Below are 72,089 nucleotides of genomic sequence, written 5' to 3' on the forward strand. Positions count from 1 at the left end.
CCAATACAGAGAAGTGCTTAAAGGAGCTGACGGAGCTGAAAACCAAGGCTCGAGAACTACGTGAAGAATGCAGAAGCCTCAGGAGCCGATGCGATCAACTGGAAGAAAGGGTATCAGCGATGGAAGATGAAATGAATGAAATGAAGCGAGAAGGGAAGTTTAGAGAAAAAAGAATAAAAAGAAATGAGCAAAGACTCCAAGAATATGGGACTATGTGAAAAGACCAAATCTACGTCTGATTGGTGTACCTGAAAGTGATGGGGAGAATGGAACCAAGTAGGAAAACACTCTGCAGGATATTATCCAGGAGAACTTCCCCAATATAGCAAGGCAGGCTAACATTCAGGTTCAGGAAATACAGAGAACGCCACAAAGATACTCCTCGAGAAGAGCAACTCCAAGACACATAATTGTCAGATTCACCAAAGTTGAAATGAAGGAAAAAATGTTAAGGGCAGCCAGAGAGAAAGGTCGGGTTACCCTCAAAGGGAAGCCCATCAGACTAACAGCAGATCTCTCAGCAGAAACTCTACAAGCCAAAAGAGAGTGGGGGCCAATATTCAACATTCTTAAAGAAAAGAATTTTCAACCCGGAATTTCATATCCAGCCAAACTAAGCTTCATAAGTGAAGGAGAAATAAAATACTTTACAGACAAGCAAACGCTGAGAGATTTTGTCACCACCAGGCCTGCCCTAAAAGAGCTCCTGAAGGAAGCGCTAAACATGGAAAGGAACAACCGGTACCAGCCACTGCAAAATCATGCCAAAATGTAAAGACCATCGAGACTAGGAAGAAACTGCATCAACTAACAAGCAAAATAACCAGCTAACATCATAATGACAGGATCAAATTCACACATAATAATATTAACTTTAAATGTAAATGGACTAAATGCTCCAATTAAAAGACACAGACTGGCAAATTGGATAAAGAGTCAAGACCCATCAGTGTGCTGTATTCAGGAAACCCATCTCATGGGCAGAGACACACATAGGCTCAAAATAAAAGGATGGAGGAAGAACTACCAAGCAAATGGAAAACTAAAAAAGGCAGGGGTTGCAATCCTAGTCTCTGATAAAACAGACTTTAAACCGACAAAGATCAAAAGAGACAAAGAAGGCCATTACTTAATGGGAAAGGGATCAATTCAACAAGAAGAGCTAACTATCCTAAATATATATGCACCCAATACAGGAGTGCCCAGATGCATAAAGCAAGTCCTGAGTGACCTACAAAGAGACTTAGACTCCCACACATTAATAATGGGAGACTCTGACACCCCACTGTCAACATTAGACAGATCAACGAGAGAGAAAGTCAACAAGAATACCCAGGAATTGAACTCAGCTCTGCACCAAGTGGACCTAATAGACATCTACAGAACTCTCCACCCCAAATCAACAGAATTTACATTTTTTTTCAGCACCACACCACACCTATTCCAAAATTGACCACATACTTGGAAGTAAAGCTGTCCTCAGCAAATGTAAAAGAACAGAAATTATAACAAACTGTCTCTCAGACCACAGTACAAACAAACTAGAACTCAGGATTAAGAATCTCACTCAAAACTGCTCAACTACATGGAAACTGAACAACCTGCTCCTGAATGACTACTGGGTACATAACGAAATGAAGGCAGAAATAAAGATATTCTTTGAAACCAATGAGAAGAAAGACACAACATACCAGAATCTCTGGGACACATTCAAATCAGTGTGTAGAGGGAAATTTATAGCACTAAATGCCCACAAGAGAAAGCAGGAAAGATCCAAAATTGACACCCTAACATCACAATTAAAAGAACTAGAAAAGCAAGAGCAAACACATTCAAAAGCTAGCAGAAGGCAAGAAATAACTAAAATCAGAGCAGAACTGAAGGAAATAGAGACACAAAAACCCTTCAAAAAATTAACGTATCCAGGAGCTAGTTTTTTGAAAGGATCAACAAAATTGATAGACCGCTAGCAAGACTAATAAAGAAAAAAAGAGAGAAGAATCAAATAGACGCAATAAAAAATGATAAAGGGGATATCACCACCGATCCCACAGAAATACAAACTACCATCAGAGATTACTACAAACACCTCTATGCAAATAAACTAGAAAATCTAGAAGAAATGGATAAATTCCTCGACACATACACTCTCCCAAGACTAAAGCAGGAAGAAGTTGAATCTCTGAAGAGACCAATAACAGGAGCTGAAATTGTGGCAATAATCAATAGCTTACCAACGAAAAAGAGTCCAGGATCAGATGGATTCACAGATGAATTCTACCAGAGGTACAAGGAGGAACTGGTACCATTCCTTCTGAAACTATTCCAATCAACAGAAAAAGAGGGAATCCTCCCTAACTCATTTTATGAGGCCACCATCATCCTGATACCAAAGCCAGGCAGAGACACAACCAAAAAAGAGAATTTTAGACCAATATCCTTGATGAACATTGATGCAAAAATCCTCAGTAAAATACTGGCAAACCGAATCCAGCAGCACATCAAAAAGCTTATCCACCATGATCAAGTGGGCTTCATCCCTGGGATGCAAGGCTGGTTCAATATACGCAAATCAATAAATGTAATCCAGCATATAAACAGAACCAAAGACAAAAACCACATGATTATCTCAATAGATGCAGAAAAGGCCTTTGACAAAATTCAACAACGCTTCATGCTAAAAACTCTCAATAAATTAGGTATTGATGGGACATATCTCAAAATAATAAGAGCTATCTATGACAAACCCACAGCCAATATCATACTGAATGGGCAAAAACTGGAAGCATTCCCTTTGAAAACTGGCACAAGACAGGGATGCCCTCTCTCACCACTCCTATTCAACATAGTGTTGGAAGTTCTGGCCAGGGCAATCAGGCAGGAGAAGGAAATAAAGGGTATTCAATTAGGAAAAGAGGAAGTCAAATTGTCCCTGTTTACAGATGACATGATTGTATATCTAGAAAACACCATCGTCTCAGCCCAAAATCTCCTTAACCTGATAAGCAACTTCAGCAAAGTCTCAGGATACAAAATCAATCTGCAAAAATCACAAGCATTCTTATACACCAATAACAGACAAACAGAGAGCCAAATCATGAGTGAACTCCAATTCACAATTGCTTCAAAGAGAATAAAATACCTAGGAATCCAACTTACAAGGGATGTGAAGGACCTCTTAAGGAGATAAAAGAGGATACAAACAAATGGAAGAACATTCCATGCTCATGGGTAGGAAGAATCAATATCGTGAAAATGGCCATGCTGCCCAAGGTAATTTACAGATTCAATGCCATCCCCATCAAGCTACCAATGACTTTCTTCACAGAATTGGAAAAAACTACTTTAAAGTTCATATGGAACCAAAAAAGAGCCTGCATCGCCAAGTCAATCCTGAGCCAAAAGAACAAAGCTGGAGGCATCACACTACCTGACTTCAAACTATACTACAAGGCTACAGTAACCAAAACAGCATGGTACTGGTACCAAAACAGAGATATAGATCAATGGAACAGAACAGAGCCCTCAGAAATAACGCCGCATATCTACAACTATCTGATCTTTGACAAACCTGAGAAAAACAAGCAATGGGGAAAGGATTCCCTATTTAATAAATGGTGCTGGGAAAACTGGCTAGCCATATGTAGAAAGCTGAAACTGGATCCCTTCCTTACACCTTATACAAAAATCAATTCAAGATGGATTAAAGACTTTAACGTTAGACCTAAAACCATAAAAACCCTAGAAGAAAACCTAGGCATTACCATTCAGGACATAGGCATGGGCAAAGACTTCATGTCTAAAACACCAAAAGCAATGGCAACAAAAGACAAAATTGACAAATGGGATCTAATTAAACTAAAGAGCTTCTGCACAGCAAAAGAAACTACCATCAGAGTGAACAGGCAACCTACAAAATGGGAGAAAATTTTTGCAACCTACTTATCTGACAAAGGGCTAATATCCAGAATCTACAATGAACTCCAACAAATTTACAAGAAAAAAACAAACAACCCCATCAAAAAGTGGGCAAAGGACATGAACAGACACTTCTCAAAAGAAGACATGTATGCAGCCAAAAAACACATGAAAAAATGCTGACCATCACTGGCCATCAGAGAAATGCAAATCAAAACCACAATGAGATACCATCTCACACCAGTTAGAATGGCAATCATAAAAAAGTCAGGAAACAACAGGTGCTGGAGAGGATGTGGAGAAATAGGAACACTTTTACACTGTTGGTGGGACTGTAAACTAGTTCAACCATTGTGGAAGTCAGTGTGGCGATTCCTCGGGGATCTAGAACTAGAAATACCATTTGACCCAGCCATCCCATTACTGGGTATGTACCCAAAGGACTATAAATCATGCTGCTATGAAGACACATGCACACGTATGTTTATTGCAGCATTATTCACAATAGCAAAGACTTGGAACCAACCCAAATGTCCAACAACGATAGACTGGATTAAGAAAATGTGGCACATATACACCATGGAATACTATGCAGCCATAAAAAATGATGAGTTCACATCCTTTGTAGGGACATGGATGAAATTGGAAATTATCATTCTCAGTAAACTATCACAAGAACAAAAAACCAAACACCGCATATTCTCACTCATAGGTGGGAACTGAACAATGAGAACACATGGACGCAGGAAGGGGAACATCACACTCTGGGGACTGTTGTGGGGTGGGGAGAAGGGGGAGGGATAGCATTGGGAGATATACATAATGCTAGATGATGAGTTAGTGGGTGCAGCGCACCAGCATGGCACATGTATACATATGTAACTAACCTGCACATTGTGCACATGTACCCTAAAACTTAAAGTATAATAATAATAAATTTAAAAAAAAAGAAAAAAAAAGAGTTCATTCTGAAAACCATGAGATGCAAATAATACATTGTTTTATTCACAGGGAAGCCCTCATATGAACCAGTTTGCCTATAGATCTGAATTTCACGTGAATGATACTATAAAAATGGTGAGTCTAATGAAATCCAAGCTGCATAGTCCCATCAGTTTTCAGCCTTATCTAAATAAATGGTATCATAACATCCATTTCTGATATTGCACAATGAAGTGCATTGGCTGGCCAGAGAAAGTATTGTGTCAGTAATCTATAAACAAAAGGAAGAATTGAAAATTGTTTTATAAATCATTCACACCATGCAGATAGACTAAAGAACAGTTAATGATTTTTCTAAATGGTTTAACTGACAATTTTGAGCATCTGATTGAAATTAATTAAAAATTACCAGAACTGCTTGAAAACATATAAATGTGTTTGACAAAGTTTATGCATTCAGGACAAAAATTTAACTTAGGAAAACTGAGGTTAATATGATTTACCAGTAATATTAATCAAGACTAGCATATCAACTCTAAAAATGACTAGAGACCAATAGAGAAACATATGTGCAGGCTTAGGGAAAATTTCATCATTATTTAGAAATACTCAATATGATCAAGTTTGATTGTATTCTAAATCCATTAATATTATCATTATATTATATTTGTCAATAAAACAAAAGGCAGAGCTTCTGGTTTTAAAGAGTTATCTTACCCTTAAGATACAACTTAAAGAGATCAAATTATCTAAATTCCTGCTAGTGATGAGAGAGAAGTTTCTGCCAGTTGAAGAATAAGAGATATTATTGTGCCATTTGCTATCATGTATGTGTGCAAATAAACTTTATTTCCAGTGCTGACTGTTAAGATCTTGGTTAAGATTTATATGCATTCATTTCAAACATAAAACTTGATATTAAAAAGTAAAGTCTGTGAAAGCAAGCTCAAGTTTATTAACTTTTTCAAATGCAATATATGTAAATATAAATCCCCTCCTGTTTACTCCAGTGAGTCACAGAAATAAAGTATCATCATTTTCCATGTGTGCAGGGATGCAAAAAATGCTGGGAAACAGTGTTTTAATATATCACGTGCACTGTGCATATTCAAAAGGGTACTACAGTATGTAGCTTTTCCCAAACTTGCTCAGTCATAGAACTTTTCTTGCATGTAACAATGGTTAATGTCTTGTGTTGCACTGGTGTTTCATGGAACACAGTTTGGGAAAACTGATGCAATCTCAACTTATAATTACACAGCTGTCCAGACAGGGAAAGTGTATTGCCCAAGGTCATGGGGTAACACATATCTCTGCTTTCAAACCATTGCTGTCTTATACGACTTCCCCAAGGAGTCCATCTAAGTAGGATATGGAGAAACCCATCAACAAGTCCTTATTGTTTTTTTTCTTAATGATGAACTTTCATCATTTTAACTTTAGCTCCATAGCAACTAGAGTTGCATTTATCCTGTGGTTTCCTGCCATTTGTTTTGGAAGCCTGTTCTCCTTTTGTATTATTAAGTTGATTATTAAGTCCCATGGCTGGTTTAGATTGTATACTTCCTTGTTTGTTCAGTCATCTGGCTAATTTGGCTCACCAGAGATAGTATTTTTCAAAGGCTTTCCTCTTCTTAAATTCACCCAGAAATTGGAAATCTGAACAGCCGTTACAGAGTTCCTCAGCCCTAAGATTACACAATCCCTAGGTGTGAGGTGGGGATCAGGCATCAGAATTTTCAGTCTTCAAATCTTCAATCCTGATCTTTAACTCTTTTCTTCTTATGCTTTACATAAGATTTTAAAGAGAAGGACGTATTCCATCCCTTGGCCCTTGTCACATGTGTCTGGGAGATGGAGTGGCAACAGGAAGTCTACTGAGCTGTGCTCCCTAAAGGGAAGGTGAAGACAGCAGGGCTGGGTTGCGGGAGGATCTGGGCTGAGATGGAGATACAACCAAGGCTTCAACATACCCCATAGGGAGCTCCAAAGATGGGACAGCCTTTGTACGGGTCCCCAAGCCTTTGTACCTTTGCATCATCCAGTCACTGAATGCCGGCTGGTCCCAGGAAGGGGCACGAACTTGGGTGAGGCAGCTTTCTTCTGTTGAGGGCATACATAGGTGAGGGCTAGTTTATAGCCCTCACCTATAAACCAGCCACTGCTGGGGGAATCAAGCCTTCATTCTTGCTGGGGGCATGTGGATTTGGCAGTCCCACACAGTATCCACCATCACTGGAGAATTTCTCTTGATCTTAGTGCAACAACCCATCTCCTAATCAAACAATTACTAGCAAATATTTGGACCCCCATGCTACAGCTTGAAAAACCTAAGGCCTACCTTCCTCCCTAAGTGAGGGAAAGTAACACTAGCTGATGATGTTCAGTGTAGTCAAAATTCAGAAGACCTGGAAAACCTGGATGCTTTGCATGGCATAACCCACGTTTAGTTGGCTGGTGCCACTTACTGAGTCAGTTCCCTTGTCCCTTGCAATGTGCCCCCATGTATTTCTAGGAGATACAGGATTATTTCATTTGGACTTAGGAATCTCCTCCAGCCTTTTCCTCTGGGAACAGCTGCATTCACCAGGCACAGCTGTTGCCACCTCCAGAGTACTACAGCCCTCAGGGTATCAAAGCAGCTGGCTATGAGCCCTGGATCCCACTTCACAAAGCATGCTGCATTCTCTCCCTCTTCGGGTTCATCATCTAAGTACTAAAGCTGTGCTGACCTGTGCCTCAGAGTCTATGTGATATTTCATGAAACAATTTTCAGCCTTTACTTCAGCTCTCCCTGCATGCTCCCTACTCTCCCAGCTCCACCACTGGACTCAGATTTCAGTCCTTGGGACTTGGCTGGGAGACAGGTCCAAGTGACAGTTGCTATGCTGTGCTTCAGAGCAATGCAGTCTTTGGGTTTGAAGCCCAGCGCTGCTACTTACTGGGTGTTCTTAGTCAAGTTACTGCAACTCTCTGAGTCTCAGTTTTCTTATCTGTTAAATGGAAACTTGATACTTTCTACCTCAGAGTGTTGGTGGGAGAATTTTTAAGATTAACATACGTAAAGCGCTTAGAACAGTGTGCAGCACAGAGTAAGCACTCAGTAATAGCACTTCTTTTCAGAATTGGCCTCCCCTCCAAGCACCAGGCCACCCTTGTCTAACTGGCTCCCCTGGAGCTCCTGAGTTCCGTCATCAGCTTTCTGACTGGCCAGCCTGACTATCTTGCTGTACTGGCCCCAGAGATGAAAACAGTGCAGTCCCAACAGGGACCCCGCACCTCATGGCACTTGTGAATGGACTTCTTTCAGTCTGTTTAGGCGGTGGGACCCTCCAGAGCTGGGCCTCTGGCCACCCATCCACCCCCACCACACAGGCCTCTGTAGCTTTAATTCTGCCCAGGTTGACCCCTTGGGAGAGCTCAGCAGACCTCAGCAGCACCTCTGACCTTGTGACATGGGAGCTCCACCCCAGCTCTGTGGCCTCCCAGACAAATGAGAAGGCACCCGGAGCCCCAAGTGACTTGCATCTGTTTCTCTCTCCCAAGGCCACAGGACAGCAACACCACATCTCTCTTCTCAATCCCCCTTCCCTTTGCCTCATCATTGCTTGTGCAGTGCAGTGCATGTCTCTGGAGACAGAGCAGAGAGCAGGTTTCCCACTGCCCTGGTACCTTCTCCACTGGAGCCCTTGGTTAGGAGCACCTGCTTTGAGAACCTGCCAGGACCTGCAATCCCCCTCACACACAAAGAGGCCTCTGTGGGCTATTCTCAACTGCCTGTCCTCTGACCAAATTTCAGCCCAGATTCTGTTCCTGGCTGACCTTGGCCAAGTCACTTTACTTCTCTGGACCTGGCTGGGTTACTTATCCCTGAAATATGGGAGGTGAGTAAGATGATCTCATTGGCTCCCTCCAGCTCTAACAGTCATGAATCCGTCACTGGAGGAGAGCAGCGAGTGGAGGTATAGTCATCAGAAACATGAGTTCTAGTCCTGACTTTGCCACTCCCTCTCCATGTGGTTTTTAGCAATCCCTTTAAGCCTTAGTTTCCTCATCTTTGAAAAACAAACGAAGATCCCAGCCTAACAACAATAATGCCAGTCCTTATTGAGACATGTGCTGAGTGCTTTACACACAATATCCAAATCATCCTCCAACAATCCTATGGTACAGGTATTACTATCCCCACTGTACCAATAGGTAGTCCGAGCTGTCAAAGTTAAGCAAATTGTGCAAGGTTGCAGAGTTAGAAAGTGTGTCAAGTCAAAGTGCATCAGGAATCCAATCTAGGACCATCTGCCCGTGCTCTGAATCACTATACACTGTAGCCCCCATGAGGTCTGACAAAGGCATCAACATCAAAGTATTTTGTACACCATAGCTCATTATTTGTCTCTCTTTGCATTCACCCAAAAAGGATCCTGAACTTAAGCAACAATTCTTATTGTTGAGCATAATAGTGTGTGTGTTTATATACACACATACATGCATACACACATATGACTTGCATAGAATGAAGTGTGCAAATTTTAAGGGTACAACTTGGTGAATTTTTATGTATGCCACCTGTGTTACTACCACTCTGACCATAATGCAGAACATTTTTAGCTTCCCAGAAGGCTCCCTCACATCCCTCAGAGTCAATATCCTACAAAAGGTAACTACTACTTTGACCTCTTATTACTATAGGTTATTGCTATCGTTTTGCCTGGTTTTGAACCTCATATAAGTGGAATCATCAGCAAACTTTCACTTAACACTGTTAAGCAGTAAGTTGTTTCTTACCCATTTTATTGTTGATGGACATTCGGATTGTTTCAGGTCTTTGTCTATTATGAATAACATGGTTACGAGCATTCCCATTCATTTAGCTATTATGAATAAAGTAGCTATAAGCATTCTTTTTTTAACTTTCATTTTAGGTTCAGGGGTACGCGTGCGGGTTTGTTATACAGGTAAACTTGTGTCATGGGGGTTTGTTGTACAGATTATTTCATCACCCTGGTATTAACCTTAGTACCCAATTTTCTCTGCTCCTCTCCCTCCTCCCACTCTCCACCCTCAAGTAGTCCTCAGTGTCTGTTGTTCCCTTCTTTGTGTTCATGAATTCTCATCATTTAACTCCCACTTATAGGTGACAACATGTGGTATTTGGATTTCTGCTCCTGCATTAGTTTACTAAGGATAATGGCCTCTACCTCCATCCATGTTCCAGCAAAAGACATGATCTCTTTCTTTTTTATGGCTGCAGAGTAGTCCCTGGCGTATATGGACCACATTTTCTTTATCCAATCTGTCATTGGTGGGCATTTAGGTCGATTCCATGTCTTTGCTATTGTGAATAGTGCTGCAGTGAACATTCACAAGCATGTGTCTTTATAGTAGAATGATTTATATTCCTTTGGGCATATACTCATTAATGGGATTGCTGGGTCGAATGGTATTAGGTTGGTGCAAAAGTAATTGAGGCTTTTGCACCAACCTAACAGTTTTGCTTTTAGCTCTTTGAGGAATTGCCATGCTGCTTTCCACAATGGTTGAACCAATTTACACTCCCACCAACAGTGTATAAGTGTTGCCTTTACTCCACAACCTTACCAGCATCTATTATTTTTTGACCTTTTAGTAATAGCCCTTCTGACTGCTGTGAGATGGTATCTCATTGTGGTTTTGATTTGCATTCTTAATGGACATGAACACTGATTTTTACTGGTTGTACACCTACGAATGAAATTGCTGGATGGTACATTACATCTATGTTTAGTTTTAATGATGACTGTCAATAGTTTTCCAAAGGGGTTCTAATAATTTACATTCTCACATATGAGAGTTCTAGTTGCTCCACATCCTTACTAATCGTTATTTTCAGTCCTCCTAATTTTAGCCTTTCTGGTGGGTGTAGTGGTATCTATTGTGGTGTTAATTTGTCTTTCCATGATGAGTACTTGTGTCGACTCCATTTCCATGTGCTACTGACCATTGGATATCCTGTGTTATGAAGTACCTGTTCAAGTCTTTTGCCTACCCTTTTATGAAGTTAAGTTGAATTATCTACTTTGTATTTTGATTTATAGAGTTTCTTTAACTATTCTGTATGTGAGTTCTTAGTCAGGTATCTATTCAGTGAATACCATCTCCCAGGCTATGACTTGTATTTTCACTCTGCTAATGGTATGTTTTGGAGAATACAAGTTCCTACCATCAATCTTCTATTTGTGGCTGCTGCATTTTTTGTCCTGTTTGTCTACCCCAAGATTATGAAAATATTCTATGTTGTTCTTCTAGAGACTGTATTGTTTTTACCATTTGTATTTATATCTACAATCTGCCTCAAATTACTTTTGGAGGTAATGGGTCAAGGTTCTTTTTCTTTCTTTTTTTTTTTTTTTTTTTTTGGATGTGGATATCTAATTGACCCAGCACTACTTATGTAAAAGACAGCCCTTGCCCCATAGAATTGCAGTGGCACCCTTGACTCAGATCAGGTGACTACATATGTGTAGGCCTATCTCCTAATTCTCTATTCTGTTCCATTGGTCTATTTGGCTATCTTTGCCAATACCACATAAGAAATTTTGGTAGCTACTAGTATAAATATTCCAGCTTTGCTCTTTTTCTCTAAGATTTACCTTAGCTAGTCTAGATCCTTTTAATTTCCATATGACTTCTAGGATCAGTATGTAAATTCCCCCCAAATAAATCTGCTAAGATATTTTTTGCCCTTATTCTTAGGGTATGGTCCTTACTTCTAAGTGTGACCTTTCCAGGGGCTCTATTGAAAGCCCGGGGTATTTACAAAGGCCCTTCACCTTGGCAGAACTCGAACTCCAATCTTTGTGTCCCTAGCACCACCCAAGAGCTGAACACTCTACTTCAGCTTGTTCTCTTCCTGGTGGTTATTTTTGTTGGCATTCCCTGAGCCACTGCATGCAGTTTAGAAGTCAGCAACGACTTGAGGGGATTGGTGTGCAGATCTCAGGGGCTCCCTCCTTGCAGTTTCCTCTTCCCCAGGTTTTTCACTCTCCAATCCCAGCCACTTTGGAAACTCTAACCTCCATCTCCTTAGCTCAGTAAGATATCACTCTCTGCTGGGGCTCTAATCCCATTAGAAAGAGCCAAGGTGGGCCAGGGGTGGTGGCTTATGTCTGTAATTCCAACATTTTGGGAAGCCAAGGTGGGAGGATCACTACAGGCCAGGAGTTTGAGAACAGCCCGTGAAACAAAGCAAGACACCCATCTCTACCAAAAACAACAACAACAAAACAAAACTAACAAAAAAACATTTTTTAAAATTAGGGTGGTGCATGCCTGTAGTCGCAGCTACTCTGGAGGCTGGGACAGGAGGATCACTTGAGCCTAGGAGTTTGAGACTCAATCATACCTCACTGCAAACTCCCAGAAGTTTGAGGCTACAGTGAGCTATGATTGTGCCACTGCACTCCAGCCTAGGTGACAGAGTGAGAACCTGTCTCAAAATGAAAGAAAAGAGAAAAAGAAAAGAAAACAGAAGATAAGAGAAATGAAAGGGAAGAAAACGAAAAGAAAAGAAAAAGACAAGAGCCAGGGAGAATGTGGAGCTTGCCTTCTCTCAAAGATCATGGCAGCTCAAGTCTTGCCTGCCCTGGTTTCTCTCAAATGCCTTTAATCAGTTAGGTATTTTGTCCAGCTTTTACAGTTGTTTGAGCAGGTAGGAGTTAGTCTGATACAAGCTACTCTGTCATGACTAGAACCACAATGGTAGTTTTAGTTGCTGGTTTCAATCAAATGTTTGGCCATCTGGAAGGTGTCTGAGTTGTGACATCATGGTGGAGTTTGGCACTTGAACCTCTAAGCAAATGTTTGCCTCTCAGGCTTTTTCTCAGCTCTCATTCCATCACCAATAATCAAATGCTTACAGGGAAAATGAGAGTGAGCCTTTGTCTTGGTTGATGACCCATACGTGGCCGGGCTGACCAGGACACACCTGTAAAGTGGTCAGATTGCACTTTCTTGTGGAAGCCAGTGCTAACACTCACTGTTCCCCCACAGAACCACTCCTCTCACTTATCAGCGTCCTCTCCATTAGGATCCACTCTGCCTGGTGCACACATTGACTCTTGGTTACCTTTGATTCCTCCCAGTTCCCTCCCATCTCATCAGCTGTCTGGGCCTTAGAGGTTTTCTACCAGTGTTTCCTCTCCCTTGTTTCAGCTTTACCGTGGCTCATCAGTGCAACTGTAATACCGAAGACCCAGCAGACCCCTGCTTCCTCCCTCTCCTGCACATGAAAGCCCCAGATGTCAGCCTCAACACGCATCCCCCATTAAATCCTCCAATCCTTCTCTGTTGCTGCCTGAATAAAGTGCAGGTTCCTTGGCCTGGTGTTCAAGGCCTCCTTCCCAAGGCACCCCAGCTTGCCTTTCTTACCTATTTCCCATGTCCCTCCAACCCAGCCTTACAGTCGATTGCCCCACCTAAAACAAACCATTCCCTGTTTTCTTAGCACGCCTTACACTTTCTCACCCTTTGCCTCTGCCCGTGCTGTGCCCACCTTCTGGAAATCCCTGACCCCGTCTCTTCCCTGTCCTTCAATGTGGCTTTTCCCACAAATCTCTTACTCAGCTCATTTAAATGTGGTGTTGTTATTCACCCATCATTAAGCCACTGTAACACTGAATATCTATCTTTCTAATGCCAGTCTACCTTGCATTAAAATCATTATCATAGGGTGGGAACAATGTCATCCCCCACACCCCATAACCCATGCCAACCCAACACAGGGCCTTATGCATAGCAGCTTCACAATGAACATTAGATGACCTGATTGGTAGAATAGAAACAATGGCTTAAGCGTACCCCTCATCTCTGCAGTCCTGGCAACACGCACACATTTAAGGATGGACCCTAGAGTCCATGGAGGGGTGTATTTTATTGGGAGGGTGTAATAGGTGGGAGACTTGGCAGAATTTAACTTGGGAAACCAGAATTCACATCTTAGCAGATCTAAGTAGAATAGAATGATTCAGGCCCTTGACCCTTCCAACTGGCCACCACCACTACATGGTACAGAATTCCAGATGGTTCCTTAAAGGGTTTTCAGCGGCCCTTGTCCATATTACCCATGTGTCCCTCATGTCTGCCCCTCCTTTGTGGGAAGAGTCCAGGAGGCCCTGGGAGGCAGGTCCAGCTCTACTTACCCACACTTAGTTTCTGGCTCTGCAAAACAGACAGGCACAACCCTTCCCTGTACCCAGTTCCACACGCCCACCTGTTGTCCTGTCGCGTGTTAATAAAACCATGTCTTTTTTTAATACCCCAGCCATCACTTCCAGACTCAGCTCTAATTATTTTAACCACCACAAAACCCTCTTCAACAAAAGAGCAAACCAATTAATTTTCCCTTATCTGAGGTGAGGTCATTATGGATTCCTCCAGGAAAGACAGGCTCTGGGTATTGGGAAAGAAAAGGGATTTTAGGACTCCATTGTCATGTCTAATCCCCCTGCTCAAATGAAGCTTGTTTTCTTGTCCAACAAACAGGTATTTACTTGGAACTTAAAGTCATTTGAGCACAGGGTCCTCCGGCAGAATTACAATGGTGATAATTATTCGACTGCACTTCTGTGTAATTTACTGCTCCATGCAGCGCGTGCATGCAGGCAGGCCCAGAATGCAAATGATATGATTGCTTTCATTAAATCATCTTTTTATGACTGTATAATTTCAGTAATTAAAACCTTTACTAATATATTCTATGAAGCAGGCAGAATGTTACACTAATGTATGGCCCTTATTAATTTTTGAAAAACGGGTGAAATTTGAATAACCTGCTTCCTCACACTTAAGAGCTCTGGAAAGAAAAAAAAATACAATTTTGATTAATGTAAACTAATTAGCATTCATTGTTTTTTATTCCCTCTTTCTTACCTGAAAAGTCACCGCAGAGGGTATTAGCATTGCCTATTGCATATTTCAAATCTTATCTTATTTCTGGCATACCTTTGGGTTTTTTGCCAGAAAAGAACGAGGGAGTTTGTAGGTCTTTAATCACTGCAGTTACAGAGTGAGAAATTGAACATCATCTGTTACTCTCATGGTACAAAGGGCTCGGCAAGTTCTCCAGTGTGGCTCAGCAGACATGACTATAGGCCTCAGAGAGTTCTAGGAGCTCTTGTTTTCCCCCAGCAAAACCTTCCTATCTCCTAAGGAATGTTGGCTGTGCTTGATTTTTTAACATACCTGTGGGCACAGGATCACGTGCATGCCTGTGCACACACAGGCTCAGCCAAACACAGAGCTTCTCCTCGGTTGCTGTTACTGAAAGATTAGTAGGAACTAAAATTTGGAATACAAATAGTTCCAATTAGATCTCAAAGCAAGCTTCATGCCCTGTGTTCATCTTCCCCATAGCCAGGTCAAATGTTCATGCTTTATAGTAGCAGCTTCAAAAAGCACACTGGGATGTACAATGGCTGAATTCAATTTAAGTCTTAGTTTAAGAAATAGCTCCTCTATCTGTAATGCATGTACTAGTGTCCCTTCTGAAAAAGGATAATTTCCAATATGGAACTCAAATTTCATTACAAGAAACTCCAAAGGGGATAGTCTTCTGTTTGCAACAAACATTTAAGTAAGAAAGTAATTAGCTAGTTTGCACATCCAGGTATTAGTCAGAAATAGGTATTTTTGACATCCAGATTTTGTTATACTGGTGTGTGCTGCAATTCAGTACCTATCATCGCTAATATCAGCTTTTTTCAACAATTTTTTTTGAATTTCAAATATGGCCAAACTCCACGCTGAGCTCAGGATTCATAGCCATCCATGGCTCCCCATTGTCTTACAAAATAAAGTCCACTATTCCCTTTTTTTTTTTTTTTTTTTTTGAGACGGAGTCTCGCTCTGTTGCCCAGGCTGGAGTGCAGTGACGTGATCTCGACTCACTGCAAGCTCCGCTTCCTGGGTTCACGCCATTCTCCTGCCTCAGCCTCCCAAGTAGCTGGGACTACAGGCACCCACCACCACGCCCGGCTAATTTTTTTGTATTTTTACTACAGACAGGGTTTCACCATGTTAGCCAGGATGGTCTCAATCTCCTGACGTTGTGATCCGCCTGCCTCGGCCTCCCAAAGTGCTGGGATTACAGGCATGAGCCACCGGGCCCGGCAAAGTCCATTATTCTAAGACTTCTGTGATCTGGCTGCAAACCCACCTGTCTTGGCATTATCTTTGCTGCTCGCCCCCATTTGCTCTTGGGTCTGCTTGCTGCTTCTGATAGACACGTTGTACTTAACCACCTCTGCTGCTCTTGGCGCTCTCTCCTCCTATTAAAAGGCCTTGTTCCCTGGTCTCTGCATGTCTAAATCATCTCCTCCTTAAGGCCCAGCACAAATGTCATCTCCTCTTTGAGGCCTTACCATTGTTATCCATGTATTTATGTCTGTGTCTCACAGGTACTGGGTGCATGGTAAATAAAAGTTGTCTTATTATGCAAATTTTGACTGAGGAACTGACCCCTAATAAAATTAGTCCCACTTGACCCTGGTTAACACCAGCACTCGCCCTACTCAGCCTCTGTTGATCAGTTTTTCCCTGATGGAAGGCTGCCGCAGACAGCTACAGTATAATGCACAATACAATGCAAATTGATTGCATAGTTCAATGATGGATCTTGGGAAAGATAAGGAATTTCATGAAGTCAATAAAAGTGATGTTGATCTCATGCTAAGTCACTGACACATAATAGTTGAAGAAGAGATTATCAAAGAGGATGATAACTGAGTTTTAGAAAACAGTGAATTGAATACCAAACAATTAGGAGAGGCTCTTGAAAAATTAATAAAGCCTTCAAGCATTTTTGGGGAAAAGACAGCCCTTTTGATCAATCTATGAAAGTCAAAAGTGAGGTGAAGAAGGTTGTCTTATGCGAAACTTACACAGTTTTGACTGACAGTTATGAAAAAAAATCTCTAATCAACCCTGGATTCAGTTTTCATTCATTCTAAAAATGGGTGAAAATGTGTAATTATAACTTAATTTGTGTTAAATCAAAAATAGAATAATCTTATTCATAGTTTTTACTTTAATTTATCAAGACAAAGTCCCAATCAAAGTGTTGTCATGCCATTTGCTAGTAAATGCCACCATTTTCATGAGCTTTTCTTATCACCAATTATCCTTGGATAACAAGGACCTCTGATGACATCTCTTCTCTCTCTGAGTAACCTTTCATCTTTATCTGCACCTCTTATCTCTGCACTTATATCAGTGATTTATGAACCAGTATCATCTCCTCACCAGGCTGAGGCAAGACCTGTGCTTTATTAATTGGAAGCTAAGAGGGGCCTTTGGTGTCAGGCTGCCTACAGTGAAGACTCAGCTCCACCTCCTTCAGGCTGTGTGACTTTGGACAAGTTCCTTGCCCTTTCTGTTCCTCATTTATAAAATGGGGACAATAAAAGTATATACCTTATGAGGTTCTTTTAAAGACTAAATTATATAATAGACATAAAAGTGCTTGAAAAATGTCTAGCATATGTTACTTTCTCAATAAATACCAACTATCTTTAATTTTATTATTTCCATCCCCTGAAATGCCTGGAGGGAAACAACTTTTACCAATTCCTAAAGGTTTCTCTCACATGGAAATGTAAGACTCCTATCATTGTCTTCTGCCCTGCAATTTGCTTAACCGTAGGCAGGAAATGTGATTTTATTTGATTAGTGATTTGGGGAAGAACAAACTCTGCATACTTACCTGGGCCCAGCTCCTTCCTTTTTCCTCCTGGGAGTCAGGGGCTCACTGATACATCACTGGCTTTGCTTTTGGGAGGGGGCCTGAGGACACCCAGCACCTTCTGCAACTAGGTATGTTTGATAAGCCCATTTGCTCTTGCTACAAGATACATCTTTCAACCAAGATTTGATCAGTAATAATGGTCATATTTTGGTCTCCATCAGCCTTGCCATTGTTCATCTTATTTTTCAATTAGTTCAGAACTGGAATGCAGAAAAAAATTTTGTTTATGGTGGGGCAGAGTCTCTCTAAGATTCGTGGCTGGTATTTCAGTTACTGTTTGCCAGATAAATGAATAAATATAGGCATACATTCTAGATTCCAGTTTTGCTTCTCAAAACATTATTTTTCTGATAAGAAGGACTGCAAGATAGCAAGCAAAACTCTTATTGTGTTTAGGTCCAATAAGTCCTATTAAAGGATTAGTAGAACATCTATCAAACATGCTTCTGTGTGCAACTGAGGATCGCCCAAAAGGAAAAATAATAATATTGAAAATACAGTAGCTGGTTCCTAAGTCTCTTTTCCAATTGTCATTTCAACTCAAAGACCTAGAGATTCCAGCTCCCCATCTGTTGCCTCAAGGATGCCAGCTCTGAGCATACAATATGCTTCAGATCTGACATTTTCTGGCCAAAAATCTGCTTCATGAATAAAGAGACCAGTGAAACGGTCAGCCCCTGCTTGTGGTTTGATCATTATTGACATTTTATGTTTATAAAACTTCTTTCTCTCATTGGAACTAGCTCTGTTTCTCTCTCAGACACTGCATTCTTCCTTCTACACGATCCTCACCCAGCCTGGTGCTCCTCATTGCCCACTGTCTCCCATACCAGGCTCCTGACACCCTAAAGCCAAGGCCAGAAAGAGCCCCCAGCCTCCACTCCTGGTGCTGCTCTGAGCACCTGCCCTTCTGGTTGTTGGCAGGCTGTGGCGGGGGTGCCACCTCTCCAGGTTGCCTTTCTCAGATTCCTTCTGGTCTGCTGGCCCCTTCCAGGCTGACTTCTGACAGCACCCTTTACAAACCAGCCCAGCCCACATCTGAGCTCTGTGCCTGGCCTGTCTGGCCCACTGCTGACCCTGGTCACCAGACTCTTAATGCCTCAGCCAGTCCTGTCTGTCTTCTCTAGCTATGCATTGCCAGAGATGCCTGGCCCTGGGGCTTATTGTGCTCTTGTCCTGCCTAGTGCCCCTTACTCCCCAGGGACACCCATGCCCACCAATAGCCTCCTATACAGCGAGCTCTCTCCCTAGTGAGATGGTCTTCCGGGTACAGTGGTGCCTCATGGAAGGATCATTTTGTCCCTCTGATCATCCTACCACCAGCCTTCTCCAGCTCATCCTTAGATGTGTAAGAGAATGATCTGTTTCAGCCTCGCTTTGTCCCTGGCCTGTGCTCAGCTGCACTGCCCCCGTCAGGAGCCCACCCTGAGCAGGTCAGGGAGTGTTAACAACCTCATCACCCCCCATGCTCAGTGGGCTCCAGCATCCGTCTTGTTCTCCAGGCTCCAGTTCTGAGCTGCGAGTGCTTCCTGAGTCAGGCCTCCCCCTCCCTACTCCCCGTGTGGGCCTCGTCTAGGGATTACAGGTAAGTGCTCTCTATCTTATGCCAACCCCTATCTGCTGGTAGTGGCTGCCTACACTGTAATGTTCAGACTGTTCCTGGGATGATCAGGAAAGAATGAAATGATCAATTAGTGATGTCTACTGTGGCAGCAGCAGTGGAGAGGGTCTATATGTTGAGTGTTTGTCATCCATTTGACATAGCTTCTACCTCAGTTTCCCTAAGTAGCTCATATCCTCTTCTGATTCTTAAAGTCCAGCCTGATCTCTAGCCCACATCACTGGAGCCCCAGTCCCTTCCATCTCTCCTGGGGAAGTGACCTAAGTGCCTGTCCCTCCCACCCCTGGCTAGGCCCCTGCCCTCAGGGGACTGATCTTGGAACCATGTCGCAGTCACTATGTGCCCACCCTCAAGTATTCTGGCATGTTCCTCCCCCCCACCACCATGTCCCACTGCAAAACTTGACACTGATTCAGAACCGTATCTGGATACCACTTTATACCATTCAGAGGGTGAGAATCAAAAAGTCAGATAATAACCTATGTTGTCGGGGATGTGGAGAAATCAGAACTTTCATGCTCTTCTGGTGAAATATACAAAAGTGCAGCTGCTTTGGGAAAGATTCTGGCAGTTTCTCCAATGACTAAACATGGAGTTGTCATATGACCTGGCCATGCCCCTCCTAGGCATGTACCCAAGAGAAGTGAAAACATATGTCTACACAAAGACTTGTACACAAAGGTTTGTAGCAGCATTGTTGAGAACCAAATGATAGCAACAACCCAAATGCCCATCAATGGACAAATGGATGAAAAAGAATTTGCTATATCCATAAGAATAAAATACAACATACGCTGCAGCTTAGATGAACCTTGAAAACATTATGCTAAGTGACACAAACCAGTCACAAAAGACCACATATTGTATGATTCCATGTATACGAAAGTCCAGAATTTGGAAATCTACAGAGACAGAATGTAGATTAGTAACTGCCCAGGGCTGGAGAAGGAATGAAGGGGCGGGGTGAGGAAGTGTTGTTGATAGCCAAAGAATACCAGATTTCTCTTTCTGGTGATGAAAATGATCTAAAATAGACTGGTGATGACTGCACACATCTGTGAATATACAAAAGCCATTGACTTGTACACTACAAATGGGTGAATTATGTTGTACGTGAATTATATCCCAAGAAAGTTGTTTTAAAAAAGAAATAAACAGGCCCTGGTGCTAACATCTGCATAACCCAAGTCTGGGGTACTGGTGGGCCCCTGTCTGCCCTGGACTGGGTTGCATCTCCTACTTTATGCCTGGGGGACTTTTGCACTCAACACCATCCAACTCTAACCTCAGTTCTCAGGAGTGCAAATACAGACACAATCATAAAACACAGCCACATAGAGCTGAGAATGGATTCCATGACCTTGGGAACAATGAGGACTATCAGAGCTGATGTTCTTCTCCTGTTGGAAATGCTCTTGCAACTGCTTCCAATGAAGGCCTTGGCTAAGTAAGCCCAGTGGCTTCACTCCCTCCCCAACCCCAGTCTCCTTGAGAGGATCCACCCAGAGCCCCTCCCTGGTCCTGCCCATTGGCTCCCACCTTGTTTGTCTAGTGCTGGTCACCCTGAGGGGTCTCTGCTGTCTCAGAGTCCCTCAGCCAAGCTATTCCCAGCAGCCCCTCTTCCTCCCCAGCCCTTCAACATGGCCACCAGCCAAGGATGTCTGTCTCCATTTGAGTAGACTGGAAGTTACAGAGAAAAAGAAGTGGGGAGGGGAAGTCATTCCAAAGATTTAGAGCTGTGTTTCCCATACTTATGTTTCATCATCACTCCCCTAGGAATTATTTCAGACATTTTTATCTGGCTGTCAAGGTCCCAGCCTCCCATAAAGTTTCAATACCACAGATGTACTACTTATCTGTTTAGGGACCATAACCCTTTGGAGGGACACAAAACATTGGCTCTTTTTGACCCCCAAGAACTGATTTTGTCCCCTAAGGAACAATGTCCCCACTGTTAAGAATGTAGGATATTGTAGAGGGGTCTCCTGGGACTCAAGGCCACAGGGGTCGTAGGCCTGAGGAAGAGGCCATAACAAGAAGAAAATGCACTTCTGCTTCTCTCCTCCCACCCTATCTGTTTACCTGCCCAATTCATCTCTCTGTTTCTGCAAAGTCACTTTCTTTGCAATGCAGGCACATGGAGGAAACCTTGCTCGTTTCTCCCCAGTATTTACATTCACTCTGTTCAAGGATCCATCCCAAACAGAAGCTGGAATCCTTTAGCCTTGATCCCATATGCTCATGGAAGGAATTCCCCTAGCCAAGGTCAGAGACTGTGTCCACTCCTGAGACAATCAATAGGGCCAGTGGGCAGGGTCATTTTGTGCAAAAACATCTGCTAGCAATCTGTCACTGCTACCAAGTGGACAGAGAAAAGCAAGTCCTAAAGGAGGGACATGATGCTGCCTTAGAACCCAGTTCCTCCTGACACTGGTCTTTTCATAGACCCCTTCAAAACCTCACTTGGGTTTTGGCTTCGTTTCCTCCACCCACTCAGGCCTGGGCCTCTCCCAGACACCCTCAAGTCAATTCACAATCAACAGGGGCCTGGAGGGCTGTTGGCTCTGACATAAGCAGGGCCTGGTCCACGGCTGAGCTTGGCCAATTGCCCGTCTTTCCTCTCTGCTAATGGTCAGTGGCACCATGTGGATTTCATCTTCTCTCTCCAGCCCCAGCTCTGAATCTCTGATGTAAGCCATTTCCTTCTGGCAGATTCCTAAAGACCAGTCCTGACCTCTCCCAACCCACTCTGCACAGGTCCCTTACAGCCAACTGTCTTTCATGCCCAGATGTTGGGCATGTCTTTTACCTGCATGTAACCTTTGTGCTGCCCACCAACCCACAGCTGTCCTTACCTTCAAAAATACAGCCTGAAAGCAGTTACCCTTTCCTAAAAGTTTCCCCATATCCACCCTCCATATCAGTAACACCTTTGACGCATACGTATCACTCATTATCTCCTGAGTTGAACACTCTCACCTTCTCTCCTCTGCTTGACTGTCCCTCCCGAGGGGTGTCCCATGCTCAGGTGGCTCCACACACCTGGCACCCACTGCCCTGTGGTGCTCTCCTTTCGTCCTGATTCTTTCAGGTCACCATGCTTTCCAAGGGGCCACAGCTGCAGGTAGTTTGCAGAGAATTTGAGCAAAATATCCTCCAAGCCAGAAACTGGTGAGACGGTAAGAAATGCCAGGAAGTACATGAACAACTCAGTTCTTTCATCCCACAGAGGTGGTAGCTGTGCACTTCATCATATTCTGAGCTCTCAAAACCTTGATACCCCAACTTGAATGGGAAAAGTGGGCCCTTCTTAGCAGGGGTGCCGATGCTCACTTGTCTCTTAGTTTTTTATATTCAGTTTGTAGGAGCCAGCGGAAGCTAAGCAGCAGTGGGAGGTGGAAACAGATACAGTCACCTTTAGAATTAAGTTTTAGCAAATTAGCCCTTGCCTGCACAGCCAGGCAAAAATGGTCATGATCAGATAACAGCAAATCCTTCCTTCCACCCCAGCTTCACAAGTGCTGTCAGATTCACAGGCAGCTACGTCTTCTCATGAGGGGAGTAATAAATGGAACACGTGCAAAATGATTTTATCAAGGGAAGAGCCTCTCAGATGGTGGCCACAGAGGACGGGACTCCAAGATGTGAGTTGAAGCCCACCCTTAAACTTTCAATGTGAGGGCACCCCCTTCCTTGTCCTCCCATCCTCTGCTGCATCCCCTGCCTCTGTTTCTCTCCCTTCTGCCTCTGCACACCGCCTTCGTCTGCTCTGTCTTCATCTTGGTAACCCCCCTAGATACCTCTCAAGGTGGCTACCTGGCCCTCAAAATGCCCCCTTCTCTGGGAAGACACCTAAAACTCAAGGTGAGCCCCCAGGAACTATTTCTGCCCATGTGATCTTGCCCCTGGTTGGAACTGATTGTCCCAAGGGTAGACACCTGACCCAAGCTGAGCCAGCCGGTTTCTCATGCAAATTTGAACTCAGAAAGGGAAGACACAATGAATAGTTTAGAATGTTAGTGGCAGTCCAGGAGATCCTACTGCTCTGTGTCTCAAGCTGTCTCAGTTCCTTTCTTTCCTGGGTCAGCTGGAATTATTTAACCTTACTAAACGTTTGCTTAACATTTAGAGTCTGTCAACCAGAGACAAAAGCACTATGAAGCTAACAGAACCATTTTCTCCATGTCTGTATTCCAGATTCCCTCACGAGAGAATTGGATTGGCTCAACCTCACCTCTGGAATGGTTTCTCCTGGGCCAGTGTCCACCCCAAGGCCAATCTGCTGTGGCTGGGTGAGGGTGGGGTGCAGAGCCCCTTAGAAACTTGGCTACAGCAGCCTATCCTTAAGAGTTATTGGGGGCAGCTCAGTGCTGAGGAAGGAAGACACCTTTTCAGTGAGCTGGGAAAGTCTCCCCATGAAGGATCTCCCACAGTGAGATCAGGCAGGGGGCCCCAGCACAGATGAGATTGGTAGAGAATCTGACCTGCCTGAGGCAAGAGCTCGTGATGAAGAGTAGTGAGAGTCCAGCCTCCACTGAGTCATGGAAAGCTTTCCTGCTGCAGACGGAAAGGTTTCCTAGAATTCTGTCTCCAATCAACTGCAAATCTTCTAACGTGGGAGCCTTGGTACCTTATGGCCACAGAGACGTGCGATTAAGGCAGAGGATGGCTGTGCTGGCTAGCATGTTTCCATAAGAGATAACTTATTGGTTATTCAGAGATCCGTCCAAAGCTGTGAGTCTAATTAGCTCTAATATCCTCTTTGCAGCAAAACCTAATGTGAAAACACAGACACACGAGAGGAAAACACATTTGGTTAATTAGCCTTGTGAAAACAACGCTCCCCACTTCTGCCCCAGCTTCCAGGTCTCTTCACTAGGCAGCCAGAGCCACAGCGTCCTGGGGAGAGCCAAGGCCCTGACTCTCTAATAACACAAGTGGACTCCTGGGAGCCCTTGCACCACCCCTGGACTCCAGAGAATTGAGCTGTTTCTTCTCATCCTCTCCTCCTCTCCTCCTGGCGGAGACTTGCAGAGATGGATAGCAGCACAGTGTCTGACCTAGAAGGGCCACTGCAAAGCACCTCTTCATTTGATTTTATCTATCTATCCATTGATTGATCCATCTATCCGTTATCTATTTTTCTTGTGGTACAACATAAAATTTACCCTCTTTTTTGGAGACAGGGTCTCATTCTGTCATCCAGGCTGGAGTGCAGTGGTGTGATCATAGCTTGCTGAAGCCTCAACTTTCTGGGCTCAAGAGATCCTCCCACATCAGCCTCTCTAGTAGCTGGGGTTACAGATGCCCACCACCATGCCCAGCTAATTTTTTATTATTATTATTATTATTTGTAGAGACAAGGTCTCCTTATGTTGCCCAGGCTGATCTTGAACTCCTGGGCTCAAACTATCCTTCTGCCTCCACCTGCCAAAGTGCTGGGATTGCAGGCATGAGCCACCACACCTGGCCAAATTTACCCTTTTAACCATTTGTAAGTATACAATTCAGTGGTATTAAGTACATTCACATTATTGACCAACCATCACCACAATCCCACCCAGAAATTTTTTTCATCCCTAACAGAAACTCTGTATCCATTAAATACTAACTGCTGTGTAACAAATGTAGAATTAAATATAAATTCCATGTTATCCACTCCTGATATCCCAGCCCCTGATAAGCACTATTCTACTTTCTAAGAATTTGCCTATTCTAGGCATTTCATATAAGTGGAATCATATAATCTTTGTCCTTTTGTGACTGGTTTATTTCACTTAGAAAAATGTCTTCAAGTTCATCTGTGTGGCAGCATGTGTCAGAATATCCTTCCTTTTCAAGGCTGTATGTGTATACCACAGTTTGTTTATCCAGTCATCTGTGGATGGATATTTAGATTATTTCCATTTTTGCTGTTTGTAAATAATGCCACTGTGAACCTTGGTCTACAGGTTTATTAATTTTAATGTTTTATTACACAGGTAGCCCATGCTTATTGTAGAAAAATTAGAAAATGCAGATAATTAGAAAAGAAAAGCAAAGTCATCCTTAACCTCATCGTGGAGAGGTAACACTATGAACATTCAGTGTTTGTCCTTCCAAATGTTCTCTCGTACTCCTTCAGGCTCTTCCTACATCTAGATATTCACATAGATATAGCTATATCTGTAAACCAGATAGAAGTTCACTAAACATATCAGTTTTTGAAAACTACTTTTTAAACTTATTTTATCATGCATGACATCTCCATGTCTCCCTCTTCCTCTCTCAGATAGGTAGGCCAACCTGAATAGATACAGACAGTGCTACCTAAGCTAAAAGACTGCATTTTAATCTATTGTGTGGATGCACCATTATGAAGTACCAGCGTGTAATTTGCTAGTTTTGCAGGGTTGTTGGACACCAATTATTTTCAATGTTTTGCAATTACAAGCAACACCATTTTGCATCCCTGTAGCTGAGTCATTGTGTATAGCCTTTAGCTATTCTCTTAGGATAAATTCCTAAGCAAAAATAATTGAGAACATCCTCATTTTACAAATATGGAAAAGAGTATTGATGTAAAGTGACTTGCCCAAACTTCCATGAGCATAATTTCATCATTATGCAGTGTATGTCATAAATGCAATGTATGTTTGCAGATCTCCTTTTGGGGTCTATCAGGAGCCAAAACCTTCATATTTACTGATCAGAGCCCCCTACCATGCTGACCCTCCTGAGCCCATCCTCCCCAGGGTCACTCCCTGGATCCTCCCACTGCTCCCCCTTAGGAGCTCAGTGTGTGCCAGGGTTTATCTGATCCACCAGTTTACACTGTGGTGAGGTGTCCATGGTTATTGGGGATACCCCTTCAGCAGAGACAGCATTGACTAAAGATTCTTGGAGGGTGCATATATTTAAGGCAAGGATAAGCAAACCCAGGGATTTGGTTTCTGGAATTTCGGGCATGCTTTTATTGCACTGAAGTATGTGCTCAATAAATACTTGTTAAAATAAAAAGGAAGGAAGAAAAAAAGAGGGAAAGAAGGAAGGGAAGCAGGGAGGGAGGAAACCTGGACCCTAATTCCGCCCCTTCCTAGTCTTGTGCCCCCATACTTCACCCCACTGTTGCCCCACCTTTCCCCCAAGTTGAGTTAAAATGGGTTTTCCTAATGAAGAGACTGCCAGGGAAGGGAGACAAAGAATCAGCTCCATCTCTTTCCGAAGCTCCACATTCATTAAGCCATGAGCTTGGAAGTGCAGAGTGATTTATTGGACTCTGAGCAGCCATCAGTTAGAGCAGCATGATGAATTAAGTTGGTAATGCATTGAAGGCAAAGCCCTAATGCACTATGAGGTTCTAGCTTGGAGAATTTATGGAGATAAAATTGTAACTATAGAAGGAAAGTGGGAAAATTGGCCTGAATGTGGGAGAAAAGTGGGGAGGGAAGACTGACTCTTGAGGTAGTCCTTACACCCAAACAACTTCCCCACAGGCCTTTTGCTGATTTAAACGATCCATGCCCAACTGGCATCTGTGAGTTTGTACCACACAGATTCTAAATGACCCCTGCCTCCCAGCAGAAGCCTGGGGTCACATAATTGCAGTGTCTGATGAGCCTGGCACCCCTTTCATGTGGCCTCCACCATGAAAGGCACCATGATGACTCATTAGACTCCTCAGCAGACTGTAAACCCCTGGGGGGCAGTGTCTACCGTTTCTCCCACAATGGGACACAATCTTTGTTCCCTCTGTGTTTGTTGAAGAAATGAGTAATTCACACTTCATTCATTTACTCGATAAATGCAAATTTGAGTCACTTACAAAGTACCTATAACCCAAAGCTGAATGTGACGGTCCCACAGGAAGGTGCAAAGAGCTGTGCAGGTTCAGAGGATGAAGTAAAGATCACACCGGGGATCCATGAAACCTACATGGAGAAGGTGGCATTGAGTGGGGGTCTTAAAGGATGGGTGAGATTTCATTCAGTGGATGTGAGGCTGGAGGACATTCTAGATCAGGAATGTCATCCCCTTGAGTCTAGGGTATTTCAGTAGAATTGTTGGAGAAATGAAAGGAAGGTAGCCTGGATCCAGAATGTGCTCTGGGACATCCTGTATATGATGGGACAGAATGTTTGAAGTTGCTACAATCTATCCTAATTATGTATGAATTCACACAGGTACAGCTGTGCTTTACAGAGATGCAGATGTATATAGATAAGTATTACATATGCGCGTGTATCATAGTTTACAAAGAGCTCCCAAACAGCTCTAGAGAATAGTTAAATTTAATTATATCCATGTCACAGATGGGGAAGTTGAGGCCAAGCAAGCTAAAGTGACTTGCACAAGAAGAATAAGCAGCCCCAAACTTCTTTAAGCCCATTGTCCTGCACACCCTAGCACACAATGCCTAGCAAAGATGACTGAAATGAGCGCAGGGGACAAGCTAAAGGGTATGTGTCATTGTCCATGTGTATAAGCCAGCCAACAAATATAGGTGCAACATCAGTTCCAACTCAAATGTCATTGGTGCCTGTCCCCACTTACTCAACCAGGTCCTCTCTGTCCCGTTACACCCAGGAGCCCCCATGGTTGTGCACCAGTGCAGCTACACTCTGGCCTGTCTGTTCTCTCCAACACTAGCCCTGCTATCAGCATCCTGGCTTCCAACTCTGTCCCAGCACTTTGTCACCCTGGGGACCCCGGGAGCCTGCTTTATGCCCTGAGCCTCAGAGGCTCTCCCTCTCCCCACAGTCCCTTCCCCACAGCTGGCAGAAGTTCTTGGGCCCTGGGTCCAAAGAACAATGTCCACAGCAGTTACCACACCCCTCTCCCTCCCACGGTTCTTCTCTTCATTACCCTATTCCCCCTCCTTCAGGCCCCTTACCCACAAATGAATCAGCATCACAGAGAGCCTCCTCCCTGTCTCTCATCAAGCACACCTGACAGTGACTTCCAGGACTGGGCACGACTTAGGCATAAACCAGGACTTCTTGGGGGTGTGTGTGTTATTAATGGATGTTTACACACACATTACAATCCCAAATTAAAAGTTTTTTTTTAAGTTGGCTGTTGTTACTCAGGATACAACTTCCCCAAGAACAGTGCTAATAATTAGTAGTCAGGCCTTCAGAAATCCATTTAATCTATAATGCTGAACTACAGTTAAATATTGACTTAGTATTATTAGTATGGATTTAGTGCTGACTCTTGGGATCAAGGAGGCAGCAAGAGAAAAGGAGAAAAAGGAAAAGGAGGCAGCAAAGGAAGAAGAGGAGGAGAGGGAGGAGGAAGAGGTAGAAGACAATAAGGAGGAGAAGGCAGAAAAGGAGGAGAAGGAGGAAGATGGGGAGAAGGGAAAAGAGGAAAAGGAAGAGAAGAGGAGAAGGAGGAGGAGGGGAGAAAGAGGAGTTGGGGGACCCTCTCTGCACCCCTCTCCAGCTATACCTTGTGCCCCTCAGGCTCTCACAGCAAACCTTAGAAGTGTTGTCTGTAGACATTGTTTCTACTTTCTCGATTCCTGTCTCTTCTCAGCTGACTTCAGTGAGCCTGTCATCCCCAGCACTCTGCTGGAACTAACTGCCCCGTCAAGGTCTCCAATGGTGGCCGTCTGGCCCACGTTCCTGTCCTCATCTTACCTGACCTCTTGGAGGCATTTGACATGACTGGCCAAGCCTTCCTTCTGGAAACAATTTCCTCTCTGCCTCACTTGGTACATGCCCTGACAGCTGCTGTTCTTCACCCCTCCCTGCAGGCACACCTTTCACCAAGTGACTTTGCAGCTCCTCTTATCAAAGAGGGGCGTCTATTTCCCACTCCCCTTAACTTTGGTTTTGCAGTATGACTTGCTCTGATCAATGGAGGGCTAGCCAGTGTGCTGTGACTAAAGACTTGAAAAGTCTCTGCTGTCTCGCACCTCTGCCATCGCCATGAGAAGAATCCACTGGTCCCGGGAGAAAAATGAGAGATGTGCACGGCAGAACAGAGCCAGCATGGATGAGCCAAGGCCCAACTAAACCAGACTCGTAAGTGAAGTAAACGCTCATCCTCACACATCATGGAGGTTTGGGGGTTGTTTTTTACACACCAAGAGTTGACAATTACTGCTTCCACAGAACCACTCTCAACTTCTACCTCATTGCCAGCCATTCTGAGCTTTCTTTTTGACCCCCTACCTGCCACCCCAGGCCTCTACATCTTGAGAAACCCCGGAGCTCTGTCGTCAGCCTGCTTCTCTTCTTTATCCACAGTCTCCTCCCAAGTGAGCTCATGCAGGGTCGTGGCTTTAAACTCTGTGCTAATGACTCTCCAATTTATAGCCTGGCGTCCTCCTGAACTCCACATCAGCATGGCCAGCTGTCTTAATGTAAAAATCTCAGGGGAGGAACAGCCAAGAGCAGGCTGGAGGATGCACAGCCTTCTCAGATGCCTTCTCTCATACCCAAGATGGCCAAAATCTAATAGCTGGTCCTCCACCTACCCCCTCCTTCCACCAAACTCACTCTCCACACAACATGTCCTGATCTCAGTAAATGACACCATTTAGTGGCTCACATGAAAAACTTGTTTTCAAGTTTTCCTTCCTTTTTGTCTTCCCTCACACCCATACTGAATTCATTGTTAGTCATATAATCTGTACCTCTAGAGCCTTTCGCAAGTCTGACCACTTCTCATGATCATCAGGGCTGCTACATCCCAATACAAGCCACCATCACCACTCCTGGTCTCTCAACCTCGACCCTTGCCTGCTGATAATCCATATTTCATGCAGCATAATCACATCTCTCCCTTTCAGTTTTCATTAGGATTGAATATGTCCTGCCCTCCTTCCTGGGGCCTGCCAGCCCTCCTCGCTGTCCGTCCTAGTCTTGCCTCCTGCTCCCCCCGGCCCTCCCTCGCTCCCTCCCTCTGTCCCTCAGCTCCTTCACACCCTCCAGCCTGCTCCTGGCTGTTCCTCCCCCTAGATTTTTACATGGTGGCTTGTTCCTCCTCACCCACACCTCCACCTAAATGTTCCCGCTACAAGTGGTGCTCCCTGACTAAAGTGGCTCCCCCCCCCCACCTCATTGACCTGTATTCTGTCCCTGCAGCATCTGCCAGTGCCCATGGTACCCACGGACTTTACTCGCCTGTTGCCTGCCTTCCTTCATAGAGTGTAGGAATCCCTGGAGGGCTGCCCTAAAAATGGGCCATGGAGTATCATTTTTGATTGATAGGAGGAGGAAGGAGCAGAGGGGAAGGAGAAGAAGGAAAGAGAAGAGAAAAGAGTGATGGAGTTGGAGGAGTAGGAGAAAGTGTGGGGAGGAGGACAAGGGAGGGGAAGAGGAGGTCCTCCTCCTTCCTGGGCACGAGGCTATGGCTTCCAGCCTCCTCTTCTGTCCCTCCCTGCCACTTACTAGAAGAAATCTGCCCAGGCCCTGGAGTGACCCAAGGTCACCATGTTCCCCGCAGTGGCCCCAGTCAGTCCTTCATCTCCCCCAGGTGCTCATGCATTCCCCAAGCACTCCCTCACCTGCCCGTGCTCAGCCCCAGTACTCTCCATACTCTCCGGTGGAGGTGAGGAGGTAGGGGGGTGATGAGGTGAGAGGGTGAGGAGGTGGGGGGGTGAGGAGGTGGGGGGGTGAGGAGGTGAGAGGGTGAGGAGGTGAGAGGGTGAGGAGGTGAGAGGGTGAGGAGGTGGGGGGGTGAGGAGGTGGGGGGGTGAGGAGGTGGGGGGGTGAGGAGGTGGGGGGTGAGGAGGTGGGGGGTGAGGAGGTGAGGAGGTGAGGAGGTGAGAGGGTGAGGAGGTGGGGGGGTGAGGAGGTGGGGGGGTGAGGAGGTGGGGGGTGAGGAGGTGAGGAGGTGAGAAGGTGAGAGGGTGATGAGGTGGGGGGGTGAGGAGGTTGGGGGTGAGGAGGTTGGGAAGTGAGGAGGTTGGGGGGTGAGGGGGTGAGGAGGTGAGAGGGTGAGGAGATGGGGGAGTGAGGAGGTTGGGGGTGAGGAGGTTGGGGGGTGAGGAGGTTGGGGGTGAGGGGGTGAGGAGGTGAGACAGTGAGGAGGTGGGGGAGGAGTGGGGGGAGGAGGTAAGGGGTGAGGGGGTGAGGAGATGAGGAGGTAAGAGGGTAAGGAGGTGGGGGGTGAGGAGGTTGGGGGGTGAGGAGGTTGGGGGATGAGGAGGTTGGGAGTGAGGGGGTGAGGAAGTGAGAGGGTGAGGAGGTTGGGGGTGAGAGGGTGAGGAGGTGGGGGGGTGAGGAGGTTGGGAGGTGAGGAGGTGAGAGGGTGAGGAGGTCAGGGGGGTGAGGAGGTGGGGGGGTGAGGAAGTTGCGGGATGAGGAGGTTGGGGGTGAGGGGGTGAGGAGGTGAGAGGGTGAGGAGGTTGGGGGGTAAGGAGGTTGGGGGTAAGGAGGTTGGGGGTGAGGAGGTTGGGGGTGAGGAGGTTGGGGGGGTGAGGGGGAGAGGAGGTGAAAGGGTGAGGAGGTGGGCGTGAGGAGGTGGGGGGTGAGGGGGTGAGGAGGTGAAAGGGTGAGGAGGTAGGGGGGTGAGGAGGTGGGGGTGAGGAGGTGGGGAGTGAGGGGGTGAGGAGGTGAGAGGGTGAGGAGGTCAGGGGGGTGAGGAGGTGGGGGGGTGAGGAGGTTGGGGGATAAGGACGTTGGGGGTGAGAGGGCGAGGAGGTGGGGGGGTGAGGAGGTGGGGGGTGAGGGGGTGAGGGGGTGAGGAGGTTGGGGGGGTGAGGAGGTTGGGGGTGAGAGAGTGAGGAGGTAAGAGGGTGAGGAGGTGAGGGAATGAGGGAGTGAGGAGGTGTGGGGGTAAGGAAGTGAGGAGGTGAGAGGGTGGGGAGGTGAGAGGGTGAGGGAGTGAGGAGGTGAGGGAGTGAGGAGGTGAGGGAGTGAGGAGGTGAGGGAGTGAGGGAGAGCACAAGCTGAGAAAACCAACTACCTAGGTCCTGCCCAGGGCAACCTCTCTGGCAGAGTCGCCAGGCAAGGAGGACAAAATAAGGCAATGCAACACTTAAATGAATAGTCAAACTTGCCCCAAATCACAATGCAGACCTTCCGGAGCCAGGCAGGATGCAGAGAGGACTCCTTTCTCCTCAACAAGGGAGGGCTGGGGAAACTCAAGTCAAGCAGATCAAAGAGTAATTTGCCTGCTTTCCCAAACCCAGACATCAGCTGCTGCCGTTCCTACGTGAGGAAGGGTTTACCCCACAGCCGTGGGAAGAAGGGAGCAGCAACACTTGTCCCATGTTTTGGGGGTGAGAGGGTAATGACAGGGAGACAGAGGGCCTGGGGCTGAACCTTCCACACTCCCAGCCTCGGAGAGGGGTCGGAGGGCGGTGCCCACACCCTGCACCCTCACCCGCTCACTCTTTACCCTTGTCGTGCCCCCTACTTCCCTCCAGCTTTAACATAAGAATCAGACCAAGCAGGCAGCCCTTCTCCTCTTTGAGAGTAAAATGACATGGGAGAGGAGGCAGGAGCCATGAGATGCCTTGCTCACCTGGCTGTGGGCCAGGGAAGGTCTCCTCAGCGTGAGGCATCCCTGCTGGGACTCTGTTCTGGTGAGCGGCTCTCAGCTCACCTGCTTGTCGCAGCTCTTTCCTCTTGTCCGTTTCTGAGCCTGCATGGTCCCTAAAAGCTTGGTCTTTTCACCACGTCTCCCTGGATAGCAGCAGCAGCCTCCAGACAGCCTGCAGACTGCGTGTGTGTGGTGTGTTGTGGGATGTGGGGTGTGTGTGGTGTGGGTAGTGTGTCGGGTGTATGTGTGTGTCTGGTATGTGCGTTGCATGCGTGTGGTGTATAGGAATGTGTGGTCTGGGCTCTGTGTGGTGCATGTGTGTGAGGGTAATTTTGTGGTGTGGGGTATGTGTGCACTATGTGTATAAAATTGTGTGTTGGTGGAGGGTGTGGGTTGGGGCTGTGGGATGATCATCACTGGAAGGTGAACCGCAGCTCCATGATAACCTTTTCTGCATACACGTCATTTGTAATTAGCCAGGTTTGGGGAGTTCGAAACTGGGAGAAGAGAAAGAAGAGAAGAGAGAAAAGGAAAATTAATGAAACAAGTAACCTGCCTTATATGGATATTTGATTTGCTTGTTTGCACATTGTTTAGTCCTTACAAGCTCTGAAAATAAAACACAAGCACAGTATCAGGCTCAATTAGGTACTTAATAAATATCTTTTGATGATGACAAATGGCAGGAATGTTAATGACACTGCTTCCCTCCAGCTCCCGCTGCACAGAGCGCCCTTGGCTCTTCAGACTCACAGCTCTTTGCCTGAGCTGCTGTGAGCAAGCCTCTGCTGCCCACAGGAGATGGCCTTGTGGGCAGGGCCTCCCTGTGTCTTTTCACCTTTTGAGACCACCCCATCCACCTCCTTGGGCAGCAGCTCATAGCAGGTGCTCCCTGAACATGTCTGCCTTTGACTTGAAGGGGTCGGGACACCGCTTGAGGATGCTAAAGGGAGGCAGCTCATTGTGGTGCCTTCACCTCCACCACTTCCAGGAACTCCTCCTCTCCTTGTGGATCTCAGGGCTCATACGGTTTGCCCAGAGCCCAACAGCTGCAAGTGCACTCAAACAGAACATTCCTCCATGCGTTTGCTCTTGCAAAATGTGTGTTGGGGGCGGGTGCGGTGGCTCATGCCTGTAATCCCAGCACTTTGGGAGGCTGAGGAGGGTGGATCACCTGATGTCAGGAGTTTGAGACCAGCCCGGCCAACATGGTGAAACCCCGTCTCTACTAAAAATACAAAAATCAGTCCAGCGTGGTAGCAGGTGCCTGTAATCCCAGCTATCTGGAGGCTGAGGCATGAAAATCGCTTGAAACCGGGAGGCAGAGGTTGCAGTGAGCTGAGATGGTGCCACTGCACTCCAGCCTGGGCCACAGGGTGAGACTCCGTCTCAAAAAAAAAAAAAAAAATGTGTGTTGGATCCCATGGTTCCCCTGCTGCCCAACACACCGAGAACCAAACGCACGCTTGCACGCTCGCCATGGGGCCTCAGTCACCTCCTGACTCCCAAACACACAGCTCTCACTGCTGCCTCCAGTGCTCCCCCAGGCCAGCGCTGGCTCTCTCAGTGCTAGTATCTTTTTATAAGGATACCAGTCGTGCTGGATTAGAGCCCACCCTACTCCAGCATGACCTCATCCTAACTTAACTAATTACATCTGCAGTGACCCAATTTCCAAATAAGTTCACATTCTGAATTACTGGGGGAATAGAATTTCAACATATGAATTTTGAGGGGACACAGTTCAACCCATTACTGCAGCTATCCGCAGAAGAAAGTCCAAATTCCTTATGTGGCATTCAAGGCCCTCTGTAATCCAATGAGATCCACGTTTCCAGCTGTTTCTCTTCTTCTTCTCCCCTAGGTGCACACATGTGATACTGTTTTGTATCAAGGCAGGATTCTGAGATTAAGTGAAGAAAGGGGAACAGTTAGGAGAGTAGCATCTGCTGAATGTTTACTAAATGCCACCGTCAATGACAAGTGTGTTTTATCTACGTCACTCTACTTTTTTTTTTTTTTTTTTTTTGAAACAGAATCTCACTCTATTGCCCATGCCGGAGAGCAGTGGTGCAATCACGGCTCACTGCAGCCTCAAACTCCTGGGCTCAATCAATCCTCCCAATGCAGCCACTGTGGAAAATGGTATAACTGTTTCTCAAAAATTAAAAATAGAATTATCAAATGATCCAGCACTTCCACTTCTGAGTATATACCCAAAAGAATTCTAAGCAGAGACTCAAACAGATATCTGCACACTCATATTTATAGCAGCATTATTCACAATAGCCAAGAGGTGCAAACAACCAAAGTGTCCATCAAGAGCTGAATGGATAAACAAAATGTGGTCTATCCATACAATGGAATATTACTCAGCCTTGAAAAGGAAGAAGATTCTGATACATGCTACAACATGAATGAACCTTGAGGACATTATGCTAAATGAAATAAGCCAGTTTTGAAAGGACAAAAACTATATGATTCCACTTACACGAGGTACATAGAACAGTGAAATTCACAGAGACAGAAAGTTGAATGGTGGTTGCCAGGGGCAAAAACAAAAAAAAAGGGAACATTCACACTCCCTTGCAGGTTTCTCTCCACAGACTTCACCAGGTGTCAAAAAAAGAGTTCTCCAGGGGATTCCAATGTCTTCCAAGCTGTAAAGCCATCAGCCTTTTGGGTAGTTATCTTCATTTCTTCTTTGGGGAGAAGCTTGATTTTCTGTAAGCTGCAAAAGATAGCTCAAACCAGCAGCTCAGCCAGTTAGGGGGACAGAGGCTGCTGGTCTGCATCCTTCCAATGGTCTTTCGTCTCCCTTTTTCTCCTAACTTAAAGCTTTTATGATGGAGAAGGCTTCCCTGTTGTCTGCAGTTTTCCTTCTCTCAAAACAACCTTCTGAAACCTCTTTTGGGGTGGGGTTTCAGATGTTGTGAAACCATCACATGCTTATGAACTAGCAGACATACAGCACCGGAGGTTGAGAGGGTGGACTGCTATCAGACTCCCTGGGCTGAGTCCTGAGGGCACCTCTTGCTTGCTTGAATGACTTCTGGCAAGTTACTTCACCTCTCCAAGATGTCATCGGGGCTCATCAAAGTACCCACCCCATGAGGTCTCCTTGTGAGAACAACATGAGAAAAGCCTGTGCAAAATGCTTGTCTGCCACGTAGAAAAAAAGCTTCCATAAATGTTGGTTCATATTGTGAGCTTTCAAATCAACCAAGTGTGAATAATTTCTACTTCATTACATTGGCTATGGCAGGGGAATACAAAGATTTGTCAGAGCCATTTCCAGCCTACAGGAGTTTACAGCTATCTGACTTTACAGCTACGAGTGCCGTGAGAAAGCTACAAACCCAATGCTGCAGGTGTTCAAAGTCAGAGATTTAATAACCATGGAGCCGGGAATTAGGGAAAGCCTAATGGTGAATGGATTTAACCTGACCCCGGTGGAATATGAAGTACAAAGCTGACTTCCCTGCAACTCTGTCTGGTGACATCCTTTTCTTTTTCCAAAGAGATACTCAAGACTCAGAGAGATTCAAAACCACCCGAGGGTCACAGGTGGTCTATCAAAACCCCCACCCCACCCCCCAAATACACACCAAAAAGCTAGGTTTAATAATCCATGACTCAGAACCTGGAAGGCTCTCTGCAGGGCTGAGGGGCCTCGCTGGCTGTCTATGACTTCTGCCTGCCTAGCAGGCACTGACCCAGGCCCCAGGCTCCAGGACAGTGTGCTGTCAGCCAGAGGCAGCTGTCAGCCAGACCGCTCCCCTCCTCTCAGCCTGGTGGGGGTACTCAGGGTAGTTCTCTGTGTTGGGGACCCTAAGCATGAAACAGTATTGGAGGAGGCTGTGCTGAGAAACCCACTGAGGGAGGAAGGCTGATGGTCTGTGTTCTTCTAATGGTCTCTCTTCACCCTTTGTTCTCCTAGCATAAAGCTTTCATGATGGAGATGCCTTCCCCATCATCTGCAGTTTTTCTTCTCTCAAAACAAGCATCTGAGACATCTTTCCGGGGAGCTTTGGTCATTAGAGCTTGGGAGAGGGAGGCCCTTCTCTTCCGGTGTCCTCACAGGGTCTCTGTCATTTAGATTCTTGTTGAACAACTGGGCTTTGGAGAGGGTTGGAGGAGACAGTGAGTGATGGCGCTGGGGCCCAGGGCCATTCCAAGCAGAAGAAAGGCACTAGCAGGGGCATGAGGCAGGACAGCCCAGGGCATGTGTGGACATCTGGGAAGAGTCTGTCTATATTCTGACTAGGAAGTGTACATGTGAAGGAGTGAGAGGTTAGACTTGAAAGATGAGGGTAGGTGTGGGCCAGACTGCAGAAGGTTGTCCTTACTGCAGTGGATCACGGGGAACCGTGGAAGCTTCCAGAACAAGAAGTGAGCTGAGACAACAACTGTGACATATAGTTTATTGAGTGAATGAATGAATGAATGAGTGTCCGAGGAAGACACGACAGTGGCAGGAGGGGAGAGTCCCCTACAACAAGCCCCACAGCCCTGCTGCATATGCTTAGGTAACCAGTGTGAACTGCTCTGCAAATTCAGACCTCAAGTAAAGTCATATCTATTCTATTTTTTACAAGTGAAAAATAAAGCCAGCTCAGACCCACATGCCAGAGGAATGAGAAGTCCAGAATCTCTCTCCTGGTACTCCCTGTATCCCTCCCTGCTTTTTGCTGTCAGCTGCCGTTGACGCTGGTCCTCTGAGTCTAAGACAGTGCTGACTGCTGCCCAGGTGCAGCCTTCCTTGATCTCCAAGGGAGGAGTGTGCCCACATAGTGCTCCATGGCTCCCTCAGTTCTCAGGGCTCTGGTGCTCACCTCCTTCAGGCCCACACCCAGGCATCCCCCTAAGGACGGCAGTCCTAGGAGCCCCCGCGGAGTCTCTCAGGCCTCCACCTGTGTGCCTTCATGTCCTGCCTTCCCTAAACACCCATCACACAGGAAGTGGGGCAACTTTCCTCTTCCAGCCTTGGGACACAGAGGACAGCAGCTTTCCTGGAAATGTGGTCACCCTAAGTATTGCCAGGGGTCCAACAGCCTCCGAATGGAAAGGGTCTAAAGACACCTTTTTCTCCAAAGATGAAGTCACTCTCCCTCTTCAACACAGAGATCCAGATCCTCTCCTGGGAACCCAACACCCCCATCCCTTTTCAGGTGTGAAAGAGGCTCCGTTTAGTGCCTCAAAAAGGACTTACTCCACTAAGAAAAATCAAGGAAACGCCAAGATCTCTTTTTGGGAGCAGAAAAAGAAGAAAAAGGGAGAAGGGAGGAATATTGAGGATCTCCCACTATGTTTATATTGTAACATTTTTCATCCTATATTATAATTTCTGCTATTTTACTTGGAATTTTCCTTAAAATTATATATCCTTTATATAGTAAAATCTCTAGCATATAGCATTTGTTTATTAGTTACTGAGGAGGAAGGAGAGGAAACAAAGAAGCTAGAAGATGGAAACTGAGATTTCATCTTTTGCCTGGCAGGTGCCCTAAGCCTCCAACAGCCTTATAAGGAAGGTATTGTTATTATTATGACTTCACTGATTTAAAAAATTGAAGACATAAATGAGATGAGTAAGTGAATAAATGACAATGCCATTTCTGTCTTCCTTTCCATCATGCAAACATGGCTTACTTTCCTGAATCATAAAACATTTTTCAAGACGTCAGAGAGCCAAAAAAAGTATATTAAAAACAGATTAAAGCAGTATGATTTCTGAACCATTCAGTAAAGGATGAAAATAGCTTTGTTATCCAGAGACTGTCTTCATAAAGTCATTGTTATCATGAGTTAGAACCTGTATTAACTCAGAAATTAAAATAGTGCTGTGTGTGGCAAATTCTGAAGACACACTCCATGATTTTCAGAGCACCTATTATTATTCTCCTGAACTTTAGCTGGATCTGAATGATTTACCATAAGAGGATCCTGTTTAAATGTTCTACTTCACAAAGAAAAAGTAATAAAATTGGATGATTCTGAAAACCTTATTTTTATATTAATTAGGAATGAAGTACAAACTCTAGAATAATCAGTCCAATGCTGGCATTTAGAAAGAAAAAGAAGTCCTCACACGCACTCCCCAGGTTTCCCAGGGGACAGTTCTGGGACCTCAAGCAGACTTGGAACAGTCCCTGTGGAAGAAAGTCATTTACAGGCTTGATTCTAATTGATCCCCACAGCAGCAGCTGTAACCATATACTTTTAATCAAATCTAAAGGCAAACTTAGGACAAAATATGTGTTCTTCTACTAAAACACACAGTGCATTTTTCTGAACTATATGATTACACTTTCTGGAAAGGTCTTGGGGAATTATTCTTGTTCTAACCTCCGAGAGATATTGCCCTCTGTATTTGGCAGTCTCTGTGTCTGTTTCTGATCTTCTGTTCTGGGGCACCTCACTCTGACGGGTCCCTTTAGGGCTGGAGTTTGCCACATGGTCACAATCTTCAGCCGTGGGGTGGAGACTCTTTGACAGGTGATCCCTTGTCTGCTGAGCTCTGCCCAGCCCTGTGAGGAGAAAGGCAGCTAGCCTGCACAGCCTGGTGCTCCAAAGATGGATCCTCTCAGAACAAAGGGGAGCAGGTGTAGGGACAGATGCCACCTGTAGCAACAGCTTTCATCCAGAAGGGGTCCCCAAGCTAATCCAGTGCTTGGTACATTTGCATTCTCCCATTAATATCACAGGCACAATACTTTAGGTGAGAAAGAGAAGACCACAAATGAACAGAGATCCTTCCATATTTGCTTCACGGAAGCCCTCCCCTGAGCTACCTGAGGGTAGGTATAATACCTTATCTCTCACAACACCTGCAATAACAGGTACATGACAAATGATGAAAGGGGCTGTATTAGTCTATTTTCACACTGCTATAAAGAACGGCCAAAGACTGGGTAATTTATAAAGGAAAGAGGTTTAATTGACTCAGTGCTACATGGCTGGGGAGGTCTCAGGAAACTTACAATCATGGCAGAAGGCAAAGGGGAAGCAAGGCACCTTCTTCACAAGGTGGCAGGAAGAAGTGCCGAGCAGAAGGAGAAGAGCCCCTTATAAAACCGTCAGATCTAGTGAGAACTCACTATCATGAGAACAGCATGGGGGAAACAACTGCCCTCGTGATTCACTTACTCCTCCTGGTCCCACCCTTCACATGTGGGTTTTATGGGGATTACAATTCAAGATGAGATTTGGGTGGGGACACAAAGCCAAACCATATCATTGATGAATAAAGGAAGGAAAGAAGGGAGGGAAGAAAGGAGAGAGGGAGGAAGAGACAGAGGGAAGGAAAGGAATCCCAAGAATGAAAAGTTCAAGTTATGAGAAAGGGCTTCTTTAAAACCAGAGATCAAATACAACCCTAGGGGAGCAATGAATGGAGCTATTTCCATTCTCAATGAACTCTCATTCAGGGAGGAGCCCACACACGCTAAAATATCATCCGCCAGGGTAAGAGTTCGCATTTTCATAAAGGATCATGTAATTAAGTTGATTCACTGGTGGTTTGTAAAAACCCTCATCCTTGCCACCCCTCACTCTCTACACACGCACCAAAAATCTAGGTTTAATAATCCATGTCTCTGGTTCTGGAAGGCTCTCTGTGGGGCTGAGGGGCCTCGCTAGCTGCCTGTGGCTCCCGCCCACCTAGCAGGCACCTTCCCAGGCCCCAGGCTCCAGGAGAGTGTGCTGTCAGCCAGAGACATCTGTCACAGTCAGACCGCTCCCTTCCTCCCAGCCTGGGGGACCTCTCAGGGTAGTTCTCTCTGTTGGGGACCTTAAGCATGAAACAGAATTGGAAGAGACTGTCTTGGGAAACCACAGGGCAGGGGAGGCTGATGGTCTGTGTTCTTCACCCTTTGTTCTCCCAGCATAAAGCTTTCACGATGGAGACGCTTTCCCCATGGTCTGCAGTTTTCCTCCTCTCAAAACAAGCTTCTGAAACATCTTTTGGGGGAACTTTGGTAATTAGAGCTTGGGAAAGAGAGGCTCTTCTCTTCCAGTTGTCCTCACAGTGTCTGTGTTATTTAGGTTTCTATTGAACAACTGGGCTTCAGGAGTGTTTGGAGGAGGGCACTTAGCAATTTGAAGTGGCCCAGGAATGTCAAGCATCCAGATGCACCTGGAATATTAGGAGTTTAAATCAAGTACTGGCAAATTGCAGCTTGCCGGCCAATCCAGCCCTTGGCCTGTTTTTGTATGAGCAGCAAGCTAAGGTAGTTTTTATATTTTCAAAGGATTCCAAAACAAAGAAGAATGTACAACGGAGATATACGTGGCTTGCATATCCTAAAATCGTTACTCTGGCCCTTCATAGAATAAGCTTGCAAGCCCCTGGTAAACAGAAATGCGATAGATCAAAAAATGTGCACCATGCACAAGAAAAGGTAAAGCCCCAGAAGGATCCCTGAGGGCCGACATTCATGTCCAGTTGAGAATGACGCCACCTTAGCAGGCTCTGGAGCATGTGGTTTGTTAAGGCAATGAGAGCAGAAGCCTCCCAGGACTGAAATGAATTGAGATTTTACAATGTGGAAGGTGTGATGGTTAATGTTTTGCATCAACTTGGCAGCACTCACATAGTTGGCCAAACACATCTGGATGTTGCTAGGAAGGTATTTTTAGGTGAGATCAGTAGGCTTTGAGCGAAGCAGATTGGCCTCTGGTTGGGTCTCATTCAATCCAATGAAGCCCTTAAGAGAACAAAGATTGACCTCTCCCGGGGAAGAATAAATACCACCAGCACATTGTCTTATGGCTGCAACATCAATTCTTCCCTGGGTCTCCAGCCTGCAGGCCCGCGCTGCAAATTTTGGACTTACCAGCTGCCTCTACTATCACGGAAGCCATTCCTTAAAGTAAATCACCTGAGGTGGGGAGTTTGAGACCAGCCTGACCAACATAGAGAAACCCTGTTTCTACTAAAAATACAAAATTAGCCAGGTGTGGTGGCACATGCCCGTAATCCCAGCTACTCGGGAGGCTGAGGCAGGAGAATCGCTTGAACCCAGGAGGCAGCGGTTGTGGTGAGCCAAGATCACACCATTCTACTCCAACCTGGTCAACAAGAGCAAAATTCCATCTCAAAAAAAAAAAAAAAAAAAAACGGTAAATCTCCCCTCCTATCAACATCTTATTGACTCTGTTTCTCCGGAGAACTCTAACTACTACAAAGGGCTGAACAATATACAAATCTTTGCAAAACTTGCTCTCTGGCTAGAAGTAAGACCTACTATGGCTTGTTCCTGCGATGCCACCGGACATCTGAGTAAATAAAAAGCCAACATGTCTGCATATTAGACTAGACTCTGCTGTCTCTATTTTTTCACAAGCCGCCCATGGGGCGGAGGACACACAGCAAACAGGCTCCTGGTAACTGCAGCACTCTCTCTCCAGGGGCTTCTTCCATTTTTTGTACACATCTCCAAGGCTTTGAAAGAGTGCTCAGGGCACGGCTCAAATCTAAGTGTTCTGAGGTTGGCAGCAGGGTCCTGGCTCTGTTCACTGTCTCTCCTCCTATGTAGGAAGCATGCAGTGATGTAAAGCCCACAGGCTGGGAGCTGCCTGGCTCAGGCTCCTGGGAAGTGGGCTCTGAGATACAGTTTAGCGGGCAGGGAGGTTATTGGGCAGTGTTGTTGGACCATCTTCGTTGGGTGAGTGAGTCTGGCTATTCCAGGAAGGGAACATGGTCTGGCTGGGACTCTCTTTGGCTGAGGGCAATTCCCAGAAAGGACTCAGCTGCAAGCCAGCAGGAGGCAACATTCCCAGTGACTGGGAGATGAGATCCTCAGTCCCGGGTGGGGCATCTGAAGGGTGCACCCCAACATTCACTACAGTGGGCTTCGGCAAATCACTTCCCAAGCAGGGTGCCAGCTTCCTTGTCTGCAGCCCCCATTCCCCCAGGCTTCATCCGCCTATGGAGACGGACAAGGTCCCTCCAACAGAAATGGCCTGAGTTTGCAACAAATCCTTCCCAAAACGAATGTAACTCACATGTGGGCAGGCTTCACACTGGTGTCTATCAATGTCATATCTGTAGCACTGACCAATATCACTATTTGATTAGCAGAGATTCCAGTGTTTTCTCGGGAGGTGTATAGTCGAGTCATTACCTCTAGAAGACCCAGGCAGGGTGGGCAGGGGAGTAGAAGGGCTCACAGATAAGAAAGCTGCTGCCTCTGTCTTCTGTCCAAAACTCCTATACTCAGATGCCCATGGGAGTCTAACCAGGCCCATGTGTGCCCAGTGACCGGGCAGTTTCAGACTGCCTCCAGTCTGCCAACCTCACCACCTCCTGCCCCACCTCTGGCCTGCAGACAAGTTCTGTCCCCTTCTCATGACCAGCTCCTTCAGAAGGAGTATTGGGTAACGAGGGACAGCTCTCACCTTGATGCCCCAGCCCTTGGCCTCCCTGGCTCCAGGCACCATGGGAGGGCGCAGTAAGGATAGCCAGGCCAGCCTCCCACCGTACCTGGAATGTGGGCCACAGTTCCCTCCAGCACCACGCCTTGCTGCCTAGACTGCTCCACTCATCAGATCTTTGCCTCACTCACTGCCACCTCCCCACAGGAGTCATATGTGTTCTTTCCAAACCATCTGACTTGGGGAAACCCAGGCCATCATCTGTGCCTAAACCCCAGTTGGGAGCTGGCTTTAATTATTTCCTACTAGACTCCTGGGCTGCCATCAAACCAAAGAATAATGCGTGTGGACATCATCTCACCGCTCAGCCCCTGCCAGGAGAGTTGAGAAACTCCCCTTGCTCCATGACTATTTTGGAGGCTGCCCACTCAGAGACAATCTAAGAGAACTATGACAGCCTGGCTCCAATGACATCAAAGAAACTGGGGGCTTTTCATGTGAGTTTGACAAAGGGGTCAAAGAAATGCTTTTTAAAAGCACATGTTAAAGTCTCCCCACCTCCACTTGGAAATGGCCACAGTGCCACTGGTCACACCCTCAATATACCCAGGATTGAGACTGCTGCCATTTGGCTCAGAAGAGCTGGGTTCCTCCTCTGGTTCTTCCCTTTTCACAGGATGTACTCATCCTAACGGGGCCTCAACTTTCCCATTTGCAAAATGGAGATAGGCCAGCCTTGACTATCTGAGTGTAAACTTGGACATCAAGTGAAGGGACATCTGTGAAAAGAATGGGTCAACTATAAATGACACAGATGTGGGGTCTCCTTTTCCCACGTCCTGGTCTATCAGCCAGGGCCATGCTGTGATGTCATTAGTGGAGGCTGCTTATTCTCTGTTCCTCAGCCTAGGCCTGTGCCTCTTGGCCAGAGGCAGAGGTGTGTATCAGAATCACCTGGAAGCTTTTTCACAGCACACGCTCCCCCCAGTGAAGGCTCTGAGATACCCTGGTAGGGGATAGGGGAAGGATGTGGGTTTTTAAAAAGTTCCCTAAACAGTTCCATCATGAAACCTCCACCTCTATGCCCAGCTTTCTCAAGCTCAACTCCCCAAGGAGCCCAACGAGAAACAACAGCCCCCAAATTTCCAACACCTTTAGCTAATTCAAAGTCTACACCCAGCAAAAGTTCATCAAACCTTCCTGGAGAGTAAATGTCACCAGGCACGACACCCTTCTCTCTCTCTTTTCTGGATGTAGCATCTCTATTGCACAGCACACTTGCTCCCCTTCCGAGGCTGATTGTCCCATCTGGAGCCAGTTCCTGCTGGAGACACCTGTGGTCGGCAAATTGTTTCTAAAGGTCCCTTCCAGCTCTGATTTTTTTTTTTTTTTAGATGGAGTTTTGCTGTTGTTGCCCAGGCTGGAGTGCAATGGTGCGATTCTGGCTCATTGCCACCTCCGCCTCCTGGGTTCAAGCGATTCTCCTGCCTCAGCCTCCTGAGTAGCTGGGATTACAGGCATGTGCCACCACACCCGGCTAATTTTGTATTTTTAGTAGACATGGGGTTTCTCCATGTTGGTCAGGCTGGCCTCAAACTCCCGACCTCAGGTGATCCACCCGCCTCGGCCTCACAGAGTGCTGGGATTACAGGCGTGAGCCACTGTGACTGGCCCCAGCTCTGAAATTTAATGAAACGCGTCTTTTCTAAAGCCGTTCTACAAAGTGACAGTGGCTTCCTGCGGGAGGTAAAGAGACTCCCTGGAAGTCATTAACATTTCTGAATCTTATGGGGTGCTAGGAAAGCAGTTTGGAAGGGGGCCAAACCAAATTTGGAGCCCAGGGAGGCTCGCTTTGGGGTGATCCTGGCAAGCCCGTATTCCGAGAAAGTGTACCTCAGCGTTGAGGCCACCGCTGGCTCTCAGCCTGGGGCTCCTGGCCTGGGGCAGGCAGAGAGAAGGGGCCTAAATGTGGCTGGCACTTACTGAGCGTGTCTTATGCCCCAGGCCAAGCCTGTCCATGATCTGGTTCATCTATTCCTCACAACCTATGCAGTAGGTCCTTTGTGAAACCACTTGCAGGTAAGGAAGTTACTAAAGCTCTGAGACAGTAAGTGACTGGGCTGACGGTCAGAAAGAGTCAGAACGAGGATGCACCCCTGGCTGTCAGACTCCTACCTCTACATCCCAGACAGAGGTGGGGCAAGGATTCTAGGAGAAAAACTGAGCAGAAGGAGGGATTGTCGGGAGTTGCTGTTCAATGGGTATGAAGTTATAATTATACAAGACGAGTAAGTTCCAGGGGTCTGCTGTACAGCATAGCACCTATAGTTAACAGTAGGGTACAGTAGGTCCCCTTATTATTTTTGGGGAATATGTTCTGAGACACTCAGTGGATTCCTGAAATTGCAAATAGTACTGAACCTTATATATATATTATGTTTTCTCCTATACATCTGTATGTATTACAAAGTTTAGTTTGTAAGTTAGGCACAGTAAGAGACTAACAAAAATAATAATAAAATAGAACAAGTATAACAATATGCCAGCATCACTACTCTTGCACTTTGGGGACTTTATGAAGTAAAATGAGGGTTGCTTGAACACAAGCACTGTGATACCAAGACAGGCGATCTCATAACCGAGACAGCTACTAAGTGACTAAAGGGTGGATGGTGTAGACAGCGTACAAAGCAACGATTCGTGTCCCAGGTGGGACGGAGCAGATGATAAGAGACATCATCATGCTACTCAGAAGGATGATGAAAGGGTGCACAATTTAAAATGTCTGAACTGTTTATCTCTGGAATTTTCCATTTAATATTTTCAGACTACAGTTGACCGTGGGTAACTGAAACCACAGAAAGCAATATGGCAGATAAGGAGGGACTGCTGTATTTTGCACCTAAAAATGCATTACAAAAGGGGATCTCGGGCCGGGCGTGGTGGCTTACGCCTATAATCCCAGCACTTTGGGAGGCTGAGGCAGGCGGATCATGAGGTCAGGAGATCGAGACCATCCTGGCTAACACGGTGAAACCCTGTCTCTACTAAAAATATAAAAAAATTAGCCGGGCGTGGTGGCGGGCGCCTGTAGTCCCAGCTACTCGGGAGGCTGAGGCAGGAGAATGGCATGAACCCGGGAGGCGGAGCTTGCAGTGAGCCAAGATTGCACCACTGCACTCCAGCCTGGGCGACAGAGCAACACTCCATCTCAAAAAAAAAAAAAAACAACAACAACAGAAAAGGGGATCTCATGACAAGGGCTCTTAGCACGCACTGAAAAAAAAGGAACCCAAGGAAACTTCTGGAGTTAATAGCTATGTTTATTATCTTGATTGTGGCATGGGTAGCCTAAGTGTGTACATATACACTCCCCAAATGGTATACATTAATTATGTGTAGTTTTTTTGTATATCCATTGTACCACCATAAAGCTAAGGGGTGACTAAATGGCCTGCCAGACATGGAGCTCTCAGCAGGCCCTTCCTTTAGCTCAGCGCGTAGGGAGTTAGGGACGTATATGTGCATTGAGGAGGAGAGGAGTAAAGATCTCTTCCTGGAGGGCGATGCTTCACATCGTTGGATTTCCAGATAGGGTCTCATGCTGCCACCCAGGCTGGAGTGCAATGGTGCCATCATAGCTCTCTGAAGCCTCCAACTCTTGGACTCAAGCAATCCTCCTGCCTCAGCCTCCTAAGTGGGACTACAGGCGTGCACCCATTATGCCTGACTAATTCTTATATTTTTTGTAGAGATGAGGTCTCGCCATGTTGCTCAGGTTGGTCTCGATCTCCTGGGCACAAGTGATCTTTCTGCCTCGGCCTCCCAAAGTGCTGAGCACCTGGCCAATACTTCCCATCTTACCAGACTTTGGATTGCATGGTGGAGTCTCAGGAGGCTGCCCGAGTGTGACCCTGTCTCCTTCTCCTGGATCTTCCCTCTTTATCTCTTTCTCAGGGTGTGTGCAGCCTGAAGCGCCACACCATTTAGAGCTCAGCAGAGCTCGTCTTCTCTGGTCTTGGTGTTCTATCCGTCCTACTTTTCTAGGATTCCAGGCAGATAACATCCTCATTTGAACTGAAAACACCCTGGGCACTGGGGCTCTTCAAGAGCCTTGCAGGCCTGAGTCTTGGAGCTATGGCCCAAAATAAGAAGGTGTGAGAAAGCCTGAACCTCTACCCTTCTTCCACACACTGGCCTGCTCAGGGAAAGCAGAATTTTTCCATTTATTTTTCCTTTTCTCATTTTTTTAAACACGTATGTATTATAATAGCTGGTATTCTTCAATGTTTACTCTCATCATTATAAAGCCCTTATTCCCTAAATGTTTGCTTAACATTTTTTGTAGAGCAAAGGAGGGGGAGCTACAGGCCTCTGCAAACAGATGCTTCTCAAAGGCAAGGGAGGAATGTGCTCACAGGAATCTAAATCCAGAGGGTCGTGGTCCCAGAGCCCTTGGCTGAGCCCTGCAAGTTTCTCCGGGCAGCCAGAGGGCTGCAGCTCATTGCGGAGGCTGCAACATTGCTGCCTTCAGAACCCACTAATTGACAAGCTGCTGGGGCCTGCAAAGCCCATGGAGGCTATTAGAGAAAAGGTCATACCACCTCCCACCTAGAAGTACCACATGGGATGTGCCTGCAAGCAGCAATAACAGTAGGATGGTTCCAGTGATCCATATCCCAGTGAGGCCTCTGTGCTCAGGCCTCAGCATGCTGGAAGGTTCTCTGGGGAGCTCTGAGACCAGGGCTGTCTCAGGTGTATCTCAGATGGTGCCCCAAGCCAGGGATCTCCAGCGACTTCTTGGCTGTCGGAACTGTGGCCTCTCCTGTGACCACTTCTCTTTGCATTAACTCCCTATATTCATGAACTCCTTGTGGTTTTCAAGACGCTCTCACTCACATATTTTATTTGATCCTCACATTTCCCTGGGGGAAGGCAGATATGGGTGCCATTTTGCAGATGAGTAAACTGAGGCACTGAAAGCTTAATGGCTCACCTAAGGCCATTTGGCTTCTAAAGAGAAACCGGGGACTAGAAGCTAGGCCTTGGCGCTGCATCCCAGTGTCTTCCCTGTTGCACTGAGTGCCTCCCTGCCGCCCCAGGATTTATGGCCTTGGTCCCTTTCAGTGAATGGCCCCATTTACCAGCCCCCAAGCCAGAAAACTGGGGGTCACCACCACTCCTCCCTCCTCACCCATTCTACCCTAAATGTCTCTGCAGTCCACCCCCTGCACTCTGTCCCTACAGCCACTGCCTAAATTCGGGTCCTTATTTCTCACATAAAGTGATGCAGCACCTTCCTCACCATCCTCCACCTGACAGTCAGAACACAGACTTGGGTAGGTTTCTTCCTGAGCAATCCTTCAGTGATTCCCCACAGCCCTCAGGAGAAAGCCTACATCCAGAATAGCCTTCGAGGCCTCCCATGAGCGGCCTGCTTCTTTCTCCTCCATCACCCAGCCATGCAACTGTTGATCCTATCCATTCCCTGTGCTCAACAGGCACCCACCCACTACCCACCCTGCCCTCAAAATCTCACTGGACAGCTCCTAGTCAGCCCTCAATATGGGCCTTGGCCTCACCTCCTCTGGGAAGCCATCCCAGACTCCTCCAGCCTCAGGTAGGGGCTCCCACTGCCCCAGGGGTCTCCTCCCATGATGAGGCTGCTTGTGCTGTGATATCACTGTGGATGGTCATTCCTGTCTCTCCTACTGGACCATGAGTTCCACTGTGGGGGCTCTAACCTCTGTATCACCTGGGCCTGGCTTAGGACATGCATTTAGAGGCACTAAGTAGGTCCAAGGACTTCCGTTGGATTACTGAGATGTGGACTCTGTTCAGTGTTGGGATGTTAGAATCCTTCCCCAAATCTTCATTCTGTCTGGGTCTGACTTGGCTTCCTCGAAAAAGTGCTGATGCTGAAGTCAGCCAGGCTTCCCAGCCCCCAGCAGCCTTGCCCTCACCCACACCCCACCCACATACCAGGAATGGACAAAAACAACGCTCCAGGGACCAGGTGCCACCCTGAGAACAGCCCTGAAGATATACCCCAGGCAATTGCTAGTAAAAGAACACTCAGCTGCTTGGGGACGGGGCTAGAGATAAGGAATGACAATGTCAGCCCAAGCTGACCACGCAGGACCAAGGAAGTGATAAAGGAGTTACAAAGAAATTATTGAGGCAGGTAGTGAGGGTAAGGAAGTCCTCAGTAAGGTTTTTCTTTTAATGAAAAGCAGCCCCCAAATCATTTTCTTTTCTAACAAAGAGCAGCCAGTAAAATCGAGCTGCAGGCATAGACAAGCAAGTTAGAAGCTTGCACCCATGAATGCCGGCAGTTGTGCCAGTAGGAAAGGGGCTACCTGAGGCTAGCTCCATCGTCCCTTCTCTTTGCCAGCCACATGTACAATGAGGAGCAGACAACATGGCACCAGCCAAGTGGAAAGACCATTTGCATAATAAGATTAGGGTGGGGTGGCCAGCTTCACCACATGATATGTAAAGTCACACCTGGTCCAACCAATCTGTGGGCTCCATGTAAATCAGACACTGCTTCCTCAAGCCTGTCTATGAAATCCGGTGCACTCTTCTGCCAGCCAGAAGTCCCATTCCTGCGCCCCTCTCTCTTGCAAGAGAAGACAAACCTCAGATATTGCCCCAGACAATGATGCTGCTTCAGAAGTGGGGCCAATTTGGGAGGCCAACATGAAGCCAAGTTGAGAGCTATGGACCATCTGTTTGAGGATCTCCCTCCACTCTGCAGGGTTGAGGCTGCCTGGCTGGGGTCCACATTTCCAAGTCCCCTTTGCATCTCAGAGAAGGCAGTGACTGGGTTCTGAACTATGGAATGAAGGTAGAAGTGGTGTTCCTCACTTCATTGTTTGGCCCTTAGAGCTTCCTGCACAGTCCTCCATGCTCTAATTTGCCTCACCTGCCAGCTGGATATTAATACCCAGGGCTTCCATGGGGGTGTGCTGGGAGGAGGGCAGACCCCACCAGCCTGGGGCCTTGAATGACTGTAGGACACCACCTCCTCCCCTACCGCTAATTGGACTTTCATGTGAACAAAAAAGAAACTCGTATTGTGTTAGGCCCTGGGGATTTGCGGGTTTATCCGCTACTAATGCAGTGCAAAAAGCCGGAGCCAGGCAAGACAGAAGTACTCCCAGAATCAGCCACAGCTCCTTGAATGAAGCCTCCTGTCTCTAGCAGTGTAGGAGCTGGTGACTGGGGTGAGCCTAGGGTAAGACTGGGGTAAGCTGGTGACTGGGTTGAGACAGGGAGGGTCAGGATCCCGCCTCTAACATTTACAGAAAGTATGTCCTAGGGCCAGGTACTTGCCCTCCCTGGGCCTCAGTCTTCCTCTATAATGTGGAGATAGTATTAGATCGTATCTCAGAAGAATGTTCTAAAAGATGCCAGTGAAGGCCCACCAAGACACCTTTTCTCAGTCTGGGCTGCTAACAGCCCTCAGCTGCACCCTTCTCTGGAAAATTGCCTTTGCCCCCTTAAGCCAACTCACCTAGGGATTCCTGAGAAGCTAAACCCCCAGCCCTACACCCTGCCAACCCACCCCACCCTCCCACCCACTGACTGATAAGAGGAACCAAAGCCCTTGCCTCAAGGCAGGGCAACCCCAAGGTATCACCCAGGCTGCAGGTTGCCTGGTCGGGTGGGGCTGAGGCGAGACTCCAGACGGGGCTCCTCTGTGCCTGGCCTCCTCGCGGGTTCTTTCTGGCTTCCCTCACTTTCATGTCAATTTCTCCTGTTAGCATTCACTCACTCACTCACTCACTCACTCACTCACTCAGCAGGCCACCTGCATGAGAATCTTCATCTCAAATCTGCTTCTAAAACAGCCAACCTAAGACAATTGTGAAGATTAGATGCAATTACATGGGTCAACCAGTGCCTGGCATATGGAAGGTGCTTAGTAAAAGTGAGCTAGTATGGTTATCATTCCTCCAAGAGGCAAGGCTGAATGGAGACCCTAGTGGCCTCAGGCTGTAACGGTATTAACTACACCACCCCTGGGAGAGCTCACTCTCAACATTCATTTGTAATGAATGAATGTAAACCCTCAGCAAGGAGGAAAGAAAAATGTGAAACCTGGGTGTCCATGGACACAACTGGTCTCATGAATAAGCCATCAACTATGAGTGGTTTAAGGGACTCCAAAGCTCACAACTTTCTAAAGTCACAGCTTGCCCCAAGCCCCCTGCTCTCTTCTGACAAGGTTCCTGAAATGCCTTTGGTGTTGGTAAGACTGGGGTAAGCCGGTAACTGGGATGAGACAGGCAGGGTCAGGATCCTGCCTCTACCACTTACAGAAAGTATGTCCGAGGGCCAGCCACTTGTTCTCCCTGGGCCTCATGTTGAAATGATAGAGGTGGGGCCTCATGGGAGGTGCTTGGACTCTTCATTCTATGTCTTGGTGCCCTCTTCTCAATAATGAGTGAGTTATCACTCTATTAGTTTAGGCAAGAGCTAGTTGTTTAAAGAGCCTGGCACCTCCTCCCTGCTCTTGCTCCCTCTCTCACCATATGCCACACCTGCTCCCCCTTTGTCTTCACCATGAGTAAAAGCTTTCTGAGGCTTCACCAGAAGCCAAGCAGATGCTGAAGCCATGCCTGTGCAGCCTGCAGAACTGTGAGCCAAATAAAACTATTTTCTTTAAAAATTACCCAGCCTTAGGTATTCCTTTATAGCAACACAAACAGACTAATACAACCCCTACTCAAGATTGGTTCTTTGGAGTTTTGGACATGGCTTTAGAATGAAATGCACCTGGGTTCCACTCTGGGCTCTGCCATCCACAAGAGAAGTGTCAAAATCAAGCTCACATCTTAAGCAGAACAGGGCTTGGTGCCAAGGAATCTCCAGGTAGTACGGGTGGTCTGTACCCTGACCCAGGCTCACACTGTGCTTAAGTACTTTTGTACCGTTAAAAGAAGTAGCCACAAATTCATAGTGACAGAAAGTACCACAGTGGTTGCCAGGGGCTGGAGGGAGGGGGAAACAGGGAATTGGGGTTTAATGGGTTTCACTTAAGTAAAAATGAAAAAGTTCTGGAAATGAAGGGAGGTCATGATTGGACAACAATGTGAATGTAATCAGTACAAGTGAACTGAACACTTAAAACTGGTTAAGATGGTCAATTTTGTGTTATGTGTATTTTACTATGATTAAAGACAGGAAAAAACAAAAGAACATAATCTGCCAAAGACAAGGTGGCTGTGATGTGTGACTGTACTGGAGTGGCCCAAAAGGGCATGGCTCAAGGAGCTCTCATGAGTAGCATCTGAAGCAGCCACTGGGGCCAGGCTTGCCACCCTTTCCGAGGGGTGTGAGGTGCAGGGCAAAGGGTCTGTAAAGGCTGGCAGGGAAGGGGGAAGCAGTGGAGAGCCAGGACCAGCCCTGGGCACCCAGAGGGGTTAGCGACCCTGCCACCCCTCCCAGGTTTCCAAACAAGGCCTGTGCCTGCCCGGGCTCTGACAGTCAGCCAACAAACAGGCATTTCCAGGTCTGCACCAGGCCCCGGGGACACAAAGAGGAGTGAGAGTTCCTGCCCTCCCTGGATCCTGCGGGGAAGGCTGACAGATACACCAATCCTGTGTCACGGGAACTGGGGATTGGGGGGAATGATGGGCAGGGGGCATCAGGGTTATCTGAGAAAGCTTCCCAGAGGAGGCGGTCCCTGGCTGAATTGAAGAAATTGCTGGGAGCTTCTCAACGAGAGCATTAGAATGGAGTTGGGGGCAGGAAGTGGGTGCTCATGTCAGGAGAAAAATCCACAAAGGCCTCTCATATGCACTCTGCGCCCTCCTCTCATTTTTCCAGGGTCCTGCTCCCAGCTGTGCAAGCTGCAAGGAAGAAAGAGCCCCCTCCTCCAAGGCCTCGACGGTCCACTCAGTCGCCCACTTAAGAATTCACCAAATAAGTAATGACTAAGTCTGACTGGGAGAAAATGAAAGCTCTCTTGGAGGGGAAAACAAGTTACTCATGCAACCAAGAGCATATCCTTGGCACCCTCCGTGAGTGGAGCCACGGCAGGAGGGGCAGAGAGGAACAAACGGTGGCCATGAATCATGCTGTGTGCAAGTGCCTTTGTTTCTAAGGCGTGTGGTTTCCAGAGAAACCAGGGAACACTGCCTTCAGGTAAACACGCCCACCCATGCTTCTTGGAACAGGCTCTGTCCTCCAGGAGCCCCATTAAAGAGGCCTAGCTGCTTACATTTGTCAGTTGTACTTCCACAGGGGGGATTTCAAGTGCTAGCTGGCCAAGTCATCCAACGGGTGGCAATGGACCTTCTGTTAGCCAGGAGCATCCTACCCTGTGCCAGGTCCCTGGTCCCACTCTGCCCACCACCCTCTCACCCCCAGAAGAAGACTCCTCTGGTTGATGAGTTTGGGAGAAGAGTCTTGGTTTGGTCAGTTCAGCCCTTCTGCTCATGCTGACTCTCCCTCCTCCTCCTCTCCCTCCTCCACTTCCTCCTCCCCCTTCTCCTCTTTCCCCTCCTCCCCCTCCTCCTTTTCCTTTCCCTCCTCCCTCTCCTCCTCCTCCTTTCCCTCCTACTCCTCCTTCTCCTCCTCCTCTTCCTTCATCTTGCCCTTTCCGATTCACTGTCATCAAGCTTGACTTCCCCAGTAGAGAGTTTTACAGCCATGATAACACAGTCCATCTTCTGGAGCTTAAGGCACTTTTACATATTATCTCATTTGTCTTGGCAGCATCTCTGTAAGGTGAAGACTTGACGCAAATAGTAAAATGGTGAGGGCAGGCTGAGGGGCAAGAGCTATAAAGAGACTTAAGTGGGGTTCAGTGCCAAAGTAGGGAAGGACTGGGGGGTCATGGGACTGATGCTCCCAGAGGACCTACTTAGCCAGGACACGGAGCTCCACGACCCCTTCCAATGAGCCTAGAAATGGGCTGCTTTAAAAACAGGAAACGTGGCCAGACATGGTGGCTCACGCCTGTAATCCCAGCATTTCGGGAGGCCGAGGCAGGTGGATCACCAGAGATCAGAAGTCCGAGACAAGCCTGGCCAACATGGCAAAACCCCGTCTCTGCTAAAAATACAAAAATTAGCTAGGCATGGTGGTGCGTGCCTATAATCCCAGCTACTAGTGGGGGCTGAGACAGGAGGATGGCTTGAACCTGGGAGATGGAGGTTGCAGTGAGCCGAGATCGTGCCACTGTACTCCAGCCTGGGCAACAGAGTGAGATTCCATCTCAAAAAAAAAAAAAACCGAAAATGTGCTGTGGAATCAATGTGAAGGAGGGAATTAACTCTGCCTGGGGCATGCGCTCTGAAATGACAATGTGACATTTTTGCTTTGCCTCAAAAGATTAGTAGTATGTTTCTAGAAAGACAGGAATGTGCTGGACAGAGAGGAGCCAATGTGCCTGCTTTTTTGGGCACCTGGTGCTTGATGGGGGCCGTGGCCAGTGAGAGGCCTGGCAGTCAGAAGACGTGCTTGAATGTCAGTCTGCAGGAGAGAGTTGCTGAGGGAGGATTTGAAAAGCAGGGAGGTGGGACCGCAGGTGTGCTTTCTGCTAAGTGATGTGCCAGGAGCCAGCGCTGCCCTGGCCCAGGGAAGAGACAAAGAGGGCCTGCATTAGGTCAGGTTCCTGGGAATGAAGATGAGATTCTTCACAGTTCGATGCTGTGAGCATATCACAGGGTTTAGGACATGGCCCTGCCCACAAGGAGCTTGTAACCTGGGGAAATATGAGCTGTAGACCGTGACCCGTTCAAAGGCAATCAACTTAGAGGGGGTATCCCTGAGTCCAACTGAAATAAAACTTCAGAGAAAGGAAAGATCAAGTATGGGTAAGATAAGTCTAAGAAGTCACATGAGGGAGAGAGGTGAGTGTTAACCAACGGGGGAAGGAAGGCATTTCTTTCTTTATTTTATTGAAGGATGTCAAGTTGAAAGGAAAGCATTTAGGCAGACGAAAAGGAGGAAGAGCTTTCAGGCGAATGGGGAAGGGGCTGGAGTGAAGACCCAGAGTTGGGATCAAGTGAGATCTCTTCTCTCAGCATCACATGTGTCCACAGATGGCCCCTTTTTCCTATCAGCCTGCCCTCTATCACCCCATCTTAACCCACACACCTCCCTCTGTTGTTATTAGGTAGAAAATAATGAAAGCCATTATGTGTGTATGTGTGTGTAATATATACATATTTTAGAGACAGGATCTTGCTCTGTCACCCAGGCTATAGTGTAGTGCACTATCACTGCAGCTCACTGCAGCCTTAACCTCCCAGGCTCAAGCAATCCTCCTGATTCAGCCTCCCAAGTAACTGAGACTACAGGCATATGCCACCATGCCCAGCTAATTTTGTTCTTTTTTTTTTTTTTTCCTTAGAAACAAAGTCTCACTTTGCCACCCGGGCTAGTCTTGAACTCCTGGTCTCAAGTGATCCTCCTGCCTCCACCTCCGAAAGTGCTGGGATTGCAGGTGTAATTAAGCACTGTGCCTGGCCTGAAAGTCATTATACCACTCATTTTTATTTAAAAAAGTCTACTGTGGTTCCTTTCTTGGTGAAGGAATATGTGACTCATTGGGCATAGAGGGGGCCCAGGTCCCTCAGGAGGAAGATGGAAATTTTGAAAGCCCCCAAACACGAACTTCTACCTGCCTAGTTCTTTCTACCAGCAAATTTAAGCCCCAGCCTTATTTCTCATGCCCGGAACTACTTGAGAGACATCAGCTGGCCCAGGGGACCTCAGAGAGCTTGCAACATATTAGTCCTCAACAATTAGTTGTTGAAAGAATGAATGAATGAATCAGAGCCCTTTCTCTCCCTTCCCATGCCCATCACAGGCAACTCGTGGTGGTTCTGCCTCCCAGCTGGAGGGTGGGGTAGGGTGCATAATATTTTTATAGATAACAAAAATGGGCTGGGTGTGGTGGCTCAAGCCTGTAATCCCAGCACTTCGGAAAGCCAAGGTGGACAGATTCCTTGAGCTCAGGAGTTTGACACCAGCCTGGGCAACATGATAAAAACCCATCTCTAAAAAAATACAAACATTAGCCTCATGTGGTGGTGCACGCCTATAGTCCCAGCTACTCAGGCGGCTAAGGTGGGAGGCTGGCTTGAGCCCTGGAGGCAGAGGTTGCAGTGAGCTGAGATTGTGCCACTGCACTCCAGCCTGGGTGACAGAGCAAGACCTTGTCCCAAAAAAACAAAAACAAACCAAAAAACCCCCCACAAAGTGGTGCTGGTAATAGCCACCCTCAACTCAGACTAAATGGAAATGACTCTGTGTCCCGGGCCATGGTTTCCTTATTGATAAAGTGGAGGTAATTATGTCTACATACTACTTGGGTTAATGTAAAAGTCAAATGTGAAAATAGATAAGAAAATGACTTATAAATTAAAGGGCACACCCCACATTAGAGGGATTTTCATCTTGGTCTATGCCTGGTACAAGGCCCTATTCATCTGCAGAATTAAAAAGTATCTGCGGATGCAGTATAAACCATCCTTTGCTTCACAGAGCATGCTTCAGGTGATAGATACAGTTACTGCCCTGTCTCCAGAGACCTTGTCTTACTTCTGTGTCCCCAAGATTTTAAACAAGCAGTTAATGAATGCACCTGAATGAATGAAAATAATGAAAGCCATTCTATCTACTCAGCTTTGGCCAAATGCTCTTCTAGGTGCCTTGCTTACATCATATCTCACTTCCTCAACAGCCCTGTGCGTAGGGGTGTCCATGTTTTACAGCTGAGGAAATGGAAGTTCTGAGAGGTTGTTAATAATATTGACAATAATAATATCCATGATTGCTAACTTTCACTGACCATTGATTATGCACCAGGCACTGTCTAAACAGTGTAACACATCATCCCATTTAACCACCACAACAGCCCTCTGAGGTCATGCTAACAGAATTCCCATTTTAAAGATGAGGAAACTAAGACACAGTCAAGTAATGCATCAAGTTCACACAGCAAGTAAGTGAATGAAGGAGGGAATGAATGGGCACTAAGAAAGCACGTGTGATCAGCAGAAATAGGAAGTCCTTTCAATCCCCATCTTGCACAGTCCGATCCCTGAAGCAGAGGTCTGTGGCCCTGAGTGGGCCTGGGCCCCAGCCCCTTCTCCAACTCATCTGGAGGAGGAAATCGCTGTGATTGCTCATGCGTCATGTCCTCCCACTGTGGGCACAACCCCCAATGCAGAGCTGTAGCTCTTTAGATGACGAAGCGCTCTGGGAACGGCTCCAGGGGAGGAGAGTTAATCAGTTCACAGCAAATAGAGCAGGAGCCTGATTATTCCCACTGCAGGAAGTTGATGACTAGTGATAAAGGCTGAGCAGGCCCCGGAAAGTTCTGTCCTTCTGCACCTGCACAGGTAGGAGGCTAGGTGTCTCTCATTCCCCCAGGGGCCAGAACCACCACCCAGACAGGGATTAAAGGAGCCTCCCTTGAAGTTGCTCCTGAACCACCCCACCCACCGTTCACTGGATTACATGGCGACCATCAGCCATCTTCATATGGGTTCCTACCTCACCCTCAGGAGTGGGTAGAGGACAGAAGGCTGAGTTGGCCCTCAAGGCCCTGGGCTTCTTGTCTTCAATCCTTTTTTTTTTTTTTTTTTTTTTCTAAATAGAGACAGGGTCTCACTCTTTTGCCCAGGCTGGAGTGCCATGGCGCGATAACAGCTCACTGCAGCCTCGCACTCCTGGGCTCAAGGGACCCCCTGCCCCCGCCACCCTGCCTCAGCCTCCCAAGTAGCTAGGACTACAGGTATGCACTATCACGCCTGGCTATTTTTTGTTTGTTTGTTTTTAATTTTTGTAGAGACAGGGTCTCGCTGTTTTGCCCAGGTTGGTCTCAAATTCCTGGCCTCAAGTGATCTTCCCACCTCAGCCTCCCAAAGCACTGGGGTTATAGGTGTGAGCCACCACGCCCACTCTCCCTGATTCATTGACTTGATACTATGAGAGACCTATTTGCCCTTTCTAAGGTCTCAGGACACCCCATCTATGGAAGGCACCAGGGAGGGCCTAGGTTTGGAGGAAGACAGTCTAGGCTCAAATCTTGGCTTTTCATTTACTAGCTGTGTGACGTTGGCTACATTTCTTAACCTCTGAGCACAGGTTAAGTTTTCTTATTTAAAAAAAAAAAAAAAAAAGGGCCAGGCGCAGTGGCTCACACCTGTAATCCCAGCACTTTCAAAGGCCAAGGCAGGTGGATCATGAGGTTAGGAAGTGGAGACCATCCTGGCCAACATGGTGAAACCTCGTCACTAATAAAAATACAAAAAATTAGCTGGGTGTGGTGGTGCATGCCTGTAATCCCAGCTACTCGGGAGGCTGAGGCGCGAGAATCGCTTGAACTCAGGAGGTTGAGTTAACAGTAAACCGAGACCACGCCACTGCACTCCAGCCTGTCGTTGCAGTAAGCCGAGACTGCACCACTGCACTCCAGCCTGTCGACAGAGCAAGACTCCGTCTCAAAAAAAAAAAAAAAATAGAAGAGTAAAACTAATGTTGAAAGAACTCAGTAAGACAGTATATATAAAACAACTATCCAACACAATATTACTCAAAAAATTTTTTCCCTTCTCTATTTATAAAATAGGATTAATCTTGCCTGCCTCTTCCTACCTCCCAGGGCCTGGGTGCCAGTGAACAGAGGTACGTATCCAGTATGAAAGTGCTCTGTGACCCATTATTTATAGGGAGTACAGCTTCCCTGCCATGCTTCAGGGAAAGTACAGGGTGGACCTCTCAGTGCTGGCTGGCCTCTCACATGTGTGAATGACTGAGGGCCCTGTGTGATGATTTCACTAGTCAGCTCCAAAGCAGGGAGGACAGTGAGATCTCCAGCCTTACACTCCCATCTCTCCCTGACAGTCAGGGAGGCACCTCCAGCTCTTGGCAGACCTCAAGAGAGGTGAGAGGCCTGCCCCTGTGCCCTTGCAGGGAAGAACCTGGCCCCAGGAAGGCAGCCCAGAAGACCAGAATGTCAGCCCCTAGAGATGATAAGCCAGGCTGGAGCAGAGAGGGGAAGCCTCTCTGAAGACCAGTCACATAAGCCAGAGATGGTCAGAGACTGGGAGGCTCTGGGCCTGTGGGAAGAGGCTGCAAGCCAGCCCAGGACTCTTGGCAGGTTTCCTGGCAGGTAAGAGACCATGCAGGGGCCAGCTCACCTGGGCTCCTGGGATCCCCATCTGCTGCAGTACCAGGGGACCTGGGGGGCAGGGACAAGTCCCTGGGAGGCTGGGGAACACAAGGCAGGCTCCAGGCTCAGCGGTGGTGGTACAGTCCGAGACGGCACAGTCCCAAGACAGGGTCCCAAGTGTGAAGACAGAGCTGTGCTGGGAAGAAGATGGAGGATGGGGATGGATGGGTTGGAAGGAGGCTTGTCATGGAATTCCAAGCAGGCACCAAAAAACCAGAGGGCTCCAGGCCAGAGCAGGACCAAGGTCAGACAACTGCCCGTGTCCTGCTCCTCTCTCTTTCTGACAAGCCGGACTACAACCTTGGGCAAAGGCACTCACCCTTCCCTCTCAGCACCATTTCCTCTTTACAGGGCCCGAGAAAATAGTAATTATCTGCTTCAGTTTCAGAAAGTCTTTAAATAATTAACATTTGTGGAACGGCTTTGAACTCCTCGGATATGAGCTGCTGTGAAAATATTATTATTGTTTAAAAAAATAATATGTCTCAAATCATGAGCCGTTGCTAAAGGGTCTGTTATCCTTGGGGGTAGCTGTTTGCAAACTGATTAATTAGAACTCAATTTTTCAGACTTTTTAATTTAGATGTTAATAAATTCAATAATTTTATCCATTTATTGTGCTAGATAAGATCCTTTGGGAATAACTTCTCATTTACAATAGTGACCTGGGCAAGAAGACTCAGAAACTGTTTTATAAATGCCTGAGATAGGAAATGATGGAGATTGCACTCTGAATAAGCAATCTTGCAGGGCTCCAAATTATCAGACCCACTACCCGGCCCAAATACCACCACTAACTTGAATTAATATTCCTACAAGAAACATAATGCTTGCATAGTCTGATTTTCTGTTTAATTTCTCAATCCAACCATACTGACTTTTGCATTTCATTGACTTTGCCTCAATCTTTATCCAAAGGAAGAAATGTATAGAAGCAGAGGGAAAATGATTTCAGTTGTGTCTGTCTCCCCTTCCCCTTTGTCTCTGTCTCCTGCTCCCAGGCTGAGAAGCAGGCCATCTGGAAGGACAGACAGCCCCCAGCCATCAGGGGCCTTGGGTACCGGCACAGGAGGCAGGGAAGAGACCAGCCTACTGCCATGTGAAGGAGGGCACCCTTTCTCTGCATGGAGATGTCTGGAGATGGTGCCTGGGAGCTAGGGATGGTCAGAGATTTGGGGAAAGAGAGGGCTTCTGCCACATCCAGGAGGGTTAGCTCACAGCCCACTTTAAACTCCAGCCCAGAAACTCTCTGGAGTTGTCTCCGTCTTAGGCCCAGCCAGCAACACAGATCTGCAAGGGGGATTTTATCATGGGGTGTCATCTTTCACAAAGAGCTCAACTCCAGGGCCTTCTGGGTTTCTAGGACTATTTAGAGAGGACCCCTTCCCTCCTCTGAACGTGTTTGTCCAGCCTCAAAACCTCTGCATGGAGCTAAAGGCTGGGGCTTCCATTCAGGGTTCCCCACCCCTCTCCTCTGCTCCAGCCCTCTCCTCCCTCCTGTCACCTGGCCTCTGCTTTCATTCCCTTCCTCAGCCCCTTCTAATCTGCAGGCTCTCCTAAGCCAAGTTTGGTTTCTCATTCCAAGTAGACCCTAACTCCCTAAGCAACAGTAAAGATATGCCCATCTGCTCTCAGTTACCTGTGCTGAGATGGGAGGCAGCAGTCAGGACTCACTCCAAAACCACAGGACTTGCTCTCTGGAATGTGTTGGCAATGGTTTTATAATCTCCATTCACAGCTGCCTTTGTTAGGTCACTATTAAAATGAACTTCATTCTGCGAGCACGGCCCTGGTATGAGGTAGGTGTTTTGTGGGGATACATGGGGGCCAAGTGGCACACCCTCGAACTGAGTACCCTGTCACAGGTGGGTCATGGAGCCAGCTCTACCCAGCTGTGTTCTTCCTCAGGTCTAGTTTTCCTGGGGAGGAACAAATAGCACCAACAGACCCAGGATCCAGTTTGTTGCAGAAATTGTCTCTTGAAAGTGAGCAGTATACTCAGACCATCTGCTGAGAAGAGAGGTGAGAAAATAAATCCCCTTGGACTTAGACACAAGAAAGAGCAGCGAACATGTTTGGAGCAGACGGCTCGGGATCTCAGTCACATGGCAGCTTCCCTCAGCTGAGTGCACAGAGCCTGCTAACTCGTGTCATGGAATGAACCCAGTAGTATCTGCACCCTGGGTCACCCCCTACCTCGGGCCCCCACCTGTCACATCTGGGTCTCCGCCCCAGCCTCTCTGCTCCCTGTCTCACCTTCAGTTCAGTCTCTCTTCCACTCTCACGGTGAGCATTCCAAAAGGCAGATCCCACCTTTCCAGGGTACCTTTCTAAGGCTCTAGTTTCTTCCAGATAAGATATAAACTCTCCAGTCATCTGGTGCCAGGGGCCCCTCAGGCATTTCCCTCCAGCCATTCTGAAGAAAGTGCATCCCCCAAACACTCATCCCTGTCCACACTTCTCCTTCCCTGCCCCCTGCCTGGCTAATTCCTTCTCACCCTTTCAGATTCCCCAGGCAACCTTCCCTCCCCGCTCTTGAGTTTAGGCTCACTTCCACCCCTCAGGACTCGCTGAAAGCCCCACGAGGGCCACTTCATAGCTCTCACACTCTCTTCATCTGCCTCTCCCTCTGCAGGGTGAGCTCCATGAGGGCAGGGGCTGTGTCCTGTTCTCAGTTGATCTCCAGAATCTGAGTCCCCAGAATCCAGTGTAGGAACTCCTGGGAAAAGCTCAATAGTTCATTTACTTTCTTATCCTCATCACCAAAGCAGGCAGAAGACTCACTGGGCCAAAGTAACCATAACAGCCCATGGGAGAGTTGGTACAGCAAGTGCTTAAGCTGTGGGGCTCTAGACCCTGGGCTTGAAGCCTGACCCTGCTGCCCTTCAGCCACGTGACTGTGGCCAAGTTACTTAAGCCGATATTAGTACCTACTACAATGGGTTGGTAATGCATGGATTAAGTGAATTAATGTATGTAAATTGCTGAGAACAGGGTCTGACACACAGGAAGTGCCATGCACGTGTTTGCTAATATTGTTAGCAGGATGCTAACCCTTTGAAGGCAGGGACTGTGCTCTTCATTCCCAGATGTACAGACAGTTCCTAGCATATAGTAGCAAAATTGTCTACTGGAAAGCTTGGGAGGGAAACAAAATTGGATTCAAATCCTGGCTGTGTGCTATTGGGTAGGCTACGTGTTAACAGTGAAGCTGTCTCATTATCCGAAAAGCGTGCAGGTTGATGTGAGGTTGATATGGTTTGAATATTTGTCCCCTCCAAATTTCATGTTGAAATGTAATCCTTAATGTTAGATGGGGCCTGGGGGGGAGGTATCATGGCCTTTGGGTCATGGGGGCAGATCCCCCATGAATGGCTCCACGCTGTCCCCATGATAATAAGTGAGTTCTTGGTCTGAGTTCACATGAGATCTAGTTGTATTAGTCCGTTTTCACACTGCTCTAAAGATACTACCTGAGACTGGATAATTTATAAGGAAAAGAGGTTTAATTGACTCACAGTTCCACATGGCTGGGAAGGCCTCAGGAAACTTACAATCATGGCAGAAGGGGAAGGAGAAACAAGCACCTTCTTCACAAGGTGGCGGGGGGGCGGAATGCCAAACACTTTAAAACGATCAGATCTCCTGAGAACTCACTCACTATCACAAGAACGGCACGGGGGAAATTGCCCCCATGATCCAATCACCTCCCATCAGGTCCCTCCCTCAACACATGGGGGTAACCATTCAGATTACAGTTCGAGATGAGATTTGGGTGGGGACACAGCCAAACCATGTCACTGGTTGTTGAAAAGTGTGTGTGTGGCACGTTGCCCCCACTTTTTGCACCCTCTCTCACCATGTGATGTGCCTTCTCCCACTTCCTCTTCTGCTATGAGTAAAAGCTCCCTGAGGCCTCACCAGAAGCTGAGCAGATGCTGGCACCATGCTCCCTGTACAGCCTGCAGAACCATGAGCCAATTAAATTTCTTTTCTTTATAAATTACTCAGCCTCAGGTATTCCTTTATAGCGACACAAAATGGACTAATGTAGAGGTTTAGAATGCTGTTTGTAAAGCCCTAATTAGCACAGTGCCCAGCCCCTAGTGGACACTGGATAAATGGTGGCTGTAATCTTCATTAGTATTGCAGAATGAATGAAGTGACAGTGAGCAGCAGACCCTCTGGGGCTGGATTTACTGATTACATGAGTAAATCTTCAGGAAAACTGCACTCCCATGGGCAGGTCCAACTACATAAAATTTGGAGACTGGTACAAAATGAAAATGTGGGACCCTGTTGTCTAAAAACTATTCAGAATCCCAAGTCAGCAACACCAGAGCATTAAACCAAGCCCAGAGCTTCCTCTGTTCACAGGTCATGAACTCATGAGGTCAGCCTGCCCGTGGGACCTTTCCAGAAATAGTTTCAGTGGGATAGGCTGAGGCCCTCTCATTTTGCAGGCAAGAGTCCCAGCCCGGAGCATTCAGGTGTCTCACATCACTTTTCTTCTGGCTCACTCAGCAGGGTGAGGCTAGGAACTCTTGGTGCCAAGTCTAGTGTTCCAGTGTCCCCAGTGACTATCAGTCCCCAGTGGCAGCCCCAGCACTCCCTCCTGCTTGGCTGAGAACCCAGATCACAGAAAGGGGATGACTTATCTTTAAGTTTGGATTTAAAATTTCAAATGGTACTGAAGTCAGTTGAATGACTGGCACCAAATCTGTACTCCCCTCTCACAGTATTAGCCATCCATGCTTGGCATGGCTTTAGGGTGAGCAGGGTGCACCTTACCACATCTTGCCTCTTGGCTTGCCTGTGTTACTTACTCAGGCCAATGGGAGTGGTTGGGCTTGCCATCTTGTATGCCTGTCTTTCACCATGGAAAGAACATGCCCTGGGTGTCCACCACCACAAAGAGGATGAGAGATGCATGGACCTGTACCCAACCCACAGTCTACACTCAAGCCCAGCTAAACTGGAGCAGCCGAACCCAGCCAACCTGCAGACAGAGGAGTCAGAAATAAATGCTTTATTGTTTTAGGTTGCTACGTTTTCAGTAGTTTGTTAAGCAAAATTACTATGGCAATAGCTGGCTGATAAGTGTCTTATAACCCAAAGGATCTATGACTCACTGGGTGCAGTGGCTCACACCTGTAATCTCAGCACTTTGGGAGGCTGAGGCAGGAGGATCGCTTGAACTCAGAAGTTCGCGACCAGCCTGGGCAACATGGTGAGATCCCATCTCTACAAAAAATAAAAAAGCCAAGTGTGATGACGCGCACTGGTATCCCAGCTACACAGGTGGCTGAGGCAGGAGGATTGCTTGAGCCCAGGAGGTCAAGGCTGTGGTGAGCCATGATTGCACCACTGCTCTCTAGCCTGGGGGAAAGAGAAAGGCCCTGTCTCAAAAAGCAACAACAACAACAAACTATGACTCAATTGACTCCCTCTGAAGCTAAGGAGACTTTTTGTCTCATATGCATTTTCATGGCTTTTCTGGAGACACCCAAAAGCTGGAGGTCTCATGCCATCAGATCCCTTGATGTAAATGAAAGCATATCCATTGGATTTATTCTTCACTCTTTCCCCAGCCTCTTAGGCATCAGCAATTACTCCAGCTCCCTGCAGCTGAGATCTGTTTGTCCCTCCAGGCGACTCCCTTGGACAGGACCTAAGATGAAACCACACTGACCTTCTCTCACACAGAGCCCAAGGTTCCACATCATTTGACCTGGCGGACCCCTGGAGTACAGGCCGATCCCGGTGCAGCAAAAACTTGTGCTTCAAGGAGACTCAGACCCTGGTCAAATGTGTCCCCCAAACTGCAGGGAAACCATATTGAACTTTCTGGATGATCTATTTCAAATTTTTCCATCTTGACTTGAGGAGAAGAAGGATGTACTTCCCATGCCTTATCATATAGGAAAATAGAACCCACTTGTTTTGTTTAATTTTTAGACACAGAGTCTATCTCTGTCACCCAGGCTGGAGTGCAGTGGCACAATCATGGCTCACTACAGCCTCGAACTCCTGGGCTCATCTCAGCCTCCCTAGTAGCTGGGACTACAGGCACACACCCAGCTTGTCACTTTAATTTATAAAGATGAAACAGTAGAACGTTCTCAGGTTGGCAATACTCCATGGATGTTGTCACGCATCGATGCCAGAAGACTAATGCATCCTGACCTTGGGAAGAGGAGAACAGAAGCTCTGCATTTGGAATATTTCTGGATTCTTCTGTTGATCAATTTTAATCTGTATCCTTTTCCTGTAATAAATCATAACTGGGTGTCTAACAGCTTTCCGTGAGTTCTGTGGGGACTTCTAGAAAATAATTTCAGGAGTTTTTGGAACCTCCTGAATTTGCGATTGGTGTCAGAGTGAGAGCAGTCAGGCGGGCTGTCCCCTCTAACTTTGCAGTTGGGAATCAAAAAACTTCAGAAACTGCTGCTGATGTTTACAGCTGCCCAGCAGCCCTGAGGCAAAAGAGTGGCTGGGAAAAAAATACACTGGAAGAACTCATGCTGGCCAGAGTTAATACACCTGCCACCATGCTGGAAGAGGAAGAATGGCTCAGCCTCCACTCCGGCTTCCTAATCTAGCTTCAAGGCACTTGTTGGCAGAATTAAACCATACTCAACACTCTGCAAACAAGGGAATCCGGGAACAGGCTTCTGAACAGGAGAGAGGCGGAGGAGGTGAACCAATCCCCCATGGGGCTCACCAGGACTCTCTCTGAAAATCCACTTCCTAATTTTCAACTCCAAAGCCTTTGAGGTCCTCACTAAGGATGAGGGGTTTGAGATGTATGTGATGGGATTGTGGAGAGCTCCATGGTAAATTCTGCAAAAAATCTCCCTCTTCCTTTGAATGATGTATTATCCAGGAGTTTCAGCCACAAGCACCATTTTATCATCTCATTACACCAATCACAGCTAAGGCTACAATAAACACTTGGAATAATAAGGTGCAGACACAATTACATGCTTTACCCTTCTCTGGTCTTTGAGAATAATAAACATGGTCACAGAGCCTGGTATTCAGATGAGGCTTTCCTGAGGACCCTTATTTCCAAAATCTGAAATTACCAGAAGGGTAAATTAAAGAATGAATACTCATTTGGTAAAAAGGATACCTTGTTTACAAAATATTTTTACTTTAATGGTAGGGATTTCCAGATATTTACCACTTGTCAAACCAGAAGAAAGAAACTCCAAAGTGTTAGGAGCTATTGTTAAAGATCAGTTAAGACTGTAGAAACCACATCTCAGAAACATTTATGAAATTAATTGAGAATTATAATTTGTATCACACACTGTTTCTATGAATGCATCTCTTTTCTAAAATAAGACCCAGCTGTAAATTATGGGGACAACATGGGTTGGTAAATGCTCTTCAGATGCCTAATGGGTGCATTTCCTGTATCCCCTGGGTGTTAATCTCCTGCGTGGGAAGACTCTGTTTTCTGTGTGTATCACCTAGGATGCTTTTGGCTGCGAGTACAGAATATTTCAACTGAAATGGCTTAAACAATAAGGACATTTATTATCTCACAGGTTGAGCTGTCTGGAAACAGGAAGTTCTAGGCTTTGTTAATTCTGTGTGATGAAGTTGTCAGGCACCTGCTGCCTCCCCCCTTTGCACTCTGCCATCCTCAGTGTCATCTGGTCCCCTCAAGGTAGCTGGATGGCTGCTGACCACTGGTTCTCACACAAGCCCATCAGAAGGAATGGAGGACAGCCTCTCTTTTACATTTCTTTTGTTGCCAGAGAGAAAATCCTCCCTAGTAGTTCTCTAGAAGACTTCCCTTGCTGGTTCCTTAGTCAACGTTGGGTTTGACATGCACTCCAAGGCTTTGAGAAAGCCTGGAAAGTGAAATGGCATTTGCAGCTGCTTCTATCTTGAGAGTGACGTTCTCAGCCACAAGGAAGAAGGAGATTTAGAAACACTGTTGGTTCAGAAACCAAGCATATCTGCCACAACACCCAGACGCTGCCCTCTTCTAAAGCCACAGGCCAAGGCTCTGGCACAGCAGGTGCTCAGCAAACACAAGCTAAGAAATCAAACATCCAAGAGCCAGTGAAAACCAGTGCTCACTCAATCAATCTCAATTTCCTAATGGGTATTTCCAATTTTGATATAGAAGCCTCCTACACAGGCACCAAGAGCCAGTCCCCCTTTGCCTACCTCTTGTCCAGGAGGTGGCTGGTCAGGCAAACCCATACCACAAGTAAGGGAGCCTTTTCCAGGTTTTGTTGTTATCTTGTTCTCAAGTCATACAAGAGACTGACTTTCCTGGCAGTGGAAACCTGAAGACCCCCGCAGGAGAAGAGCCACTGCCAGGAGCAAATCCGTCCCCACACAGATGAGAGCCTTTGCTAGTCTTGACCTCGGATCTGGAAATAGAAGAGTCTTGTTCATGTTCCCAAGGAAATTGAGGAGAACACTCTTGAGTTAAAACAGGTGCTTCACACAGGGCCCTTTAGAGGAGCTAAAACCAAATGGCTTTCAAGAGAAGAGAACAGTAGTTCAGAGACAAACTTTGTCAGACGTTTGGATAGCCCCATCCCCAGCAGGGACCTGTGGGCCAGGACACTCCCTTTTCCTCAAGATGTAGCTGGGGACTCACTGAAATGTCACAGCCTCTTCAACTTGCAGTTGTGACAAAAACTCACTGATCTCAGTGGCCCCGTGGCCTCTTACCAGCATTCTGTCTGTACACTCAGCTTCTTCCAGGAAAGCAGAGAAAAGGTAAAGGCTTCACTAGAGATCATATCAAGCACGGAAATCAGAAAGGGGCTTTGCCAGAGATAATTCTGAGGTGAATGCCGGGTGCCTCCCAGGAAGCCACAGGCCACTGGAGCCGGAAGAAATACAAAAGATACTCATTTAATACCTGAGGAAACTGAAGCCCCAGAGGGAGACACACAGGTACTTTGGCTCATTGGAGAAGCTAATGAGCCCACTCTCCGCTCCTAATTAGTTGTATCATATTGGACAAGTTGATAACCACTTTGAATATTGGTTTCTTCGTCTGTAAAATGGAGTTAATAACGTTGGCTGCACAGGGCTGCTGTGAGCATCAGACAAGATGAGGCGTGCAGGGGTGGCACATCTTGGAACGGGAAGTCTCTGACCAGCTGCCCTCCCCCGCCACCTCCCCACACTGCCTCGGGGCTCCTCGGGGCAGCCGCTGGCTGGGCATCCTCACTGTGTGGACACTATCCTCTCTCTCCACCCAACTCAGAGGCTGTCAGCTCAGGCAGACCAGGCAGGCAGGGGACCCCCTCCCGGGATTCCCCACACGGGAGTGTGGCCGCCCGGGCCAGTGGGGCTGAGCCCTCTGAGGATGCACAGCTCCTCCCTCTCCTGCTTGCTCAGAGCCATCTGTTCCTTGTCCCCATAGAGAGGCCAAGTCCCAGAGCCACGGGGAAGATGGCAGCTGCTGCTGTAAGGGCTGGGGCTCAAGCCTCCTGCCACTTCCTTCCAATCCCACCCTGGCCTGCCCTCATGGGGGCCCCTGGGCCTGTTCCCAGGCTCAACCACGTGTCAGGAGCAAAGCTGGCCCTCACGGACCAGGGACACCCTCCCCACCTCCCTCATGCCTACTCCTGGGAGGGGCTGGACAGGACCCATCGTTGTCTGGGTTCTGGGTAGTCAGTGAGTATCTAAATGAGAACAATAGCCCCATAGACCATTCTGGAAGAATGTCTTCAGGAAAATCATTGTTCATAGGGACCAGCCGTTCTGCCCCACAGCTCTCCTGGACTCTGGGCACAGGTAGGGAGGGCCTTGGGGTATCCTAAGCACTATGCCCTGACCAAACACCAGCTACCCGACTTCTAGGCCCTTCCATTCCCTACAAATCCCTCATTTGAATTGGAAATGACTCCTGCAGAGAAAGCTTCCAGCACAAATAGAGATATCCAGAGCCTGTGGGCAGCCCTGGGGTGGCAACCCAGATTCCTACTTGCAACTTCTGGTGGGACATAAGCACGAAGCATTATGCCTCAGGATGCTCTAAAGCTTGATGTGGAGACATGGCCTGCCTCACGAGGGATTAGTAAGGAATAACTGAATAGCAACTGTATTTTTAAAGCACTTTGCAAAGTGCCACATAAATAACTCCTCGTGTAAGTGATTGTCACATATATAAAAACGCTATCGATGGCAGAAAAAATTATCTCTGGTGGCAGAGACACACGTATCTATGCCAGGAAAGCAGGTCTCTGGTAGGGAGGCACCTGCAGTGTACTGAGAATTAAATGTCAGCTGAGACCTGTCCCTGTTCTTGATCTCCCCATTGCCACATGCAGACCACAGGAGATGTGTTTATGTGTGTGTGTGGTTTTTTTTTGTTTTTTTTTTTGAGACGGAGGTTCACTCAGTCGCCCAGGCTGGAGTGCAGTGGCGTGATCTCTGCTCACTGCAAGCTCCACCTCCCGGGTTCACGCCATTCTCCTGCCTCAGCCTCCCAAGTAGCTGGGACTACAGGCACCCCCCAGCATGCCCAGCTAATTTTTTGTATTTTTAGTAGAGATGGAGTTTCACCGTGTTAGCCAGGATGGTCTCGATCTCCTGACCTCGTGATCTGCCCGCCTCGGCCTCCCAAAGTGCTGGGATTACAGGCATGAGCCACCACGCCCGGCCATTTATGTGTTTTTTAAATCACCTGCAATGAAATCCACTTAAAATATTGCAACAGCCCTGATGTGGGGAACTTATGGTGACATAGATCGCACTGATTACTGCCTTTGATTCTTTGAAGAGTGTGAGAGACTAAAACAGAACTATTATTTTTCAATCTTATCTGTGTTTGCTAGTTTTCTTACTCACTCCACATCTATAGAGGATTCTAAAGGGGAGTAATCCTTCCACTAATAGCATGGCGTTTGTATTCATTAGACAATTTATTTAACACAAGGCAGCTTTTAAAGGCCAAACAAGGCCAAGCACCTTGGCTCACACCTGTAATCCCAGCATTTTGGGAGGCCAAAGCAGGTGGATCGCTGGAGCTCAGAAGTTTGAGACCTAAAGACTCCTCCAGAAAGCTCCTAGAACTGATAAAAGAATTCAGCAAAGTTTCTGGATACAAGATTAATGTATGCAAATCAGTAGCTCTTCTACACGCCAACGGCGACCAAGCGGAGAATCAAATCAAGAATTCAATCCTTTACAATAGCTGTGAAAATAAAATAAAATACTTAGGAATATACCTAACCAAGGAGTCAAAAGACCTCTACAAGGAAAACTACAAAACACTGCTAAAAGAAATCATAGGTGACACAAACAAATGGAAATATATCCCATGCTCATGGATGGGTAGAATCAATATTGTGAAAATGACCATACTGCCAAAAGCAATCTACAAATTCAATGCAATTCCCATCAAAATACCACCATTGTTCTTCACAGAATTAGAAAATAAAATTCTAAAATTCACATAGAACCAAAAAAAAGATCCTCCTTAGCCAAAGCAAGACTAAGCAAAAAGAACAAATCTGGAGGTATCACACTACCTATTTTCAAACTATCTTATAAGGCCATAGTCACCAAAACAGCATGGTACTGGTATAAAAATAGGTGCGTAGACCAATGGAACAGAATAGAGAATCCAGAAATAAACCCAAATACTTATAGCCAACTGATCTTTGACAAAGCAAACAAAAACACAAAGTGGGGAAAGGACACCCTTTTCAACAAATGGGGCTGGCATAATTGGCTAGCCACGTGTAGGAGACTGAAACTGGATCCTCATATCTCACCTTACACAAAAATCAACTCAAAATGGATTAAGGACTTAAGCCTAAGACCTGAAACTATAAAAATTCTAGAAGATAACGTTGGAAAACCCTTCCAGACATTGAGTTAGTCAAGGATTTCATGACCAAGAACTCAAAAGCAAATGCAATAAAAACAAAGATAAATAGCTGGGACCTAATTAAACTAAAGAGCTTTTGCAAGGCAAAAGGAACAGTCAGCAGAGTAAACAGACAACCCACAGAGTGGGAGAAAATCTTTATAATCTATACATCTGACAAAGGAACAATATCCAGAATCTACAATGAACTCAAATAAATCAGTAAGAAGAAAACAAACAATCCCATCAAAAAGTGGGCTAAGGACATGAATAGACAATTCTCAAAAGAAGATATACAAATGGACAACAAACATATGAAAAAATGCTCAACATCACTAATGATCAGGGAAATGCAAATCAAAACCACCATGCAATACCACCTTACTCCTGCAAGAATGGCCATAAAAAAAATCAAAAAACAGTAGATGTTGGCATGGAATTCGAGCCCTGCCTGGGCAACATGGTGAAACCCCATCTCTACAAAAAACAAACCAAAAAAATTAGCCGGGTATGGTGGTGCATGCCCAGGTAGTCCCAGCTACTTGGGAGGCTGAGGTGGGAGGATCAACTGAGCCCAGGGAGGTTGAGGTTGCAGTGAACCATGATTGCACCACTGCACCCTAACCTGGGTGACAGAGTGAGTCACCGTCTCAAAAAAAAAAAGGTAGTGGATTGAACACATGGATCTAATATTCTTCCTTCACTAAACCCGACTAAAACTACAGTAGAGGATTTTTTCCAAATTAAAAAAAAAAAAGGAAGCTGGAAAAAAGATGGACAGGTGGTAACTACCTTCTAAGCAGTCGTGAGGAAAATGAATCTGGCCATCCTCAGGCCATGTCTCACAGGGACCCACAAACAGTTATTTCCCATCCTGCTACCCTAGACACTGTCCCTTTGGATGACCACTGCC

This window comes from Gorilla gorilla, chromosome 1 (assembly GCF_029281585.2).
Source record: "Gorilla gorilla gorilla isolate KB3781 chromosome 1, NHGRI_mGorGor1-v2.1_pri, whole genome shotgun sequence".
NCBI lineage: Eukaryota > Metazoa > Chordata > Mammalia > Primates > Hominidae > Gorilla > Gorilla gorilla.